We start from the raw sequence: 72,089 nt of genomic DNA on the forward strand, positions 1-72,089 counted from the left end.
AGGGATTTAGAATGTGTCTAATCTTTATCTAAACCTTCTATGTTTACAGAGGTATCTAAGAGTTAAGTTACATATTTTAGGCTTTTCTCCCAAAGATCAGTATTTCTAGCCAAAAGAGATTTTGTAATAGTACATTGTGGCACTACTGACTACAAAAAAGTACTGCAACACAAAATAGATCAGCTATGGCAGATATGATTCTACAAGCAGTATAGAATTAAACTTGAGTATTTACATTTCCTCCAGATGTCTTGTCTCGCAATAACTGAGGCCATTAGAGACAGCAAATAAAAATCACATAGTCTTGATAGTCCACTTTACAATGAATGATTTTTTTTCACCTCAGAATAATGCTCAAGTTAATATTTAAAAATAATGTGTTATGAGTTATTAAGATAAAGGCAGTAGCTCCTGAAGATTTGTAGTGAAAATCATAGTAGTCTGGACCTTGAGAAACAGATTAGACAGAAGGCAAGAAGAGGAATGATTAAGAACAGTCAGTCCTGTATTACCAAAGCTTACAATTCTTGCTTAGAAGATTTTTTTCATGCTTCTACTTCTTTTTGTTGTGAGTAGGCAAAGTATGTCCTTACTGGACATTCAGTAATTTTTACATTTTCTAAACTTATAGATTTAGCAAATGAAGAAATAAGGCAACACTGAGAAATATGTAGATAGCTACAACATTATTATTATCAAAAATCCATCACACATTTCAGGTAAAGAACCTTTCTCTGAACTAAAAACTAAAGGAAACCTTTGTTTGTATGCCTAGCTTGAAGCAGCTACTGAGTAATGTCTGCTCTGTTCTGGCAGTGCCTTGGAAAATCGATGTTGTGTCAGTACAAACATTTGTGTTCTATAATGTCTCAAGTCTCCTCCCAGCTCTACCTCACATCCTCTTTGCCTTTTCTTGTCTCCTGCATGTGTCATATCTTCATATTCATGCTGAACTACTGTTCCTAGAAATATCAAGCCTGAAGAAGTGGCATTTCCTTGAAATGACATGCTGCTTAAAAGCATAAAGCAGGGAAACAGATCTAATCTGTATTCTTGAATGATTGAATGAACGATGACTGAAAAGTGAAGTAATGAAAAGCTGTCATCTTGCAAGGCAAGATGGAATCCCCTAGCAAAGGATGCATACTTGGTCAAAATGTGGCTTCAGAAGTACTGGTGTGAACATACATAAGTATAGGTACAGAGAGAAAGAAGGCTGGTATGTTTGTGGAAAATGTTGTTTACTGACACATTTTAACCAGTGGGTGTATATTATCTTTAACAGGGTATTCAGGTGATTTTAGCCAAAAGCTCAGGAAGATTTTCTTTCCTAAGAACTGTATAACACTTTTAGGAGCGTTAGCTCTTATGAGTACAGACCATTAAACCTGACTTTGGCAAAAACTCGGTTATGAGAGTTAAATTTTCAAGACTGTGGAAATACTAAACCTGAGATTGAACACACAGCTCAAACTTTTACTTATAGGCAAGGCAAAGGCCTTTCACATTGATGAACCAATCCAGTCATTCACATTCCTTATTCATTAGCTGAGTAGACATAAGTGCCTAAGAATGAGATTTACAGCAACCGACACAGTGAATGAGGAAATAGCTAAGCCAGGATGTAAGAATCTTGACAGTTGAAGCCCTACAAAATTTCTGTTCCTGAAGCCATGACTCAGACTACGCTTCTTGAATGAGAATCCATCCACCTGAAAATCATCTAAGAGGTGGGAGAAACCACTGACAATTACTATTTCTGGTTTGTTTTGGGGTTTTTTTCTTTGTTGTGGTTTAGTCCCAGCCGGCAACTAAGCACCACACAGCTGCTTGCTCATTCCCACACAGTGGGACGGAGGAGAGAATCAGAAGAGTAAAAGTGAGGAAACTCATGGTTTGCGATAAAGACAGTTTAATAAGTAAAGCAAAACTGTGCACGCAAGCAAAGCAAAACAAGGAATCCATTCACCACTCCCCATGGGCAGGCAGGTGTTCAGTCATCTCCAGGGAAGCAGGGCTCCATCACATGTAATGGTTTCTTGGGAAGACAGATGCCATAACTCTGAACGTCCCTCCACCCTTTCCTTCTTCTTCGTCCCAGCTTTATATACTGACCATGACGTTATATGGTATGGAATATCTCTTTGGCCAGCCTGGGTCAGCTGTCCTGGCTGTGTCCCCTCCCAGCTTCCCGTGCACCCCCAGCCTTCTCGCTGGCAGGCCAGCATGAGAAGCTGGACTGTCCTTGACTACTTAGCAACAACTCAAAACATCAGCACGTTATCAACATTTTCTCATCCTAAATCCAAAACACTTGGATAGCTTCTGTGAAGAAAATTACCCTGGCTGAAACCAGGACATTCTTTTAAAAGTGAATGCTGTATTTTTGGCCATGCTCACCGATGTCTCTGTGTTCTAGGCATGTGCAAACATCATCCAACACATTGGGCCTTTGACATTAGTGCGAGAAAGACACTGAAATGCTCTGCTTGCAACAATGGAGTTATGTTTAGCAGCAACTATTTACGTGTGTCCTAGTAAATATATTGTGAGTACTTTCAGCTGAAACAACCAGATTCATTACCTGGCTGAGTTAGACACCTGTGTAAACATAGAAGTTTTACACGAAGCTTAGACATGTTCTAAACCCCTTTGTGTAAGTCTTCTAAGTAAGCACAAGTAAGCATCGTAACTAATTGCTTGAAAAGAGAATCACAGAAACATGGCTGGAAATCATGCAAACATATCTGGAGATCCTCTAGAACAACCTTCTGCTCAAAGCTTGGGTTTGAATATCTCCAAGAATAGAGGCTCCACAACTTCTTTGGGCAAGCTGTTCCAGTTTTGAACATATTTTGATGTGTTTTCACTTGTAAACTTAATAATGAAGAATTGAGTCAAGGGTCCTATGAAAACCCTTTTGTTACATTTCCAGTATATTCCATCTTCATTTGAGATAGAACTACACAATAGTAATCTCTAAAAGTAATATAATTTATGAGTCGATTCAATTTTTTTTCTGTTTTTCTCAGAAATTCATCCAGCTTCTCTTATAGGAGATAGTATCAGGATACTTCACAGTCTTCAGTGCATTTATCTTCACAGTATCCTTGAGGTATAAAACAGGTATTAGTACTCATACTGAACAGAGAAATTAAGGGGATTCCCACAGTGATTCAACAAGACTATGACAACGTAAGAAATGGATTGGTTCTGTGAGCCTTGACAAGGATCTGAACCAAATGACTGCATTTTTTCTGCCTCTTTTTCCACATTCCATGTCTCGGTCAATTTGTCTATTCCTTCTGGGAAGAGAAAGAAAGGCAATAAGGAGTTCAAAAAGAGAGATTAATAGGAATGCATGGAAGAAAAGAACACAAAGTTGCAACCTGAAAGGAACTTAACTGAAAAGAAAATTTTCATTTCTTTATTTTAAGGAATAAGTCAGATGCAGCATCAGGTAGGGAAGACTACAAACCAAGACAAAGTTCTTATGGCTGTAGCTTTGTTTACTGAGAAACTACTTGCTATGGTCTGTCCTGGTTTTCTACATGACCAAGGAAAGGGAAATGACAATAAAGAGCATCATTTGCTTAGTGATGAGTTAGATGTATCAGCTACGGGGGGGGCAGTGCACTTGTTATAAACATCCTTCTTCCATCTCTTAATCCTGGGTTTCTAAGAACTAGGATAACTTCAATGACAGCTATTGCTTCATATCTTTGCCTTGGTACATGCAGTTTGCTTAAAGACATTATGTAATGATGGCTTGCCAGTCATAGTTTCACATTCTCTGAAGTTCCTGACATATTTTCCGTTAGTGCCACATTTTGCTGAGACCATAGACTTCTGTTTCTGAAAAAAAAAACATTTTGTAGACAGTCATTTTGTACCCTACAGTACCCAGAAATGTGGGTGAATTTACAGGCTAAGGAGTAATATTAAAACAATACATAGAAAGTCATAATGAAAATAAGACTTTTTATTTTAAAATAAATATTTTAACAGAATAGTGAAAAGTTGCTCTGTCACTGTCCCCTTTGAACTGTGACATCAGTATAGACATTCCTTTTCTCTTTAGAAAGACAGATCTGTAAACAGATTTTAAATTTTAGTGGAAGCTAAAATACAAATGTTAACAAAGCCTATATTAAAGTCTGCATTCCATGTTTAATAAAATCATTTCAGAAGATTAAGATATTATTGTATCAATATGATTTTTATCCATATATGAAAATATAAGAATTTATTTGCTAGTATTTCTTAATTTTCTATTAAATAAAATCCTTATTCCTTTTCTATGGATAACTTTGACAGGAATTTTCAATGCAAGGACTGTTTATTATTTATTTTAAATTAAGAAATCTCTCTCTCCAGGAATAGTTCCTGAAGTTGAACTTCACCCTAGCATTCTTCAAAACAACCATTACCAACCTGACAGCTAATACTCATGTGTGTGATAGAATAAAATGATTTAACATTAAAAAACTAAACAACCCATGAGAGCTATGACCAAGCAGATGATGACGGAATGAAAGAGCATCTCTGATGTGATTGGTTACTTTTTGGCCTATTATTTAGAATGATTTTTTTTTCTGCTTTCCTTAATCAAAGATGGTCCAAAATCAGAAATACAGAAGTCTACATACAACCTCATTTCAGCAAAGCACCATGCTGTAACCAAAATCTTCATACTTCTAATTTTTGCTTTTGCTCTGTTAACTCCACTGTAAATGCATTTCTCACACAAACACTTACCAAAACCAGTCCAGACAGACATGAATCAAAAGCACAGTCGGTTTATCTGGGCCGAAACAGGTGTGTTGCTCTAACTATCTACAGCTGTTGTATATGACAGAAGGCGTAAATAAAAAAAGCCCGTTTGAATTCTTCTGCAGCTGCAGAGGATGTGGGACCAGATTCTGACAGGGGAAAAAAAAGTAAAAATTCAAGATACACCAATTCAGGGGAGATTTTTCTGGTGATTTAGAAAGGCTAGGTTACCTTTATACCACCTTTACTTTCAGGTCTCTCTTGCTAGGACCCTAGTTACATAAAAAGCATTCTGAATCTTCTGTTGGAATAAGTTCAACACAATTATAAGACTCACATTTTAGCTCCCTAACTAGTGGCACTATTCACCAACAGTCATTTCTTACACCAGGTAAACTCACCCAGATCCAAATCTCCAACTACTCTTTACGAGTGGTCTGCCAGAAGGGTTTTCTCACAGGGCTATTGGGAAAAGCTATACTGCTCAAAGCCCATTACGTGTGAAAAGCTGTGCCCTACAGCGTGCAATTGCTTCGGTGCTAGGAAGGAGCTACTTGGTTTTGCTGAACAGCCACACCGATAGCAAGGAGATACAGCACAGCAAAGCACCATGAGAATGACATCCAGCCTAGGAATATTTACTGGTGGAAGGATTTACTTCCTACCCAGTAGGTTTACTAGGATCATTTACTCGTGGAATATACCAGTACTGAACAGACAGCTACAGTTTTATACCACCTTGTGGTAAATAGAAGTTATTGCAGTATTGAAGAGCACATTTTCTTTAAATTGCTCCGAGCATCCATGTTTTGAGGCTGCTTATCCTCAGAACAGGTCCTTGACACTTCAGATGATCGAAGAAAAATCTCAAATATAAAAATGAATTAATAAGCTTCCACAGCTTTCTTCTTCACTCTATCCTCTGCATCCAGTGACATACACAAATGTAGCATTAACAAAAACACTTGAAAGGTCTAGTAAGCTTACCCATGCAAAAAAAACATAGTTCTTCCTCAGAGGGAATCTGAACATTTAATATACTGGGACTAGTATAAAATAAACTCTGAAATATACTTTTATTTTATTATCACCAGGGTAATCCCATGAGCTTCCCTTGCTAGATTTTTTCTCATTCTCTTTGAGAATCAAAGTAAAGATGTAGAGATGGCTTTTCCATTCTTTTATGTATGTATTTACTCTAAATTCTATAGAATACTTCCAAGTAAAAAACTCCTCTAAGTTGGCACATAGGACTGCAATATGCTAACTCAGAAATCAAATGTTTAAAAGAACATTTACAATCAGGGAATGACTCTTCCCTGAAAGTGCAAGGGAACAAAGAAAACAGTCAGTCAGGGTTTTGCTGGTTCCAAGTTCAGAGCAGTAGTGGGAACCAAGCCCATAGGGAACTCTGAAGGCTGGGCAGGAATATTAACTGTCCGTTGTAATACTGTTTTAGTATTGGTTTCTGTAAGCAGTAATTTTGTTTTATAAAAAACCCAGATCTCCTCCTGAAGAGCATACAAACTAAACACAACTCTGCAATGTGGCATTTCAGTTATTAGCTACCAACCTGCAAAAGCATTAATCTTATTTTTTCACAGTAAAATTCACAGCAGAATTCTGTAGAATCTGGTCATCACAGATAAAAATCTGCTAACTGCCTTAGGCAGATGATCTGGCCATGGCAGGTCAGGGCAAAAGTCCATTTAGCCCAGTGTCCAGTCATAGATTCTTTGAAGAAAAGTCTAAGAAACAGGACTAGTAAGAGACTCCTTTCTTTAAAATAATCTGCTGCCTTTTGGCACTCAACAAGTTAGGCATTCTGGACTTTGCAGTACATCATTATGTTTAAAAGCCTAAGATTTACCTACCTTCCTTTAAGTTGTAAAGTAGCCTTTGGAGACTTTTATTTTTGGCATCTGGAAGAAGCAATGGGTTCCCCAGTTTAATTACACATTGTCTGAAGAAGTACTTCTAAGGTTTGTTTTAAACTTGCCATATGATAATTTCATTAAGTGCTGCAAAGTTCTTGTGTTATGAAAAGTAATGAATGTCTTTTCAATATTGTCATGGAATTGACAAATTCCACGTGAATGTCATGAATATTGACAAATATTCAACTTTTTTGATAACATCCTTATTATTATTGCCCCACAGATGACATTTTTCCAAGCTGAAGAGGTCCAACCTAGTATCTCACCGAACAAAAGCTACATCATACCTAGCCATTCTGTTGCACCTCTGTACATTTTTAGCTCACTTTTGAGTTTGGGTTTTTGTTGCATTGCTTGGACTGTTCAAGGTATATACATAACATGCATGTGCATCATAAGAAATGGTGTTTCTTTTTTGCTTTCTGTTTCTTTTAAAACAGTTTCTAAGACTTCATTTAATTTTTTGACCCAAGCAAAGAGGTATTGTTTGCCAAGAATGACACGAAGTTCTCTGAAGATCACTCCTATATAAATGCATTTTAAAATAACTAAGTCTCCTGTATGTTCCTGTGGTTTTCTATTAATTATCTGGATTATAGCAGGTCCTAGAAATTCTTGCAATATGTTTCAGACTTTGGCCAGCAGCTTTAAGTTTAGTAACTTTTGTAGTGTTTTTTCTACTGCAAATGTGAGCATTAAATACTGCATTTGATGAAGTCTACTTTTTGTTGCCTTTTCCCCGCAGAATGTCTTCAAACTGGTTTTGGAATATTAATCTTTTTGCCTATGTGATAAGAACTCAAGTTCGTAAGAGCTGGAAAACATCTAGAATACAACAGTCACAGGTGTCGATATAGTCAGTGTAATATAGGTAGCTATTAAATTTGAAAAGCTTGCTTGATAAGCAAACTAATATAATTTTATAGGCTGAGTTTACATAGGAACAGTTGCAGTTGAGATGCACACTGCCTGTTTTCTGCTGCCCTAATTATTTTATCTTTTCCACAGTATGGTTCCCTCTAGTGATTCTTGTAAGGAAAGAGGCTACCTGATCCCTTCATCCGCCTAACATTTTACAAAAGAAGATCCAAATTAGTTTTGCTTACACCAGATGCTTTATGTGCAATTGGGTATCAGACAATGGTGGCTGAAATATGAAACAGGTAAATTCAATGATCTCCTTTGAAAGAATCTCTTACCTGAGGGAGCTAACACGAAATGAGTTAGCATACTTGCTGCCACTCTGCAGTCCTGTCTCCTCCCCTTATGCAAACCAATGAATGTGTAAGCTGATTGCCAGTATCCCCGGTGTCAGACTCAGTAACAAGAACTGCAATGAGTATTTGATGGAAGAGAAGAAAAATCAGATTTAGCAGACTGGTTACAGCAGGCAAATATGTTAGAAAATGAACATATTATGCCTACAAGCTTGAATGCACTATGGTAAAGGAGAAGTTTCTAAGGGTAGCAGCTAACAGAAACAGCAGAAAGTAGAGTTAGAAAAATATTCCAATAATTAGCTATGCCACTGACTTGCTACATGGCCTTCTGCAAATTATACAAATTCTTAATGTGTTACAGTTTAAAATGCTCTATTTGCCTATAGCACCATACAAAAGTTTTGAATGTCTCATTGTCTATAAAAGATCATGTACTTCTGTATTTAAAGAACATACACATGAACATGTTCTGTGAACCAGCAAATGTACGGTGATTAGGCAAACTACAGTAACCTGATCCCAGTTTAAAGAAAATAGTACTGTTGAATATACTGCTACTTTTCAGGTTGCTTATCTTATATATCTATTTCTATTTCAAAAAAAAGTACCTAAAATGTCAAATAAATGTTTTCATCACCTGAACATTTTTGAGTTTTTTCCCATCTTACAAAAATTTTTTATCACGAATGTGGGAGACACAGGTCTGTGCAACTTGGCTGATGCAGAGAGCACTGTCTCCTGAAGCTACCATGGCCTTTGCTCAAGCTAGAATTCCCTGGTGCATTTGGAAAGTTACCAAAAGCCAGGTACCATTCCCAGGTAGAAGTTTTCATGCAGCCACCCTGATTTGAAGGGTAAGAGCATTGAACAGTATGACTGAAGCACTTCCATGCCAGTCGTCCTCAGTACCACAGAACAGTCGCTGGTGCATTCAAGTTACTATTATACAGTCAGAGCCTATAGGAAAAAAAGAAGTGTGGCAAGAAGACAGCAATGTAAACCTAATTAAATTTTCAGTAAACATTTCCTAGGCATCCACAAATTGTCACGATGTAACTGCTCAAGAGGCATGACTATCTCTCCCGGATAATTAGTAAAATATATCCTAGATATCTAGGCCCACATCCCAAGTGATGTAGCCCATCTCAATGCCCTTCTCCAACTATTATCACCATTTCAGAGGCTGATGAACACTGAGCACACTTTGGCAATTATTCTTGTGAGACATTGTGAGTTTCATACTCTCAAGGCTGTCGCTGGAGTCATAACTAAAGCTCCAACCAGAGCTCTCCTGATTACTTTGCTTCCCATGCTGCAATGTTCCTGGACACTGGAGACAGTCATAAGTCCTGAGAGGTAGGAAGGAGGTAGGTTTATTTCTTCTGTCTGTTTTATGTTTTTATTATTATAAACCTCCTACAAAGTGCTTTTCTTGCTACAGTTATACTCCACAGATTGGTTCCCTGCTGGTCAAATCACCCTCATTCTCTGTCTCACATGATCCCATCTGTTGGTGGGCCTCCTGCCTTCACAGCCTGTGATTTCTTTACTCTTCTCAACAAGCTGCCCACTGCTAAGTTGTCCAATAGATATGGACCCATCCAGAGGTGCACCTCATCCTCAAAACCCTCCTGCAGGCCTTTCTTCATCAGTTACAGCTGCCTGCCTTATCTCACCACACTCAGGTAATAGCAGAGTCAAGCAGAAAACAGCATTTCAGTTTTGAGATGCCACAAGTCTGCTCTGTTATGAGGAGGAGGAGCAGCATGGGTTTTAACCATGAGTTGCTCACCACAGGTATAAGAGAAAGCACAGGGGAAGAGACATGATTCCTGTGAAGAAGACAGACAAAAGAAAGAGGGAAAATCAAGAAGAGGGCTTCTTTTTCTTAGACTCAGAAGTACAGAGGAGGCCAGAAGTTGCACTTGTCTCTCATGCTGAGAGACAGGTAGGAAAAAAGTTTGTTTGGCTAAAGATAGCTTTAATGAACATGCTTACTAAATGAGAAGCCAGCTACCAGGATTTACCTACAGAGAACGGCAGGACTCTGTGGCTAGATTGGGACCAGACATTCACATCCCAGACCGAGCCCTGGAATCTGGCACATCTCTCATAGACCAGATCCTGAAAAGTGCACGCTACTGTCACAGAGACGGCATTCAGAGTTTGGATTACATTCCCTTCACAGTGCCTTGCATTCTGCTGGAAAACTAATGAAGATTTTGATGTATTCACAAAGGACAATATTCCCAGGATTCTGGAGTCTGTCAACCTGCTAATGCCAGGCAATAAGCTGGTCATGTGCTGAATGAAAGTGTGACAAGGATGACTGTGGCAATGTCTCTATGCACTTCGAGTGAAACTGTATGTTAACAACATGCTGAGGAGCAGATATGTCGTAGAAGAGGTCACAGGATCTCTGCATGGCTGTGATGTTCAGCCTAGAGTATTCAGTGCAGGTCTCAGCTGTGAGGCTTAAGAATATAAAGCACAGAGACAGGTTAATATTTCCACCCAGCTCCACTTACTCACCTCCTCCAAAATGCAAGGGGGATGGGAATGCATCAGAACAAACATATTGGCTTGTTTCCAAGTTATGTCTCCAGCTTGCACGCACCCTTTCCTGCCTCCTCATACTTCCTTCATTGGCTCTCCTTCCCCTTCACCACTAGAAAACAGCTACCCTGCTGACCTTGTCCCTTTCTTCACCAGGTTCCCCTGCTATATACCATCATCAGTTCCTTTCTAAGCTATGTGGCCAACTGCCTTATACTAATCTACTTCAAAGACCCTGTGAAAAATCTTTCTGTCGTTATCTCCTGTCTTTCATCACTCAGATTGTTCACTAAGTCAACTCACATATATTTGGGGCTGCACTTGTACACAGATCATTGAATGTCACTGATACTTCGGGACATTCAGCTCCACCTTGTCACAGTGAGTTAATGAAGCAAGGCTAAAAATGCAAAATCATACTAGGATTTAGACAATTGCAAAACAGAATCTTCACTACATGAGAGTTGGGCCTATGTTAGATGTTTAAAATCTTGGGGATGGGTATGATGGTGATGCAAGAGGCATACATTTAGACTTTTAGGTATCTGGATGTACCCACTAGACATCAAGTGAGTGGCAGAAATAAAGGTGGAGAGAGAAAATGCAAGACAAATCACTGAAGCCATACAGATCAATATTCCTAAATTAAGAGATGAATCTCTGTTTAATTGATCTAAGTGGTGAACTAATAACACAGCATGGCACAGTGAGCAATACAGCACAGGGGTTACTGCCTTTAATGTAAAACATCACTCCAAGGATTACTGCTTTGATAGTTAGTCAATGTTTTCCAAGCATTTTCATAGGATTTTTTGTTGCATCTTTTCTGCTTATCAAATTCACTGAGGTGTGTGGTTTGGATACACACAGGATCATTGCATTTCTGCTGTAGGCTGTTGTTAGTTTTCCTTTATGGTGTTTAACAGCTGCCATTGTCCTTCATAAAGATGAAAACATTTTTGTTATGGATAAAGTGAGACCTGTTTAATCTGTACCTGCCTAGAGAGATTTTTTGAGGCTTAATTTTATGTTCTTCATTCACAAAGTACTTCCAGATCTTCAGATGAAAGGGACTCTAACATTTTGTTAATAATGATCTTATTTTAACATACCAAAACAATGTTACTCAGTTGTAGCACAGTAGAACCTGGATACTCCAAGAAAAATCATAGCTCCATTAAGTGTAGCACTTTAACAAGACATAGTAAGAGCTCATCCGGATATCTTAAGCACTTACAGTCTAAACAGGGTAAACAGACCAAAAGTGGATAAATGGATAGTGCAGCAAGTATATTGCATAAGGTAAGAATGCAGGTCAACAGAAAAACTGGAGACAGATGCCAACCTTTGGACTCCACATCTATGGATCTTCTTAGCAGAAAAATTCAATTCTCATTTATAAAGGCTTTAAAGATTCAAGTATTTTTTTAGTAGAATAGTACAATAATTATTTACAAAGGCCACAACAGAAAACATTCCAATCAAGTTCCTCCTCAAAGTTCTTCTCTCCTGCAATTTATACTTTTTGTCCATATTCCACGCAGATTACTATACTAGCAAAATGACTTCTTTCAAAGATAAAAGGAAATATTCTCAAATTTCACAAAACATATAATAGAATTATTTCTTCATGCATGCAATACTGCGGTAATTAATTGTATTCAATCTTCTTTAAAAAATATTCAAAGTGCTTAGCTCCTCCAATGTATTCTCTCCATGTTGCCTATATATGATAAACTTTGCAAACCTGGCCAGGGATGTCTAAAGCTGAACGTTTTTCTCCTGTCTACTACTGGAAAAAAGTTACATCAATGAACCTATCAGACTGTCAAATATAATGATTGAAGTGCAATCTTAAGCAATCTTGGTTCAAAGAGTGGTGTCTCCACTCTTTATTATCATACATTATCACTTTTTCGGGTAGCCCTCTGGCAGCTGTGAACACAGCTTTCAAGCCTCTTATCTATTTCAATCACAATAGGCTGAATCATCGCCATCTCTAGCTGGAGTTTTAACTGTGCGCATGGTAGATAATACAAGAGTTTGCTAGAAAAATGCAGATTTTCCATTCCAATTTTTTGAATTTTTACTGTAAAGTTGAAAATAGCAAGTTTGTTTGGGATTTTGTGTTAAAAATATTCTCTTTAGTCACTGGAAAGGGTTTTTTTTTCTATAATTTCTCTAAAGAGATGATACTAAGATAGCCACTTCAACCTTCATTTAAATTACTTGGAAATAAGAATAGGCATGTGAGGAAATGACTTCTCAGTAGGTCCTCCATGCTTCCAACAATAATTCAATGAATTTTAAGATGGAGCACAATTAAATCTTTCTATTTTTGTTGTGTTTTGTTTTTTTTTACTAGGGTATATGTTTTTTTAAAATACTGATGTCATTTTAGACATCGCATAGGCAAGGACAAAGCATAAGATTACCTGCAGTTGTGTTTTCTTGTACTTGGCCTGTATTTGATACTTTCAACATTAAGGGAGTCTTTGAGGAGTTGAGAGAAGAACGACTTGTACTCAAATTGAGGTGATGGTTTCTAATTACTTTTCCTCCATCTTATCTTCAGCCTTAGATATATCCTTACTGCTTATAACTTGCTATGAATACACAAGGTGGAATGGCTTACCAGTTTTTATGTAGGAGGTATCAAAATAGGCAGCAGAGAAACCACCACGGGGGCTGCAAATGTGACTATCCACCCTGAAGCAGCAGATGTCAATAGGCAGAGAGTTTGACAAACACCAGTGTGGTCAGGGCTGAGATCAGTTCAGATGCTACCCTCTTTGACACTTGGACTGTCTCCTCCAAAAATATTTGGAGTAATTTATCTGAAATAGTTTTTATCACAGTCACTGCTGTGGGTGCCAAACGTACTTGTACAGTGTGTTTGGTAGCTACAGTTTGATCTGAACAATCCTACATTTCTGATTTCTAACAAAAAGGAGTTGGATACAGAGCTCCTAACTACAGTGTGACTCCATCCCAAGCAAATTTTTATATTATGCTTCTTCCTATTTGTTAATTTGTTGCTGGACAAGACAAAGTTAACACCTGATACTCTATGATTATCAAGCAGTGATGAGTACAGTTCCTCGCATTTTTGTAGAACTTTCAAACTGTTTCTTGTTCCTTTTCTTTGAGGGGAAGGATATAAAAAACAAAGAAAATGGAGCATTTTGAATGAGAAAAGGGAAGGTAAACATTCTTTATCAGAAAAAGTGAAAAAGAATCACTTAGGATTTCTGAAGAGAACTGAGGCTCAACCTTGCATAAAACCACAGAGAAGCACAAAATGAACACACAGCCTTAACAGCAAAAGCCATTCCACAGCATCAAGCATTGCACACAGATGTATGGATCAGCACTGGGATATATATGTGCCAAGAAGAAATAAGGATTTGATACAAGTGCTTGTTGGCACAGAAAAGAAAGTTGCACCCATAGTTCAACCCACCAAAACCTCACCTGGATATGTCATAATATCCACACACTACTCTTTGTAATTTTCTTTATAATTAATTATTTAACACATCTGACTTTTTGAAAGAGGTTCTGTGGCCTCCACTTGCTCATTTGTGCAGAGGCAAAAACATCATACTGAGATCTCAAGTGTTGCAGCAATTAGTAAAATGAGAAAGACGCTGTTCTAGGATTTTCAGGGACATTGTACTTCACAGTCTTCAATTTTACAATTAGGGTGACTTCAAATGTTTTTATAACCTTAAGAATGTCAACATGTTTCCATTATCTACTGTGTACATATTATTTTGAAGCTACTTCACACAGCAGAATATTCTAATATATTTATTTAGATTCTGATAAAGTGGTGCTTCAGACACTGTTAAGAACTAAAAGATCTCATAGAAGTCTTGTACTGATAAGTATTTAAAAAAACTGAAAAGCCATTAAATGTTAAATAAGAACTTGCATATATTTTCAGTTATTCATTAGTGCTCTTTGATTAAAAAGAAGAAAAAAAAAGACATTCAAAACTTATGAAGAGAACACTAAAAGGCTAATGTTGTCTGTCACCTAACAGTTCTCCAGGGCACATTTTTGTATATTTCTTTAGAAAAAGTAAAAGAATAGAAAGAACATAAAAACCTTAAAATAAAACAGGAGAATGAAATTTATTTTATCCTGCTTTGAACATGGTGGGCAGACATGATACATGACAGCTCTTGTACATTCACTGTTTCTGTCTGATAGACAGGTCAGCCTCAAAAAGTGACCTACTATGTAGGGATCTGAAAAATGGATCTCATGGGAGTCATGCCCTTTACATTATTCTGAAAGTGTCCAACAACTAGTATCCAGTCTCTCTCACCTCAGCTTTCAGATGACGTCAAAGTTGATATAGCTGGCCCCAGGCAAGCACTCATTAAACCATGCCTGTAAAACTGCTTGAAGTACAACTGTCTTCTGAAAAGGAATTATGTAAAAATAGCATCTTACTGACTCCTCATCTGCTCTCTTTTTGCACTTGGAGTCACACTGTATACTTCCGAAACAGAATTCTTTTTTTTCTTAATGGTTTTATCATTAGCACACAAAGTAAAAAATGGGATTATTTTGGACAGTAGCAGTGGTATTGTGGCAGACAGTCACACGTGGGCAATCATTGCCATCATAATGTAGTGATCAGATATGCTGTAGAATATGTAGCATATGATATGACCGTTGTAATTGTTTCAGTCATACGTTCTGTGTCTCTATTCCAAATGAAAATACTCAGAACCTGCCTGCTTCCAGGTGTGAAGTTCCCAGGCCTGCAAGAGATTTTAATCACATTGCCTTTCATCCCTTATTTCAAACGAGGGGGAGGAAATCACTGACTCGTTGGTCCAATCTCTTTGCACCTCATGAAAGGGATAGGATAGAGGGAAGATTACGAGCACTGACAAGAAAATAAAAACAAATCAAACATCTTATTTGTAAGCTGAGGATATTGGATATGAGAATGAGAAAACATGTCACCACACAATAACAAGCTTTTAAATCTTGTATCACAACATAGTTACCATATGACTTGTTGTCACAGTTTTCTGTAAGGAAGATCCATAAATGTAAAGCCAAGTGAATGATCTACTAGGAATAACTTATTCAATATATTTCTTATTTTGTTTGTTCAAAAAAAAATTAAGCCTTTCTTTTATCTGAAGTTATTATCCAGAATTTTTTTTCAAAGAATTTTCTCTCTGTATAGACCAAAAATTGCACATTCTTGTGCATTTAGACAGAAATTTGTCAGATCCACATAAATAATAACACTTGTCAATATTGTCTATGCAGTAAGTAGCACAGTGGGAGGTGAAGAGAAACACAGTGGGAAATGAGGGTGATCACCTGATTCTTTTGGTATTAGCTTTTACTTGGCAGAACCAACACCAGTTGGGAGCTCACACAGAATAAAGTTATTTTTGGAAAACTAAGTCATTCCTAAGGTCAGTAGAAAATGTCTTTTTCCAATTAACTCAAGTGCCATAGAGTTTAAAACTTCTTTTCAAATACAGAAATGTACCCGTGAAAACCCACAACTTGATGTTATGTAATATTTTGAAGGTGTTTTTCTCCATTTCTTATTCATTTGAAATGAATTACCAACTTTCAAAGAATCACTTTTACGCTGACAAATCTGAAGGATCTACTGAAAATCTTAACAAAAAGAGACAAAATAGCTTATGACTGCTTCAAATATCTCCTTTTGTAGGCTACTATGCAGGATGATGCTTGATTTGTGCAAAACTTAAAGCCCATGAGTAATTCCATTCAGTGTATGGTATTACTCATACCCTTTAACGAAGAGACACATTTAAGTATCTTGATGTCTATTTAGAATATACAGGGTCAATTAGAGAATTAGGGACTTTTCATGTGGGCTGATCACCAACTTCCCCTGCACTTCTCCTCCCCCCAAAGTCCATTTTTGAGTCATTGAAGCCTCTTAGAATTTTAAACAACTCATGGAGCAAAGTAGTAGTAAAAGACAAGGAAGTGAATGAGTTTTAAAACCAAACCCTCTGTATGTTGATGGACTATGTGACAGGTTATGTAAGATAGTGTAACAAGAAAAGAAAGCAGACTGACTGACTTTTTCCTGAAAAATTATTCCGTCTTGCATCTGTGTGCCTAAGTCCCTCTGGAGTTTTAAGAATGTGATGCACAAATGATTTTAAAACTGAACAAATTTACCATGTCTTTTTCTGAATGTAATTTGAGTGCATGCTTGTGTAAGTTGGGGCTGCTTATTTTAAATGGCAAATGGAAGAGGAAACCATACTGACACCAAGAAACACCAAAGAAATCCCCTGGGAAAGGCCCAACATAGGTCATTACACCCACTGTCCCTCCATCTGGCTAAACAGAAGCAAGGAAGTTTTCGAGTCTGCCACCTAATTAATAAGAGCACAATTCCAGAATTCATTTGCAGCTCAGTACTAATGAGTATATATTGACAGCAAGAGTTTCTATTTTAGACATATTAGTGAATATAATTGTATTCCACTCTCAGTGATTGGCATTTTGGATCACACATCATAAAAGAGGGTGGAGATAAAGTTTTCCTCTCTGAAGAAATTCAATATTGGATACCAGGGTTCCACAATAACAGCCAAATCAAATTGTTGGAACTTAACACTGTGAAGCACTTTTCTTTCAAATCACTTGATGATTCTGAAAACCTGAATCCATCTCTTACTATCTGTTTTTTAATCCATATGGAGCATCCATCCAAACTAAGATCTAGAATTAAAACTACTAAAGCACATTGGAAAGTCTTTGCACAAAAAGAATGAACAAGAATTAAAAGGTAATTCTTTTTAAAAAACAGTATCATTTTCCCTCTTTGTATTTATAGGAATTCAGATGCGTAAGCTGTATTTTCCCATAGATCTATTAAATTTTTATTCCATTTTTTATTAACTTGAGGTGAATTTAGCCCATGTAATTTCTTAAGTTGCTTCTAAATATAAAATAACAGACAATGCTTGACAATAATTACTTGCATTTTCTATGAATAGAAAAAGAAAAAAAGCAAACATTCCGGTACTTTCAAATAAAGGGTCTGTACTGATTCCTGTATTACAACAGTCCTTCTCTACTTCTGTGCATTGTCTTCAGACATATCAACACTGAAGGACAGGGAAATAGCATTGCAGCTTGCGTGATGCTCGTCAACAAGAACTTTAAAACCCTCATTAAAGGTGGTATTCTAGAGAATTGCACCACATTTCAGTGGAAAGACATGTGAAATGCAAATATCAACACAACATCCAGAGGCCCATATAAACACCAGTGAGGGCAGTACCAAGCATTTTGAAGGCAGCAATTCCATTCATACAAGTTTTCAGACTACCTTAAAACCCTCAGCCCTCTGATATGATGGAACTATGATGAAGCATTATGTGTGTATCACTTCACAAATGGCAAAGTTGGACAAAATGACATACAAGACAGCTGAATATTTTAAAGCATATTCATGAAGGAAGATTAGCTAGGGAAACAGAATATATATGAGTTATCCCTCCCCTTGACAATTTAAAAATTTACACGTTAGTATACAGTGCCGGTCATTAAAGTCTTAAAATTGCTGCTTACAGGTAGTGTCACTAAATATTAAACTATTACCACAGTATTTTCTCTACTTTTCTAAGGTTAATTACACATAAATGGCAAATATGAAGTTGTACAGATGTGACCACTGTAATTGGAGATATACAGCACAATTCACAGAAATATACCTTTACCAGAAAAGGTACGTTATTTAAAATATTTCTTCTTACAGAGCATCTAGAGTCTGTGATTGAGGCATGAGAGTGTTGCATCCTTGATTGTATATGTGCGCAACAAGAAAGTTTCCAATAAATTTCCAATTCAAACACAAAGAGTATGAGAAAAATGTCCTTATCATGGTGGCATAGACAGATAAATCAGCTTACCGTAAGCACAGGGAAAATGAGGAGTTGATTAGAGCAGCAGACTTCCATGGGACATCCCACCAAACACAGTGCCAGAACCTACGCTGCCTGCAGCAGAGCATGACATCAGGCATCAGCATCAGTCTGCAGCTGATGATAAGGGATTAGTACGCCTAAGGCAGGGTCTAAATTTTATTTTCAGCTACTAAATCAATGTATGGAACTGGTCCTTTGTAGCATGCCAAGTTATCTTGGTCTGCTTTCTTAAACCTGGGATTTCCTGAAGCCAGCTCTAGTGGTATACAGAATGTTACAATATGTGAAATCACAGCAAATAAAGTCACAAATAGATTTTTCATGAAGTTTAGGTCCTGATTCAGTCTTCTTGCTTGCCTGTGTCCATACTTCTCTGGAACTCTGTTCAGTACAGACATCTGCAGTCTCAACAAAACACTACAATCGAACATAATATTATACTCTCTAAGCTAAGCTTTTTCATAATCCCCTAATATATCATATCAAAACACCGATACTTGCATATATAAGTATGAGCATATTGCAGTATTTGATGATTTTATGACACGTATGCCAGCTTGAAAATACACTAATTTACATGCTAGGAGACATTATGGTAAAGATAATCAGGGGTATAGACATATGGATTGTTGCAACTAGCAATCCTTCTTTGATGCAGGTATTTTTTACCAATATGTAGGGACATTAGTAGGTTAGAACTGACGTTCCCTATACTGAAGAGAATTTAAATCTACGTGGCTAAAGAATGAACCTAATTTAGGTTTGCTAGATCCAGGATTTGCTACCAAACAAATTTGTTTGATGCAGCATGTCCCTTTTATCTTTAAAATAAAGAATGAAATCTTGACAGTCATAAAAAAATAACATTTATAACATAACTGCACATACATTTATTGATCTGAAATCTTTAAAATAAAACATTCAAATTATATTTGTGTAGGAAAAATTAATCCCTATGAACTCAGCATTTTTAAAAAGCATTTTATCTCACTGTAAAAATAGTAGAACATTTAGAAGAGAATACTGAAAGAAACAGCATTGGTGAAAGCTGTGGTTTGTAATTGCAAAGTTAATTATCTTTCCTAAACCATCAGTTGTCACTTAGATAGACCAGATTCTAGCAGGCTCTCAGGGGACTGACTTTATTTCATTCCTAATGGCTTGGGACCCACCATTTTGCTGTCTCTGAACATTTGGTCACTGAATGCACCATTTATGGAGTATTGTTTAATTAAGGACAAATTAAGAGAACTGTGCACAGAATTTAATTTCATATCCTGTGTAAATTCTTTTAAAGAGGGTACTAACTATAGGCATTATAACTTTTCATTATCCACTGCTTCTACAAGGTATTGACAATTTATTGTTTGCAACAGTTAAGAGTTTTGTTTACCCTTTGGGGAATTCTGCTGGCATTGCAGTTTTTTGCCTCATCATTCCCTTAACCCCCTATATGCCATTTTCACTATTTTGTGATGAACCATATATTTTAAAATGCACTTTTTTTCACATATGTTCAAATATACTTCCACAACAAAACAAAAGAATGCTAGAAGATGAGATGTGCTATATACATGCGTGATCAACGGGAATTCTTACGGGACTAGACTACATTGTAGGCAGCCAAAATTCACTGAAATTCCTTATGCCGATAGCTCTGAACAGAAAGTGACAATACACATAGAGTATTCATTGCTGTGCGGAACCTCCTAGTCTCTTCGTGGCAGAGGCATTTGCACAGTTTAGATGTAGGTTTCCATGAACCGGTTCTACAGCTACTGCATGTGACCTGAGGAAGACTGCTTTTCCTTCTCCTTCACACTCACCCACTCGTTCTGCTTGAGCTTCATAATTACTTTGGACTTTAATGCAACACAATGGCTGGAATTTCACCAGCATAAAGAAATTCATATTTATTGAAATCAACTATGCATTGTCTAGCTTTATTTGTATTTAATAACTATACAATTATTGCATCTGGAGCGAAGAACCAATTCTATTTTATTATCATAAAAGCCTATCACTTGAAAGCAGATATTGCTAATCTTTGAAAGCAACAATTTGCCTCAAAAAAAATCAAAAAAGTGTTTCTAGAATATTGTAACAAACACAGACTTTACACTCTGGAACAAAGGTCTTCCAAACAGTGCAAAGCACAGCTTATGCCCTGCAAAGCTAGTTCTAACCTCTATCGAGAGGACAAGCATTTAGCAGAAATAACTGTCAAACACTTTTCATGCATTTTACAAAGTGAGTAGAAGCAAATACAAATGAAGGCTCCTATCAGCAAAGACAGGAGCTTTAAATGTGATATAGATAGATAGATAGATAGATAGATAGATAGATAGATAGATAGATAGATAGATGATAGACAGAGCCTCTTACACGTGAGGTAGAAACACTTATCAAAACTCAAAGACATCCACTGTCCTTACACCAAACCAGTGGCAATACTTAATTTGTTCAGGAAGACTGTATAAATAAAAGTTTAAACAGCAGGACTTTCTAGGGCACCTCATTTTTACTATATTTTTTCAGAATTGTACTGGCTAAACTAAGTCATATTTATAACTGGTTTAATCTGAGCAGATTTCTGTATGTTACCTACATCTACAACTAGCTACATCTAAGTCTGCATGCTCAGTTGCTATTAACAGTTTGGCACCAGAATTAGAAAAACAACCGATATAAATGTTTTATAGAAAAATAGCACAAAAACCCCTTCAAGATAATATTTTTTTCTCCTTATCAAGCCTTTTTTTTTTTTTTTTTTTTTTACATATCACATTTGTTGAAATCAAAAAACAGCATTTCTTTCCTCATACTTCTGGTACTTCCAAGAAGAGAAGAGAGTAAATTGCAAGGATTGCAAAGTGGCAACAACTGCAGGAAATACCAACCAGGCTCACCAGTAGACATGTTGTGGCGGACCAATATGTGGTTTCTGTCTTAAACTTTTCGCGGTTCTGAGGAACCCACACCTTTCTTGATACAACGTCTTGAACATCTCTTGGTATGGAGTGGACCCCAGGGAAGAACAAGATCCTGCAGAGCAGAGATACGGTGCAGGCGCAATGACCGGTTTCTGCAGAGCAGAGATACGGTGAGAGGAGACACCAAGGCCTGCAGATGTGCTGTTGCCTGTTGCATCAACCTGTTGCATACGCATGAAGTTTCTTGGAATACAGAGATTGTGGGACTTGTACTGTATAAAAATGACACTATCAGAAGTGAAAAGGGGACCCCCACCACCAACGAACATCAAAAGGACCAACAGGACACCGCTGGATCCACGGGTGGTGATATCTTCTTTGTGCTTTCTCTCTCTCTCTCTCTCTCTCTGTCTGTCTCTCTCTCTTTCTGTCTCTCTCCCTCCCCTCCCCACGTCGAAGTGTAAAAGACGTGTTGCACAGGACTTATTTGTTTAGTTGAATTGTTTAGTTAGAGTAGTTACCTTTGAGTCATTTATGTAACCTCATGCCTTGCATTTTACATTATTAAATTGTTACATAGGTTGGCTGGTGTCGTTTCACCTTAAGTCAGTCCAGGGGGATTACGAACTTGGTCATTGGTCCCACAGGGAGGGAGGTCATCCTAAACAGCTCCTTTCGGGCTGTGACATCTAAATTGGTGTCATGGACAGGATACCCTTGCAAAACTGAACCAACCAGAAGGGATCAGGGCCCTTAATGCAGCCTCTTCCTTGGGAAGTGCCTGGCAGGAGAGAGAGGACAGGGGATCTTGTTTTAAAGACCCACACTGGGTACATGAACCCACAGTAGGCTGAATACTTTGGAGTACTCCTTTTGTATTGTGTGACAGTTGTTGTTGTTGTTGGGATTGATTTGAGGATCCGACAATGGGGGACAATCCCCTCCTTGAGAAACTGAAGGGCTATAAAGCCCTACCCTCTCTTCCTGGCATGGCTTGGGCGCAAAAGAATTGGCACAACTCACAGGCAGTGGTTGACCTGATCACTCTTTTGGCAAAGGAAAGAAAACTGCAGTTGGTGAAAGGAAAAGCAACAGTCTGTGCCATGTTGGGGGCAGCACTAATTGCCGCTCAAGAGGAAAAGCAAGCAGAAAAAGAGACAATTGAGTCCTTGCAAGAACAGATAAGAAACTTGCAAAGCCAGCTCACTGCTGAGCGTAGCACTACTCAGCGGCTTCACGCAATTTTGTCAGATTTACTAGACTGAGAGAGAATCTTATGGACTGAATTGCAGGAAACTGGACAGGGGGTTGCCAATAGGAGAGAAACAGGCTAATGTTCTCCCACCGAACTAGACTGTCGGGATGCCGCAGCTCTGTGATGGTAGCTATTGCAACTAATTCTTTCTTTCTTTCTTTTCTTTTCTCTTTCTCTTGCATTTGCGAACCAGCTGTCGGGCAAATAAAGTTACCTGTCGCTTGACTCCTTTTTGAGTCTTAATTCTGTTCCTGAGAATACAAACAAAACCTTGCTCTGGTCTATGGCTGGCAGGTGACACAAGTATTCCAGGTTAAATTGCTATCATTTCCACATTCCAAGAAAACGCCTTAACCACTGGTCTAGGATTTGGATATGACAGAGGACAGCAGAGTCTGCTCTCTGTCTTATGTAATTAAACCTGTCCTAATTTTTCACTCACTCCCTTAAAGATATCAGATTCTTAATGTATATCAATACTGCAAGTAAATTAGTATAGAATCTTAATAAAATTAATGCTGTTTACACATCTTTACCTCCTTTTTTTTTTATAATGGTGCCAAAGCTGATAGTGTAAATCATTAGTATATATTTAAAAGCTCAGAGCATAAAGCACTGTTGTTGTTTCTTCTCTCCAGATATAGCTGCATATTTCTGATGGAACTGGATCTTCAAAATGTGTCTTGATGGAGAATGAAGCAGTTAATTTTTTTTAAGGAAGCTCATTTGTCTACTCAGAAAACGCATATGAAATTTCACTGCAAAAGCAATTATAAAACAAAATTAACACTAAGAATGAAAGGACTATCTTAATGATGACTGTAGCATCACTGGCGTGACATTATAATACTGTAAGAATTATACAGCATCCAAAACCTGTCAAATGAGATTTAGGAATATAGTTCAGAAGTTATCCCCCATTGAGTTACTGTCCATAATACTGATACAAATCCTGTAAAGTGTTCGTGTGAGGTAGTCCATATGCTAAGGGTAGCATATAATTTCAAAGCTGTCAGTTTTAATTTCTGTTTTATTAATTTTCCCATAAGCCTACAGACATACATTTCAGAGGATATATATCAAGTAGATTGTATCCACACAAAGAAGCAATACAGCTGTGGCTTATTCTGACATGCGCACCATGAATTCAGACACTGGAAGGAATAAGTCTAAATTCTATGCTTTGAGTGACTGGTGGGAAGATTTTGAAAACCTGGAGGACCAGAGATGAAGGACAAGGGCATGAAGCATGAATTCAAGAGGAAAACATGGATTTTTGTGAGCATGTAGAGGGAGAACAGAGGGGAGTGTATTTGAATAACAGGTCTACCCCTGCTCCAGTTTTTCAGTTCTACCATTATATACTCTCCCTTAAAGAGAAACTACGACAGAGTTAGTTTAGCCTTTTGGCTGAAAAAGCAGCTATGACCACGTTATCTGGAAAACGAGAATCCCTACATATCTTGGTAACAGTCTGTCTGTGATTGACTGTGATTTGCTGAAAGAGGAATGATGTAGGAAAAGATAACTGAAGAACTGGCCTAAATCATATCTTATAATTAAAAACAATCCACTAAACATAAAAGGTTGCAGGAACCCACTGCAAGTTGTTTTCTTTTCCAGCATGATGGTTTGCAGAGGGTTGTCATCTGCTGCAGCAAGGCTGTAAGTACCTGAACTAGCCCATGTAAAGCAAAATCAGTTCTTTTTCCACTACACTGCAATTTGCACTGTAAACATATCCCTAAGTCTTGTATCTAAGGGGCACGATCATGCAGACTCCCTGAACCCTGAATTTCCATATATCCCTGGAGAAATAGCATGACAGGAAATCTGGGTCAGTGGCTGATCCCATATAGACCATCTTTACCTTTATCATACTTTTCCCATTTTTAATTCCCATGCCAAAGATGAGGGAAGTCAGACTCACTAGGCTTACTAGGTACATCTAAACTGCCAGATAAAATAGGACGAGTGACTGAAAACTGGAAGTTTTTTACTTTTTTCAACAATTCCACACACACACCCAAAAAACACCCCAAAAGTCATATATAAGGCCTGAAAACAGTGCAGGATCTCATAAATGATAAAATGATAGGACCAGTCCCTACTCTCACTTAGATGTTCATTTCTATTTGAACTAATTTGGTAACACCAAAACTGAAGAAAGGAACATTTTTCAGTAACATCACCTGGCTTCTGTTGAGCATTTCTGATATGAATCACTGAAATAGCTTAATGGTAGAATCAAACTCATTTTTAGATATCAGTCAATATAACAGAGATGATTAGAGCACATCTAATGTAAGATTGGTTTTAAAATTTGCTGGCACCATGGATCCAATTAACACAAATGTTTATATTTAGGTTAATACTGTATAAACAGTGCAGTATGTATAATACCACTGTACAATAAATTAAATGTATTGAAGATAATTATGTTACAATGAAAATGGGTCTTGATAATTTGCTAAAAATAACAGAGATTAAATCTCTCTATTTTTTTCAAGAGCAATTCAAAGTCCAATGTTCCTTACTTTAATCTTTCCTGTCTTTCACTCTCTCTCTGATAATTCTTCTTTAGAATAATTAAATAGTAGCTATGTCTACATGTCTACTCTCAGATTCCAAATGTGCCTTAGACCATCTTGTGACCATGAACATAAATCTCAAAACTTCCATTTAGTGGTTTAGCTCTAGATCTCTAGAAACACTGAGCCAGTGCTCAAGACCAAAGCACTGGCTCTCCATAAGGTACCATTTGGACTCTGCAGCTAAGATTCATACCTTGGACATGGCTCAATAATGTGAAAGTCAACCACACAAATAGTTGCTGTCATTTTGTTTTTCCCATGTATTGAGTTTGCTTGCATACAGCACTGCCCTCTCACTGTCTTTGCATCTACTGAGTCAGGCAGACACAATGAATGAGAGCAATTGCAATTAACACAATTTTCTTTCAAGAAAATAAGCGTTTTCTGTTAACGATCTTGCAAACTACTTTCTCTAAAACGCCATTATTTTCAAATAATTTGTACACATTTGATATTTCCATCTTCTGACAGACCATCAGGAAAACTTGTCAACAATTTACTGCAGGCATAGAATTGGATTCTTAGCATCAGAAGTCATCTGCCACAAAAATTTGGATGCTTGATCCCATATTTCTGGCCCCATCACTTAAAAAAATAGCTAAATATGTATAACCATTGTAAGCAAACATACATTTACAAAGCAGTGATAAGGGTACTTCACAAGGATGAAGGAGATCTTTCTCCCAGGTTCTACAACCCCTATTTTCCAAGGTATGGGTTAGAATGCCAAACTTGTGAGGTGCAGAAAAGGACTGCTCTCTCATTACCTCGAGGAAAAATGATGACTTATAGTCTAGGCTTAAGATTCACAACCGAGAATCCTAAGTAAAACAGGTGCCATTCTGCTTCTGAGATTCTCCAAAGATTTAGGTTTTGAAGTTTCATCCTTTTATTAACACTTCTTGCTTACAAACTTGAGCATGTTCTTCATTCAGCACAAACATTTCTACAGATACTTCTCTAGATCCTGGTTTCCTTCTTCAGCAGAGGAACTAATTTCTCAAATCTGGGTGGAATGGCACCTCAGGTTTAGCCATGATGGTAAGAATTGTTCTGAGGCTGAAGTATTTCAATGGTATCACACCCTAAATCTTGTTAATAAAAAAAAAAGAAAAAAGTACTGATAGTGTCTCTCTTACTGCAGAAACAGTTACAGTACAACATTCCTTGAAACAAGTGGAGGTATGCAGGGTTTTTAATCCAACTAAAACAACAGTTTACCTGACTCTGTTCTCAACCACAAACCGTGGGAATGCTTCTCTACAGCTTGGCAGGTGTGATTTGGAGATAATTGCAGCAAAGGGAGGGGGCCATCACAAGCTTGTAATTCTCCTAGAGAGACTGCAGGTCTTCTTTCCTTGTAACCTTGTATGATAATTAGTCCAATTCCACCTGTCTGCTAAAGTAGCTTTTACAGTTGAGTGTCTGTGGTTAATTGATACTGTTCTGGATTAGTGCAGGTTCTGTACTACTCACAAGGAACAGGTAGAAATAATTTTTAATGTTGAAAATTAAAACTGGATTCGCTACAATATCAGCATTTTGCTTCAAAGATTTGCTAAATGGTCAATCTGATTGTTATCTTTTTCAAAGAGTTCAGATGTGTTGGAAGTTTTAAATTGAAAACCTCTTCTCATGAAGAAATAGAGATTTGTATATGGTAAAAATTAAAGCAGAACTGAAAAATGGAGTGGAAAAAAAAATTTCCAGCAATGTCTTGACTGTGATAAATAAAGATATGATGAAATAATCAGGGTGACCTTGGCAGTTTAGTGCAAAAACTTGCTCTCAGTGTTCATTACATGGGTTTGGAAGCAAAGATCTATCATCAATAGCCCTAAATATGTCCACAGACTGAGAATGAAGTTGAATCTTAGACACAGATCCTGTAACTAACCATCTGGATATTAGTTCCTCAGTTTTGCAAGGAATTTTAGCAGGTGCCTAAATTTATATTTTAAGTATTCATGGACAAAAAGTTAAGAATGTTCATAGGAACCTTGGCTGAACTGCTGGCTGCATATCCAGACAATAAATCTATTTACAGGCACATACATACATAGGCCATATGACACCAACAATCCATATTGTATATGCTAACTCAGCTGAAGACTTCTCAGCAGTGTAGGCAGAATCAGTTTTATGAAGTAGCAATATGGGTCACAGCAGATGGGAGAAAGAGGCTAAAAAGATTCAGTGGAGGCTTCAGCGGACAGAACAGATGGGTTGTGGGGGGAGAGAATGGGGTTTCTGGCGTAAGACTGGAGCTAGCAACTCAGAGGTCAATGAAGGTCCATGGTATTCTGGGTGCAAAGTGATTGAGAAGGCTAAAAAGGCTGGAGAAGCTAAATGAGGCTTTAGCGGGGATGTGGATGAGGGTAGTGACAGCCCTCTTCCCCTCTCCTACTGTTCTGAGAGCTTGACCCTTTTCATAGGTAATCTTCTTCTTCATCACTTTCCTGAAACACAGTACTTCCACTTGCCACCCTTTGCTTGTTACCCACGGACCTGTCTTCATCTACTACCCTTCCCTTGATAGGAAGGCCCGCAGTATCCTGTCCTCCCACAGAGGCAAGGCCTGCTTCCACTGGTGTGAGTAGCAGCAGACCATTGAAAAGGACGGGTGTCAGAGAGGATTTTGCTCCTATACCTTCCTGAAAGAAAAGCAGATAGAAAAGTGACTATCATTTCTTTAAGAAGCTGCACATCCTTAGGTTGCACCCTGTTCACTCAGTGTTATCAACAGCAGGAGAGGAAGACAGCTGTATAAAGCAGGAAACAAAGACCTGCTGTTCAGCCTAGAAAGCCAGGCCCCATCTTTGGCATAGATGAAGCATACAGTCTGCTGCCATAAGCTGCTGCTTACCTTGTCTTTTGGCTTAATACAACTCCGTATGCGAGTGTGAGTGTTGTGTATATATACATATGTGTGTATGTATATAGTTTAATCCAAGAAATAATGATAAAAACACAATAATGAGCTTCCAAGTATTATCAAGCCTATTAAGCTCCAAATAGTTCATTGAGGACCAATTTCTAAGTGCTAAATAGTACAGCTAGATTTTGCTTTTATGCAAAAATCAATGCAAACACATGAATCATTGAGAAGCATGCTGCAGCCTTCCAAAGTCAGTTTCTAATTAGCAATCCATTGATTCAAATATTTAGTACTACAAATAACACAGGAAAAAAAGTGTTCCTACTAAGTGTATGGAAAAAAGAGTCAATTTTTTTGCCCTTTACAATTAATTTCAATTCTTTCCAGAATTGAAGAAAGTGCCAAAGGTTTGCATCCTTAACGCTATTTTCTATGTTCAGCAATGTTCCTACTTTCATTCTGTCCCATCAGTTAGAAAACTTGCTCAGATTGTGCACGAGAATAAACCTAATAAAGAAAATAGATGAGGGAAAACTAGGCTTTGCAGGAACGCTTTTCTTACTACAAGAGTTCTCCACCTTTTGGAAGAGGGGAATTGACCTAGCCTGTATTATCCCACTACAATAATGTATATTTGTCCTGTTGTTTTGATAGATATTTAGGATGGTGAAAAACTGTTGTCAGACTGGAATCAAAACTGACAAAGGCTTAGACTTTAAAAGGTTTCCTTTACTTTGTGTTCGGTATAAAACATGTTAATATGTGTAAACCCTTTTCATAGTAATTCGTAGAAATGTTTAGCTACCTCCTACAGGAGGTCCACCGCAGTTAAAAGTCATAAGAATGTCTTCCAGAAGTAAGGAGATCACAGATTTCACCATGGATATTATTTCAATATGAGAAGGTAAATCCTAAGAACTTCTCTGGTTGAGATTCCCTTTCTAGATTTTCTGCCCTTTCTGGGAAAACAAGAAGGTATTCTAAGATTGAGCAGAAACCTACAAAATGGCTGAAGACAATCAACATAATGTTAAATATTGCATAGTAGCAGCTCTGTAAGTCTTGCACTGTTTCTGGTTAAAGAATGAGTGGTCCAGTATTGGTTAAAGTTGAGGGCTGCTGCAAAAGAACCATTACTCGGTCTGTCTTCAGTGATCTATGGGGTCACCATCAACCTGCATTTGGTACTATATATTTGGTATTGTTCAATCCATGACCTTTATTCACCTTCAGATTTCAAATCATGTAAAGGCTTAAAAGTAATTGCTATGTTTCAAGGTAAATTGAACTATTACAAAAATACTTTAAAACTGTGGTTTGCATTCTGTAAACAAAGTCAGTCAACTTCAGTATTCACAGAAAAGCAGATAATGGTGCTATCTATCTGAACAACAGGGTTAATATCAAAATTCAATGAAACATACCATTTAAAGGAAAGTTTGAGATTTTTTTTTAATTCATGACTTTAGTATGTGCAGAAAAAAGCTAGGATTTCCCTCTTTATTAGTATCCACACATTCACCTAGCTGAGTAGAAATAAACAACTTTGAGAATCTTGGTGGAGTATTTCCATCAAAGCACTGAGCTTATTAGAACCAAAATCTTCATCATCAAAGAACATTTTCATTTCGTCAAAATTATCTGGTTTCTCAAGGAATTTGGAAATTTAAAAAAAAAAAAAATTTCTGGCAATTTTAAATGTTAAATAGCTGTCATTTTTGAGATGGCTCCATGTGTCTGGTCACAGACTGCTTGCTGTAAATTAAGTCAGATTGATCAAAAGCCATTGCTTTTGTTTCTGTGCTACAAGATGTAGCACAGCTCTTAGACACTGAACACAGTAAACAGGGCACACAAACTATATTTTGGTGTTGAAATTTGACAAAACCCACAGAAATCCTTGGAAAACATAATTTTCTATTAAATTCCAAGACATTTAACACAATTTCTGGACAACCTGGCATCCCTGTTTTGCTCTGTGTAACTTTTCTGAGGATGAAACTAATAACTGTATGAAAAGAGTTTTTATTTGCTGTTAGTGAAAATAATTATTTTAGGCATTTTATAACACAGTTATTAAATTATTATTGCTCTAAAAAAATCTTGTTTACATAGTAGGCAATAAAGGAAAAAGGAATTTGTCCCTCTATTTTCACTTCAACTTCATCCTCAAAGACAGGTGAGGTGCAATAAAAGAAAAAAAAAAAAAAAGAGGCATCACCAGCTCAAGAACAGGTAAGACACTAAAGAGATAATTAGTATATAGTCATTCAAATGTTCCAACAGTCTAATCTCAGCAGCGATGAAAACACAGCCTGTTTCTGTATTTGGGGATCATCAGAAAAAACATCAGACATGTGAACCTATGTAATTCAAAATAACACTTGTGAATTTTCTGTATATTGTTGTAACCCAGGTATATATGTAACACTTTTTTCTGCATTTGTCTTCCACTCAATAACAATATAGAAAAATGTTCTATGTATCCTTGTTTTCTATAAAATTTACCAAAGCAATATGCTTATGTTTTCAGTTTAATTCCCTCAGTTATTTTGATATAACACCACCTAATCTTCTGATGTGCCTGCAGGATTCATGTATATTTTCCAGTATTGAGGAAAGCAAAGCAGAAACTGCTTTAGGAAGCAGCCTGCTGGTCTAATGAGATATTTTAGCATCATAGAATGATAACACAGTTTGGGTTTGAAGGGACCTTTAAAGGTCATCTAGTCCAGCCCCGCTGCAATAAGCAGGAGTATCTTCAACTAGATCAGACTGCTCAGAGCTCCATCCAACCTGATCCGGAATGTTTCCAGGGATGGGGCATCTACCACCTCTCTGGGAAGCCTGTGCCACTTTTTCACTACCCTCATTGTGAAAAAAATCTTCCTTATATCTAGTCTGAATCTACCCTCTTTTAGTTTAAAACTGTTATCCCTTGTCCTATCACAACAGGCCCTGCTAAAATGTCTGTCCCCATCTTTCTTATAATCTGTAGATTCTTCAACTACATCTAAAACCTATGTCTCATAGTTCCCAAACAACTCTTCTAGTTCCGAGACTACTGCACAAAATGTGAGTAACTAATAATACCATAGTTTAAAAAGACCCAGAGCCTTCGCAAAATCGCAAAGCACATCATTAGCATTTTAGTCCACGAGAGAGTGCTGGAAATGTAATTTTCTGGACTTCTGTAAGGCCTTTGACACAGTCCCCCACAACATCCTTCTCTCTAAATCGGAGAGATATGGACATTTTTCCAAGTATGATGTTGTTCCAGGCACACTTGTTCCCTGAATATTCCTTCCACATTGGCTTAGCTGATTGTACTTTGTTGTGCAGAGTATTGTAATCCCACTTCTGGGTCAACAAAAACTCCATTTGCTGTAAAAAATTATATTGTGTTCTGCTCCTGGACCCCTCATCTTTAGTCCATTTTTTAAATTTCTTTGTGGATTGAGTCTTAATAGTTATGAATGTCGTAAATTCCCACTGAACTTAGGTGATTTGATGTTTACATATATATCTGTCTCCCCAGTAAACGTAATCAATGAACAACATTAATCCATTTGGAGAACATTTCTCACAGGAAAAAGCATTTTTTTCTTGTTTAGAAAGTAAAAAAAAGTAATAATAAATTCTATTAATAAATAATGCAAGGGCAAATAGATGCATATACACCTGATCCAAACCACATTAATCTTCTATTGAAAATTTAACAGGAAAACAAAGACAATGACTTCACATGTAAATAAATAAATAAATAAATAAAAACCCTAAACAAAGTTTTCTTTAGAGATATTTAAACATTAAGATTTAAGAAGCTGCCTGGTACTGTTCCTAAATTACAGGGAGCCAAGACTGTTTTGGAGGCATAATATCCACAATGGAATTTCCAATACTTTTTTGCCCTGTTTCAATGCTCTAAGAAGCTCATTTTTTCAAGTCTTAGCTGCAGACAAGTTATCTAAGAGTTAGGATGGCATTGATAATACATTAAAAATCTTAGAAGCACATTACTATACCACCTACTTATAGTAAGATATTTGTAACATGAAACAAATAAAACTTAAAGTATTTCTGCCTTTGACATCTTTAGCCATCCAAAGCTGAGAGGAAAAGAAAAAAAGAAAATCTTGTTTTAAAAATAATATTTTTAAATGTTGCATGAAGAAGAGACTTAGCATTATACCTTCCCCTCTGCTGCTGCAGTCACAAAGAAGCAGCAGCAATCAGCTCAGAAGTGGAGAAATGTAATTTGTAGTATATGATTTGTTTCCCAAACATAAGGAAGCATTGTAGCAACTATAGAGAAAGTTAATATTTCCTCTCCAGCTCAGGCAATGAATGAAGAAATAGTGCTGTCCTTTAAAAGAGATGTTAGCCAAAAAATCCTCAGTGTTAAAGTGTTTTTAATGATTGCATGCTCTGTACAGTACAATATCTAAATTTGTATTATTGATGTATCTGGAAAAACTACTTCTGTGCTTCTGATAACTATATCTTCTAATATATTCTTCTGGGATTGTATGCTCGAGTGAATAGCAATACTCAACAAGATGTTGGGAGTATCTAGAAAAGAAGAAAGATTCAAGAATTTTCCATAATTCCATTCAACCGAAAAAAGAACCAAAACTGAGTTTTTCAAAAGGTTTAAATATCATCATAAAAAGGCTTGAAGACATTATGTATGAGGTCCCCCCAAAACACTAACTTTTGATCAGTGAAACCAGTAGTGGCAACATTTTTGTTTCCTTTTGTAAAATTTCAGTGGACAAAACTTCTAGGACTCTGTAAAAGCCAAGTGTTTCCTAGTCTCATTTCTTTAACAGTTTTACTAGGCAATTATCAATGTATTTTACATGAGCCCATCAAGACATTTAATCATTGCCTTCACAGATAATAAAAACTAAAAGAGGACAGGAACATCCATAGTTGTTCTACACTCATGTCTGCGGCATGCTTGGCCTTACATGGGTCTAGGTTCAGCTACCATTTGGAAGATTTTCTTTACATCCATAAGGACTAGAAGCATTTAGCTGAAAATGCAGTTTCTGTAGAGGTTGATAACAGGGTAGCAACAGTTGTCCTCAGATCTCAGATGTGCTGTTAGCATTAGTGTCACCAGTTACATCTAAATTGTATTCTGGCTGGATAGTCAGAATTACAAGGAGGCCAGGACCACCAAGTGGTGTGCCACAGGGCATAAGTGTCCTGGAGTTTATATACAGCCATTGTGATGCAGTCAAGAAAAGGTAAATGTAAAGTGGAGGTGTTACAGTTAGGGTATTTCCAGAAGAGACAGGGAAGTGATTATATATTGGTAAGACCTTATCTTGAGTACCATATACAACTATGCCCACTAAGATAAGGAAGAAACTCAAACTATAAAAGATATAGAAAACAGCTATGTAATAAGCAAGAAATATGTAAGAATGCTAAAAAGGCTTTCTTTGCTTATCCTAATAAAACAAAGGCTGAGATAGGGTATATGTTGCCATCAGTAAATACAGAAGTGGTAAACACTAAGGATGAATGTTAAAACAGAAGAATAAAATGGTATGTTTTGGTCAGGACTAAAATTCTTGTGGTAATTAAAAGACATTTCACAGCAAGGATCATCTGGAACCATCCTTCAAGTAGAGCAGTGATGGCAGAATATATATTTGATAGATCTTCACCCTGTTATTAAGGCATTATATGATGTGTTCCTTCTGATAGCAGGGGAGTGGTCCCAGTGCTTCAACTTTTCTTCCTTTCTGCCTCTACCTTTCCTTCTTAATTTCATTCAGCTGAAATGAACACCAACAGCCCAAATAACACCTGAACAGATGTGTTTGCCACTGCCTCCTCGGCAGTGTCTTGTGTATAGAGCGAAACAGAAATAGCGTAGAGCTACTGCAACACAAAAGTTAAAATAAATGTAGTGTTGTTCTGTTATTAACAAGCCTAACTACGGAAACACTACAGCAAATGACAGCCAGGAGGTAGATGACCTTTATACATATGTGTGTGTGTGTGTGTGTGTATATGCACAAAAGAACACAAGATTTTAGTAAGCATCAGTTGGCAAATCTATTTAGCTATTCAAATAGATTTTATCTCACAATGTTGATTTCTCACATTAATTTCTACTCACTGTGCATAGAATTGAATGCACTATGCCAATGTTTGCCATGTTAGCTATTTCTAAAGGTTACCAAATACGTAATCATATATGACATGAAAAAGTACATGCATTTCACCCCCCAAGAAATTGAGTTCTGAGCCATTGGTACCTCCTTCTGCTGTAAACTGTAAGTAAAAAACACACACTGCAAATGTACATGTTAGAGAAAAAAATCAGCTAGTTCTGCCATTCCTCTTTTGTATATCAAAGAGATGTGAAGATGTTACTCCCTTTTGGTTGCAAAATGGTGCTTATATGTCCTTCTGCAAAAACTTCAAAGAAACATCCTGACCTCTTCAGATGCTTTTTGTTTAAATGTTTTCAGTTGAATAATGAAAGCCAAAGGCTTATGATGCATCTCCTAATTAAGACAAACAGCATTCATTTCCATTTTTAAATGCTATGTATTATTTTGCCTCCATCTTTCTTCTTTTTTGCTTTGCACTGTATCCCAACCATCAAATGTAAGACTTCTGATTCTCCTGCAAACAAAGGCCTGCACAGCTGTTACTTTGCAACAAGCACATTGTGGGCCCCATCCAAAGCTCATTGAAGTCACAGTCTTTCAATTGACTTCAAAAGGCTTTGGATAGACTCCTTTTTTAAGCTATATCTTTATCTGTGATGCATTTTTAAAGCTGAAAAACCTTTAATGCACTGACATTTCTGCAGTTTATTATAACGAGATACTAGAAAGATGTGCAAACAGAAAAACAAACGGAGTTAACTTTGCATGAAGTGTTAATACAAAATGTATTCTTACGATACTGTTGCCAACTACTTTTAATATCCTAATAATGTATTGTTACTCTGTGACAATACAGAATAATTTTAAATCCCCATTCATAAGGACTCCAATTATAATCTAATTCAACTCAGATTAACTATGCTTTGATGGCAATTTCCTTATAAAAAAAAAAATAGCCTAAAATAATGTGCTGCAAATATAGTTTCAATGCTAATAAGAGGCAGTTTAACAGCCTAGAGAAGTTCATTCTGACTACATTTTCATTGCAGTGATAAACAGTACACAAAGCACCACAATTACGTATTTAATATAAAAAATGAAGTTGTAACATACAATTTAGCCAAACTCCTGTTAACTTCACTTTAGGTATCCTACTCTTTCAATAAGCAAAATTGTAATTTTACTACTTCTACACAACTGTGACAGAGTGGAAATCGGTGTTAGCAGTGTCACTACAGACACATCTGCTTCGTATCATAATTTCGTTAGTATGAAAAACTACAGCAGCTTTATTGTTTAAAACTGCAGCAGCTGTAAGTGGGACATTTTAGTTCATTACCACTTCAGCTAAGCTTTGCACTGAAAATTATTCAGTAAACTTTCATGACAGTTTTTGATTTTTACTATATCTTACAACACTTTTGTATTGCCATAAGTTGTTTTCTTGCAATAAATGTAAAATGATATGGAGCTACATTGCTTATGCCAACTGAAGATTTGATCCAAAAGCTGATTCTGATATCAAGGCCCTGGCACAAGGGCAAATCATAAATCTAAATGAAAAATCAGAATAAAGATACCCTATGAAGGTTTTAATCTCGGTGAAATCACTAAGTCATTCCCTTTCACTAGAGCGTGAGTATTACCATGCCTATAATCTGTAATATTAACTTCCAGTTAACACATTTTTCATACATCTGAAAAATAATTTTGAAAAATATATATGAAAAATAGTAATTATAGTCCAACTTTCTCTGTTTTTTTTAACTGTTACTCAAGAGGAAACTCATGAATGAGTGAAATTTTCTGACTGATACATAGCAGTGACAACCAGAATTTCATTTAATGAAAAATCTGACAGTTTGAATTTTGTATTCCAGAGCAATCAAAAAAGGGGTAAAAGGGAATTCCTCTGGAACCCTTTTATGCAAACAAGAGTGACCAGAAGATAGCCTAGTTATGACTAGAATGAGAGCTGTGGTTAAAGGGTCCCACATGGAAGTTTGATCTGGTTTATATCAAGAAGAGACTACTGCATTGGTCTCCTTTATCCCTAAGTAGCCTGGATAACTAACTGCAGGGACAAAATCTCCTCTAAGAAGTTGTTCTGTTAATTTTTGAAAAGAAATATCAATTAAACCAGATTAACTCTATAATGGTTCTAAAGTGTGTCTGAAAAATGTCCAAGATACAGAAGACCTAGGTCTGAATTCCCATTCAGAACCAGAGACATGGAGCAGGATTTTTCACATAACTTCTTCTCTGAAAAGCATCTCGACCATTCCAGTTAAGATGAATGGGTTTTCTCTGACACCACAAATTCTGCCGGTGACAAAGGAAATCTATTTAAACATACTTAAATATAATACTTTTTGCTTTTGATGACCCAAACCAATCCAAACACAAACAAAACTCTATTTCAGGTGAAAGACTCACAGTTGTGTGTTGGAATAAGCCTATGCTATGGTCAAGATGTGTTTACACATCTTTTCTCGACAATAGCTCTACCTAATATCTTAATTTGCACAAATTACTCTAACTGAAATTATCACATTTTGAATAAACATTGGGTTTGCTTAATCTTTCTGAATTGTTAATTATCACTCTTACTTTTTGACCACTTTCTTAATGATTTTACTGAAGTGTTTCAATTTTCTCCAAATTTTAATCAAATCAGTGACTGTCATTGTTTTTTCCCAATGGTATAAATCTAATTCATTTTGAAAGAGAAATAGGGATGCTAATGAACCAGATTTTAAAATAAAGGAATAAAAGGTTTATTTATGCTGTAAACTATGGAGTATGTCCCTTTGGTCACTGTAATTTTCAACATCCTTTTAGTATCGGGAATGAGATTTTTCAAATTAATTACCCACTGACGACAAAAGAGAGAACAAAAGCCTTCTGGCTTTGGTTACTACTGCCCAGCTCCTGGAAGGCAGAGGGTTATACCGCTGACCAGCAGATGGAGACACAGTATTCTTCTTGGGAGATAAGTTGCAGCTCGAGGTCCAGGTAGTCTTAAAGTTCTATTGCTTGTGATTTTTGCAATTCGTAATTTTAACAGGATAGCTCAATACAAATCCATTTTCTGGGTTTTTTCTCAGCCATACATTTTTCTGTATTGTAGCTATTATTGCTCTAAATACTCCAGTTAGTTGGATAGTGGCAGTTTTGATTTTTAGCATGTGTGTAGATATATTTGTCTAGCAATGAACTAAATAAATGTTTAACTACTTTATAATCTTTCTATGACTAACAAAAATGAATATTTGGAACTATTTTCAGTGTGAGAAAACCCACCCATTCCAGTTCAAAATTCAACATCTCTCAATACTCCTTATCTTCAAAATGTTTTTCCACAAATATTCCATAAATTCAATAATTTTAATGTCCACAGAAAACATGAGCTTAAAAAATGATTAATTGAAACTATTTTTTAAAAGCAATAGTGGAAAAATAGATTTTCCATGGGGTACAAACATGAAGAATCTTGAAAAGTTTAATCAACAAGCTCTGAACCTTGTGCCTCCAGATACTCAACACAGATTTTTATCAGTTGTGTAAAATAGCATCCGCATTATCTCTGATTCTCCCCTTGGCTCCATAGAAACACACAGGTTAGTAATTCTCTCAAAAGAGAGAAACTAATCAAAGACTGGCATAGATAAGTTGTAAGTGGTGCATCAATTATCCTAGACACTTGAGTGCCTAGTGTCTAGAACACTAGAATATTATGTCCCTTTTTGTTGGAGTTGCCAACATGGAAATTCCAAGTTAACTTACGTTCTGGAGAATAGCAAGAATATTTTCTCAAGCATGATACTAAGCCAAAGTAAATAACCAAGTAAATAACCGGGAAGGGAAGGGAAGGGAAGGGAAGGGAAGGGGAGGGGAGGGGAGGGGAGGGGAGGGGAGGGGAGGGGAGGGGAGGGGAGAGAAATAAAATTACATTTTACTGTTACGCAATGAATCTGCCGTGACTCCTCCTCTTATGGGTGGAACAAAATGGCTCAGCCAGGAGGAGGTTTGACAGAGGTCAGAAAACAGCTAGAAACCTGCCATAACAAGAAAGGCTTTTCAAGGTTACTGGACCAAATTCCAGAGTGCTATATTCACAGAGGCTTGATTCAGCTTTAGGGTACCAGAACTTAAACCATCCATCACTAAAGAGATCGTATTGGTAAGAAGTAAAAAGTAGGGCTTGCAATTTGAGACATCATGAGGGGAAAGCACACAGATCAGCATGCTTCTGAGCATGTGGTAGAAACTTTAACTTCCTCTTTTCTATAAAACATTGATTTACTTCATGGCACAATAGAAAAGGGAGTAAAAGTCAAGCAGAAAAAGTAATATTTTTCCTAAACTGGTAAAATCAAGCTCTCATCAAGAAAAGGCATGTGGGATCCAGTTGGGGATGATATTCCTAAAGTAGTACATACTACCCATTCTGTTTCCATGACTTAGTGTAATATCGAATACAAAGCCACATGGTATTTAATGTTGTTAGCTGTTAGTCCTCCTGTAGCACATTGGAACAGGTTGCCCAGAGAGGTGGTAGATGCCTCAACTCTGGAAACATTCAAGGTCAGGTTGGATGGGGCTCTGAGCAAGCTGGTCTAGTTAAAGATGTTCATGCTCATTGCAGAGGGGTTGGACCAGATGATCTTTAAAGGTCCCTTCCAATCCAAACAGTCTATGCTTTTATGATTCTATTGTTACTGTTAAAAGTCTAAAAGAATATACAAAGAAAAAGTTTTAAACTAAATTAATGTAGCTGTTTCAGAGGGAGAGTAAAGAGATTTTTATAGGGTGTGCAGATGTATAGTCTTCTAGCAAAGTCTCAACTGAGGTCTAGCACATCCATGATTTAAGACAGAATAGACAGCAAACATTTTTTGCTACTGTTACCAAAATCAATTCTATTTCAACCAAGTTGAAAATTACATTACATAATTTATGTTACATACACGCGTTCAGCAGAGATGCAGCAGAACTCCATAGTTTATTTTCTCAATGACTTTATGGACCAGGGATTCAGAAATGGATTGTGAAAAGACTGCTAGGAAACATGTAGAAAATAGGGTTGACAGCTAGTGGGAATGGAAGAGTGAGAAAGAAATGGAAGCAGGAGTTAAGGAAAGAACACTGAGATTCACCAAAGAAATAAACCATAGCTAGAAGCCATGAGAAGGCAATGGAAGAATAAAAGACAAGGCTGGAAAAGGAACAGGGTGGTAGGAATGAGGCAGAATACAACACACTCTTTGCCCCTCTCTTTTCTACTGGGGCATACAAACCAGCTTTCCAAAGTTCAAGTGCAGTGTTTCAGTGACACACAGCTGTAGTCTTTTTGGATGGCAAATGATTCTGTGCACCTGTGTCTCCTAAAAGCATCAGAGATTCAAGGAGCAAATTATAAAGAACATTACTTTACATAGAATTTCAGTGTATGGCTTGCAGTTTCTGCAAATTTTTTAAAAACTGCTCAGGAGATTGAAAATAAAGAATAAGGTACTCTCCATCCTACTTGTACAGTTCTCTCTTTGAAAAAAAATATTTTTTCTTTGAAATTAATGGTAACTTTGGGTAGTCGAAACTGTTCTAGCTTTCTTTGGGGGAATGGCATGTGCATTGTACTTGTTTTATTTGGATAAAGGATTCAAAGTTGTATCCTTTTGTTACTTCATTGAAACTTTGCTAATAAAAACAACTATTTTAAAGTGCTTTCTAAGTGAAAAAATAATACATTTGTTAACAAAATGAACACAGGTAGAATTTCTTCTATTAATATTGAAAACATTATTTCATCCAAGTCATTATCGGTCATTGAATGACTTTAGGTTGTGTCCTGGTTGATCATAACAACAGACATTCCACTTTTACTATCATCATACTGTATTATTGTTGTTGTTGTTGTTGTTGTTATTATTATTATTGTAAAAATGAGGACCATTGCCAACTACCATAGTATTTTGGCTCTTCAGCAGATCCTGAGGAGTACTGAAACGTAAGAGGAACTATGATTTTTGTATACTGCATATTTTCATTCTAGGTTCAGTCCTAAAAATTCATCTGCTTTCTGACTTCAAACATCTATGCCAACGATTGCTTTTTCATTAAATTCATAAGAAGAGAAAAAAGTGGTATAAGAGCTATGACAGTGTTCAGGTCATCCATGAATTCTCTAATGGTAGGGAAACCTCAAAAAATGAGCTGTTGTCAGTGTGGAACAAATAGGACTTAAAGGGCTGGTGAATCTGGTTTTATATTTGCTGCATTTTGCCTTCAGCAAATACTACTGAACAAATCCTTTTCCAAAGGATGGGTAGAGCTTGGTTTGAATCTGTGTCAATATTTTTACTTCAGACAAATAAAAGTGATTAAGCTATGGTTTGAATAAGTTGGTCAAATCAGTCTTAAATAACAAAAAGAATTCTGAGTTATTCAAGCAAACACTTGAAAATAGAGCTGGCAATAACTTCTCGCTTTCCTAACATTTCAAGTATCTTTTTAGCTTTTTAAAAATATAAGGAAAATGAGCTTTGCTGCAGCACCTTCAGCATGGAGTACATATATACTTATTTCCACATTTTAACTCTTTAGAAAGAGTTAGAATGGTGAACATTATGAGCAGTGATGTTTCTTAAGTTAACCTTTATGACTGTCAACACAGAGGAATTCCTTGTTCTGTGGTCACACTTCAGTTACAATAAAACATGCTTACGGAACACATAGTCAAAACTTGTTGTCAATTATTTAGTATTCCCATAAACCATTAGACGGTCAAAAATATCTTTAATTGATTCCATCTCTACCTACACTACTTATTATTTATTAGTATAACAAACTTCTCCATGGGAACAGCTAATTGTACGTCCCTAGTGGCCACTTCAAGTGGAATAAGCATTGCACAGTGCTGCCTAAGATACTGCTGAAAGGTCTTCAGCATTTGGGATTTGATTAAAACTGTATTACATGTACACATCAGCAACCATTGCTAAAACAAAACACTAATTTAAAAAATCCTTCTGCTATACTGCTTAACACAATTGAAAAGCCTTGCATGCATGGAAAGAGGAGGGTGGTAGAGTCTGCTATATCTCTTTTTTTTCCCCCTCAGACAATCATGTTGTAATAGAATTAATATAGCATTCACTTGTACAATGAGAAGGGAAAGTGTGAACCCTGCCAGCTGCACTGTGGGAGAGACCTTTTTCTCTGACATACGTGTAGCACAGCTAGCTACTGCTGTCTAAGCTGCACGTTTTTGTTTCCTGTTTTTTTTAAAGACATAATTGTTAATCTGTTCTGTAGTAGAAAAGACAGATGTTATGGAAATAGTAAGACACACTGTGTTTAAACTGTTCTGTGACAAGACATTCCATAGGAAATGTTTCACAAAGGAAGATTTGGACAATAAAGCCATTTTGAGACGTGCAGGTGAGTTGTAAATACTACTGAACAATATCAACATAATAGCAATGCAAGTATATTGTAACATTTAACTAAAGTGTTCAAAACACTGTGTAAGACGTAGCAAACAATTTCTACAATGACCAATATAAACCAAGATTTTACACATATGTATTAGGCTGATTATTGGGTTAAAATGTAACGAAACATGAGCAGGTAGTCTTTTCACTTAAAATAATTTGTGTTTTTTCATCACATTCAGAGACCCTTTGTTGAAATGATGAATCTCTGAAAATATCCAAAGACACAATTCAAAATATAGCTGTCTGATTCAGATTCCTCTTACTCAGTTCTTTTTTGTTGTTGCTTTAAACAAAATGACATATCCGGAAGTGATCTTTAGGCAATTGCTAAGAGATGCATTACAAAAACTGGATTCTAACCGTGCAGAAAGAAGACCCGCATTCCTTTCTGATGCCCAGACCGCATATCTGAAGGTGGATTTACACTATAAGTGCAGCACTGGGTTTAGGTCACAGGAAGAGCAAAACAAGGAAATCATCTTATCCAGAATAGCATCATGAATTTGTTCAGATGATCATGGAACACAGTCAGTTCAAATGACCTCAAAGGCATAAGTAGAGTGTCAGTAGTCTTAAAGGTAAAAATAAAGTCTGACAAAATTTTTATAAAATTTTTATAAACCTGCAAGCAAAAACACCACCATTGTTTGTAATTGGAGTACAACACCTCAAGCCAGATGTTGACCACTGATCAGGTAAATTACTGTCTATACAGTCCTTCAATTCAAATTGCCTTCCATTTGAAATTTCCTACTTAACAACATGAGAATAACTTTTTGCTTTTCTTTCCCTATCTTTTCTTTTTCCAACGTTTGGGAGGAAAGAATACTGATACATATTATTAATCTCCAAAAATAAAAACATGTATGAAAAAGCAAATTTTTGATAAATGGAAATTAAGGATGTTGTAAAAAAAAAATCTATTTTCCTTAAGTAATAAATTAGAATAGTTTAGAATAGAATAAACTGCCAGGATCTATCATAAAATTAACATGGAGCAAAGAGGAGATTAAAAATGAACAAAAATTCAAGTTAGAGGCACTAGCAGAAAAAGCAGCTCAGTTACCAGGTGTGGTGGACAAACGTTACTGAAGCAGAAGTAAAAGCAGAACATTAAGTTTTAGAGAAGAGAGAAACAAAAGCTACTTAGCAGTCATCAATGTGAAGTGACAAGAATAATGAAGTATTATTTCTGAGAAAGAAATGTCTTACTTTCTGCACAAGCGCTTAAATGCAATGTTTTGGTGCAAACATTTGTTCTGTTTGTTAGGTGAACGGCTGTATTTCAAATATATAGTGAAGACTGGTAAAATCAGAGAGTTAGTTTCTCAGCTGTTATAAGCTGACACAGCTTCACTGGAGTCGGTGGTGTTTCCCTGTTGGAGGGTGTGGTTCTTAATATTCATGGCACAATGTTGCCCACCGAGACTACAGTAGGTATTCTAATGTGCAACACTTGCCACTCATCTGTGATTGCATTAACCGACTATCTCCTAAGTGCAGGAAAGATCATGGAGTGGTAAATGCTAAGACTGTAATGGTTTGCACAGTAAGAGAGTTAGAATTGGATTCATGTGGAATCACTGCTAATACCAGTGGAATAAAACTGAAATTAAATGCAATGTTACCAATTGTCCTTGTAGCTCCTCTCTCTGACAGGGAAAGCTGGCATACTTGGGAGGTGATGACTGCTATTTTACTCTACCTACACATCCAGGTAGAGTTTCCGCTTATGTGCAGGTCAGCCTCACTGAACATACACTGTAGAGTTGCTCTGCACATGCATAAGGCTACCACACACAACATTTGCAGTAGAGCTGTCCATACATACTATCAAACATTCTACACTGGCTGTGGAGTATCCTTCAAATTGGGTGCCCCAGCCACATCAGATCACATCTTGAGGTGGCAGAGAGGCCAATGCCCACTGTAGCAAACAGTTCTCATGGGATGTTACAAAGGGAAAAGGTTCTTATCTTAGTATTGCTAACACAGCTTTAAATGTAATTTTAGGACTAATATTCCACATAATGCCTTTAACCATTTTTAAAAGAATATTTGGCATTTAGATAATTCCATTAACTTATTTTCTGCAAAATCTTCCAGCCTAATGTTGATCGAACGTATTTTCCTGCGTATAAGAGGCACCAGAGTATAACACATACCTCCATGCCCTAGTGCCCATACATGTTGCTGTTCTCCTGATTTCTCCTATAAGAACAGTGGCAGCAGTAAATAGGAATGATGTATAAAACACATCTTAATTTGGTTTTGCCCACTATAATGGGTGGATAGCTGGCATCAATATAAATCTGAAAAAACTTTCTGATGCCTTGGTATCCACCAAGAATCAATAAATTATAAATAAATAAATTAATAAACTAAGGTAATTAGAATCATCCCTCATTCTTACTGCTTGTGGGTTTTATCTACAGTAAACAACCCTTCTATTAGCTTCCAAAAATGTGTGAGATATGTGAAAGTCTTCTAACAGAATTGTTGTTGAATGACAGTATTTTTCAACATTTTTAGTAATCATTTTTACTCACTGTTTGATTTCAAAATCCATTAAAATCTGCTGGTTTATTTAAATCTTTTTCTCTCAGGAGGAGGAGGAGCTAAAACACCGGTTTGTAATTGATCCCACTATTACCGCTAGGAACATTGTTTTGACAACAGCAGACTGACTCAACCAATACTGGATGATCTTTTCCATGTCTTCTAGTTGCCATATGACTAAGGCAATGAAAGTAGGATATTAATATATGCCTCCACCATAGAGGCATAGAGTTTTATGAGGTATAATTTTATTATCTTGCTGTAAAAGTAGAACTAATCAAAAAGATCAGAATGTTCATCCTATAAAACTCCAGCATGTCAATGTATATTTTAACCCTGTCGATATGACAATAAACAACAAATACACATTTTATGAAAACAGACAATTTGTGAGATTCAAGATGCTCATAAACCAATGTGCTTTCCTGTGAGAATGGAATGAAAGAATCGCTGAAAAGGGATCTCTGAAAGGGATAAGTTTTAAAACTAAGGAAAAAATGTTCTCTTCATCTTGATAAGAAGTCTAAAAATAGTAATTCCTCTAGATTATTACTTCATCAAATAAACTTGTTTTCTTGACCTATCACTTAATTAAAAACTTTCCCATATAGCCTAAAAAATGCAACTTTTTGTGTTCTAAATACCTAATAATAGGGGAAAGCCTTTGTAAAACCCAGGAAAACTACTTGGTTTTGTACAGATTAACATATCTGGCTCAATCATAATGGTGGAAATATGGAAACCCAGAGGGAATTGTTCTGCTGTTATTAGGACTCACTATAAATAAAATATGAAGCATATATTCCAAGAACAAATCTCCATTATGATTACAGAGGTATCTAAATGAAGAGAGAATTCTCTTGCTTATAGAGTATACTGAAACAGAAAATCATCACAAACAATAAGCTTTACCAATATAACTTTCTCTGAAAATGTTAATGATTTTTACAATAGAATATCATTTTCAGTCTTGAATGACCCACCCCCAATTGATGCCCCAGGTAGTCTCTATATTATTTTGCCCCAGTAAGTGTTTTAATAAGGATCATAATACGTAAAGAATAAAAGAAGAACTGATTAAAAAAAACAAAGGGGAAAAAACCTCCAAAAAACACCCAACCCAGAAGCTAGCAAGACTAACTGGCAGAAGAACAGGGAAATGTGCATTTTCAAATAAAATATTGTCCCTTGTCAAATTAGGGACCTACTTATGACCAACACGAATCACATATCCCTGTATGGAAGGCCCCTTAAAACAAGAGCAGTTGCTTCTGCTATTCCTGCCTCTCAGTGGCAGCAAAGTCTCCAAGGATCTCCAACTCCCTACCAACATCCCTTCCCTTCTCTGGGTAACTTCAGAGCAGCAAACACATTCTTGTCCATATTCTGAGAAGCATGAGAATGTGCTGAGTTTCCATTTTTGCTAATCCCAAATTTCACATTTAATTAATTTTGTGCTTCCCAGCCTAGCCTGGGGTCAGATTATGCATCCATTTAATCCCTAAACCAGTTTTCATCTACCAATCATTTGTTTGTCACTTTTCCCTCAATCACAGCAGTGTACCTCCACAGCTTCTTTTATCACCTGGAAATTGGATACAGCAGGGCTTAAAATCTTCGCATTCACATGACAGGAGAAATCAACACAGTTTTTTCACATAAGTGCCCTTTCCTTAATAACACCTCAAAATCCCCTACAAAGAGAGAAAACAGAGATGAGGTGACCTTAGATGAAGAATGTTATAAGTGAGACAGGAACTGTCTATCTTTCCATTCTGTCCATGGCACGGAACAGAGGTACATTCATCCTCATGTGTTTGTTGAACACTATCACTCCAAACACAGGAGAACAATAATAATTGCCAATAGTAATTAAAGTAAGCAAGGTATTGCGTGGGTTAGGTTGAAAAGAGCTCATCATTAAAATCAGGAAAAAATAGTGCTAGCATATTTCTTGTATATATATTACATATACAAACAAGTCTATAAAGATGTAATGACAACTGTCATATTAAGCTAGGTTTTTTTAACAACTTCAGAGTTCCGTTATCATGTTTGAATGTTTAATGAAGAGTTTACTGCTACTCAATTCTTAATTTTTTTAAAATATTACTATCCTTTCCTTTGGGGGAAAAAAGATGTGAGATGACCATTCTTCTGATTTGATTGTACAAGTTCTCTAAAACATCTTACTTTTAAGGCTTTGTTATTATTCTTTAAATGAAAAAATCAATCAGTGAAGTTCTGCTTTTTTTTGTGTTTCAGTTGTTTTGGGAAGAAGTTATTCCTGGATGGTAAGCTGATATTGTAACATCCATCACAGTTTTTGATATCGCAAAGTTACAAAACACTGACCAAGAGAAAGTACTTCCCATTTTTTAGCCTTTAATTCTAGAAGCTAACATCTAAAAGGATTTCACAGATATGTCTCTCATTTACCCTGAGGCATCAGTTCATATTTCAGAAATTATCTACTTTAGAGAATCAGTTATGCCACTGTTCTGGTGCAGAATGTAAAAAGGAATACCCAGAATTTTCCATTTTGGGCAATCTTACCCTTTTAAATCACTGCTCATAAAAGAACATTAAAAATATACTAATATAAAAATGTTTGTACATGTATATTTGTATATACACATAAACACACATATATTCCTCTCAAAGACTCAAGTTTACAGTCCATGTCTTCTCCTTAATTGTGATCTACAATGAAAATATTTTCATTCTGGAGATGACCATAACTATCTCATTTCATTGATTTACAGGCACCTCAGCTGGCTCAATAGCTGCAAAGAAGCAAAGGGAGTGTAGACATTTCAAAGCACATTATTTCTTTGCAACTTAGCTGTGAGAAGTAAAAAGAATAAATTTGTTCCTATTGAAAAGAAGCCACATATCTGCAGGTAACTTCTTTAACTAATGGTTTCTAGAAGATATAAAACAAACAATTAAAAAGACTGAATTGAACTACAGAGAGCACTGGGGCAACTGGGCACAGATCTACCCCTTGGCTGTAACAAGTGTTATCTCACATCCATCCATCCATCCATCCCCACAGATGATATAGCTCACACATACTTTAGATGATTCAGCAGATTTTGGTAGATAGAATCATTATCAGTCAGACTTGGAGCCATGAGGACAAAATGTCTTCTCCACTTAAAAGGATGTTATCCAAACAGTGTTGCATAAGAATATTAAGCAAATAATGCACAGTAATAATAAGAGGTCAAAACATACCTTTTCATCTACTTCTGGACAAATATTACTTCTGCTTCTTAGCTACCCAAAGTGTATCCAGGAATATGTCTGTGAAGACTTCCACATTAACTATGAGAGAGGTAACTGTTATAAAATAATGCTAGTAACATTCTGTCTGTTCTATACATGTGTTGACCTCTATGCCTGCCCTGAGGAGGAGGAGGAGGAATAAAACAAAAATCTAGAGGAGAAAAAGCAGAAAGGTATGATAGATTACTAGCAACAATTTCCTAGTTGCTTCCTTGAGAACACTTGTTGACTGCTAGAACCTACCTGTGCTGGAAGAGGGAATGTTTACTATTCTTTTACACATAAAGTAATGACTGTATTTTCCTTTAAAGGGTCTGAGATCAGTGCTTAGCCAGTTAACTAGCTGTTGAGGTCTCTTTTCCCAAGCAGCAGTGGGGTCCAGCTACAGAAAGGCTGACAGAGTCAATTATTGACTACTTTACCAACAGCATTCACCAGTTAGTTACTCATAAGCAGACACTCTGCTTATACTTTCTTCTGCTATATTTGAGGGTATTTTCTTAAAACTGTGTTTTGATTCCACAGTCATTGTTTGTTACCCATCTACCACCTTGATCGCAATGGCAGGGACAGATCCAGCCATGCTGTGAATGGCAGCAGTGACACAGAGATTCAATTGCCGTTGAGTCAGGTGACACAGTGCATGAACTATACCAGTGGTACTAATGGGAGGGGCTGTGATGAGCTTATCCACCCTAAGTAAATCTACCCCTGGGTAATCCCTTATTCTGTGCCTGGCAAACAGGATACTGTGCAATAACTTTTTAGAGAATTCTGAGAGTGTGAGGTAGGTTTAAGGAAGATATTTTGTTGGTTTTATTATCACTGAACAACACTTGCTCTCCTGACCTCACTGGCTTCAGGAAGGGTTTTTTATTGAGTAAGGTTCTACTCACTGTGAGTAAAGGCAGCAGAATCTGATCCAAAGGGATTTAAGCAAACTTGAGGTTTTTCTTATTGTTCAAGTCATGTTTTTACTGCTTTCCCTTTTAACATGAGGTTTAAATTCAAGTGTCATTTCCAAAGAAATAGCTATGATAATCTGTGGCGAGCTGATTAACAGCACTTACGCAAATTTCAGTGACCACAAAATTGTGAATGTGTGTGTGTGAGCGATGTACTTCTTATAAAGTAAATGAGTCTTCTTTCACATGTTTAATAATACTCAGAATTCTCTTCTCCTCCTCCTCCCCTCTGCATTCACTCTGAAGTCCTCTCCTTCTCTCATTTGTTGTTGTTGTGGCAAAGTTATTTTTTTCTTCACTATTTCCACTCACCCACAGTTAATCATTTATGGCCTTTTCCACTGCAAACATGTAGAAAACACGTAAAAAGGAAGCCTGTTATCACACAATCAGCAACTCCGATTATAGCTTGATCAGAACTGACATCACTGTGGTTTCATTAGTGATATTAGATAAGTGCAATCTATTTTCAATCTCTTTTTTTTTTCCTTTTGCAACGTCAAAAAAGACACTCACCCTGCCCCAACTGGTTCTGTTTGACAGTGACAGGACTGCATAAAGGATTCCTTTCACTTATCATCTCAAGACCATTTTACATGCCAAACAAATCAAATCTACACATCTCTCAGCATCTTTATCAACCTGCCCAGACAAAGGGTCGGAAGCATTACAACCTTTGACTTGTTAACTTATTTTTCTTTCTTTACAGCCTAAAGCAACTCTTAAAATGTAGAGGATGTACGTGCAAACAAATAAGTTTTGCAATATAAGTACTGGGGCAGAGAAATTCTCCCACTGACAAGATCTGCCAATGCAGGTGATGTTCTCCCCCTTGTGTTTCATGTTACATGTTCTATCCTAGGTTTGGCAGATACCATACCTAAAGCAATCTTTGCAGAAAAAAATAAAATAAATACTTATCCCAGGAGATTTTTATTTTATTTTTAATATTTTTATTTTGTTATCTCTACAGTTCCAGTAAGTGAATGAGTCAAAGTGTCTCATGTGGGGAATCTGGGATCCCTTAGGAAAATAGCTTTTTGCCTAGTAAAAATAGCCTTATTAATTTTCAGCTATCTATTTTCCATTATATAGTGCTTCTACAGCACTGTTAAAAAGAAATGGACCAGACCCTCACAACAAATATGATTCTTCAAACTTGCCTTTTTTGTAAGAATTTTTTTCTCCTGTTGACGTTTGTGGAAACTAATCTTGTCCTGAGTTTCAGTAACAGTCTGGTTTTTCCTCAGGTGTTTCCAGCTAGACTGAATCAGGAGCATACGTTCACAGAGCCACAAGAAAGAAGGCGTTCTTATTGAAAGGAACCTGAGAAAATCCAGAGATCCTGGCAAAGCCAAGGGACATGAAACTTCACGCTCTTCTTAGGGCAGGACCTGAGGGAAGTTTTTAAAGCTGTATGGCTGATTAAAAGTGTGCCTACTGGAATGTTTAGATAGTGAATGTAACAATTCAATATTTGATGGTTAAATTAAGCTGTTTGCTGTGAGCTAAGAAGACAGATAGGAGAATAAACATTCTGTACCTAGACTGGTTTCTCATCTCTCTCCCTGGGTACTTTCTACTTGTCCCTGTCAGAGACAGGGTACTGGATTAGATGTAGCAGGTATAAGCTAGTGTGGTAGCTCTTCTGGGCTCAGTCCACTTGGACTCCACAGTTCAACGTCACAAGGGAGGATATTTGTAGCTACTGCAAAGTTGTACCCTGAAGTTATACCTTAGAGACCCAGAAGTAAAAAGGGTAATGGATGTTCTTGTACCAAACTGGCTGGGAAGTGAGTGGGATTCCAAGAGAGGTCCAATTTAAATATGCAAGTGGTCATGCAGTAGGCAGTCAGCCTCATCTATATTACTTATATCAATAATAATTACACTGTTAAGTGAAAAGACTTTGGAAAAGAAGACAGACTGGATGTAAGGTTACATTAAGTTTTCATATGTATCATTTGGCGTAATATTCACAGTGAATTGTATATGTTAAATCTTTCATAGAAGCTATGTTCATTCTACAAAGAAGAGAGGGAGGGAAAGTTCCTTCTTTCCATACAAGGAAGGAAAGGAAGCTAGGGAAGATAAAACATTGATTCTGGACAAATATAGAATTCAGTCACATATGCAAATGATGTAGAGATAGAGGAATATTCAGTCTGGGTAGGTAGCAGCATGCCAAAAAGCAGCCCTCCTCCACAACAGCTCTAAAGCAAAACAACAAAACACAGTTCAGCTCCTCCTACCTTGAAGAAAGACCATCTGGAGATTTACCATGGGTACATAATTTTCTTCAAATTGAGGGACTTGAAATACCAGGAAAGACAAAGAAAGAAAGTATAGAATTGAAAAAGCAGAGTGAAAACTAGTAATGGCAAACATTGGCAAACAAAAGCCCCAAATAGGCACTCATTAAAGTGAAGACAGCAACACTGAGTCCTCTGCATGGAGGTAAATTGAGAGGCCTTCTGTAGTCCCATTAATTTTAAAATCTCAGCTGGATATACCACCTGTGCAGACATTGCATCTCTCTCTCACTCATATATGTATCTTTCCATAATCACCTCCTTTCATTTACCTATAACCTCTATTCTCATACAGACACACCTATTCTTTGATCTCCATTCAGGTCTTTCCCCCACTCACATACACTTCTCATTAGCACAGACAAGATGCATCTGACTAGAGGAAGGGTTTCTGTCTGAAATGAGAATTCAGCTATGTGAAGGAAGAGGCTGGGTCTTTGGGAGAGGAGGAGATTAACATTTTTTAACAATACAGTAGCTTTGGGAAACAGATACATGTCTGAGTTGGGGAGGAGGTGGGAACAGTGAAGTGGGGAGAGCTACAAAGATATTTTCATACAGGTGAAGATAAACATAGTAAAACCATTAAAGTCTAATTTTGGAAAAACTTCTTAGAAGCCATTCCTGGCTAATTATTCTCCAGTAATAAATGAATAGAATAGTAAATGTTTTTAGAGTAATTTACTATTCATCAAGAATAACAAATTAATAGAATAATTCATTATTCCCACATCCCTGTTCTTTGCAAGCTCTGGCAAGCTAAGGCACCAGGAGGAGTGTCTCAGGAAGAACAGGGAAACAATGCACGCAAAACTTGGAAAAGAGGCTTTAATTTTAGGTGAAAAGTTCATGTATCCAGCAGCATTTTGCAACTGTGCTACTGACATGAACTACCATTTGAGACATGTGCATCTTACCATACTCTGTAAAATCTGTTTGGCTTGTTATTGCATAGAGATCCAAAATTATGGAATAGGACTGTGATGTTTTCATACAGGTAGCATTTTTTTCAAAATTATTTCATTATTTCCTGGTCATACTTTTGTTCGCATAAACACGTTAAGGAAACTGATATGGTATTGGCACAAGTAACAGAAATCAAAATTAATATAGCCAACATCTGATTCTCCTGCCCAATTTCCTGGCTCCCCATATTTTATACAGGTACATAATGTATATATTTTGTGTTTTCATGTATATAATACACCAAAAGACTTTCTTCCACCAAACAACGTACAAATCCTTTCTTCTCTCACATGTTCCCCAGATAGCTTGCTTTGCATCACAGGCACAGTTATCTCCATAGACTCACCATGTGCTGTCTCCCAGAGCTCCCTTTGCTTCATGCTCCATTTGCTAAGCATGCTACTCTCCAACAGCAGCCAAAGGTCACAGTATAATCATTTCAACTGAACTTGTCTACAACATCTGTGGATGTAATGGGGATTCACAACAGTAAGTAAGTAACAGTACAATCATTTCAACTGAACTTGTCTACAACATCTGTGGATGTAATGGGGATTCACAACAGTAAGTATAAGTTCCTAGATCTTTCTATTCAGACATAGTTTACTGGTAAGAGACATGAAAGTGCTCTTACTAAGGCCTATATTCTGCTTTTGATGAGTTCTAGGGCTTTTGTATCAGCACATGCTTCTTTCATCAAGCCCAGTTTATAAGATGAGATCTAGACTTCTGTAGCTTTTCAAGTGGTCATAGTAAATCCAATTTTTAAAAAATATTAGCCCAGAAGCATACAATGAAAGAATTTTTTTTCAGCTGTGGGAAAAAAGTCTTCTTTCATACTAGGTTAATATTGTGTATTACAGAAGGGTAAAACAATAAATTGCGGGTTGATCAGCTTAGGGTAGGGCACTAAGCATCCTTATAACCTTGGGCGAGTTATTTAATCTTTCTATGACTCAGCTTCTAAGATGTAAAGTAGAAAAAGTCTTCCTTTATCTTAGTGCCTATCTTCCTTTTTTGCCCTCGCTTTAAACTTCAAGTTCAGTGGGTTCAGGACTATATCTTAACATACATCTTGTAAATGGACAGTCTTGCAGGAGTTCTGCAATGAGCATAGCTCACCTCTCTCCCAAGATGTGTCAGTGTTTTGCAATCTATTTTACAGAGCAGGTAAGCATCAGCCTTGCTTCATTCTCAGACCTCTCTAGACCATGGAAAGAGATAATAAGCAAGCCTAAAATAATCCATATGCATGGACAACTTTAAAAGAATTTGATTAACTCATGTTTATAATATACATTGTTCATTAAAAAAAAAAAAAAGGTTGGGACTTAGAAAGCAAGCTTCCATCATCTGCTGTAGCCATATATGTTGGGTGATATCACGGTGTTCTAAGGTCCTATGTCACTTTTTGCTGTGCATAAGTTTTTGTAACTCTACTGCAGATTTAAACTCAGGGAAAATCTCATGTCCTCTCTAAAAATTTAATATAAAATAGTTATTCGAAGAAAATCTTTGAGATGCTGTAGCATAAACCAGTATTTTTGGACTGTCCTGGCCAAGCCAGGCATCTGGCTATTGCAATTGAAAAAGGAGAGACAAGCGGAGGACGCTGTGCTACAGAGGAGGCTGACATTATCAAAGAGAATTTCTAAAGCAATACTTGAAATGCACATGAGAGGGAATGATGTTTTTCTAGTGATCATGAGGTGAGAACCTCTTCAAGTGCTTTAGGTACACATTAGAAGGACTGTTTCTTATAAATGTTATACACAAATTCTGAAATCTAGAGAGATGTTCACAAAAATTCTTAACACATGAGCTCAGTTTGTCCCAGGTATAAAAAAGGGGTCTTATTAGAGTGGGGTTTATATTTTTTACTGGGTTTTACAAAGAAACTGGCACATCTAACTTACAGAATTTTTTCAATTTTGAGAAATATTCCTATCCTAAAGCAGGACAAAAATACTTGGTGCATTAACATTTCCATGACCTGAGACATCAAAAATATTTCATATTAGTCAAAATATTTTGCTTAGCCTTCCCATTATAAAAAAAAACCACAACAATAAAAACCAAGAAGTTAACATTTTTACTTTAAATGTCATTTTATCTCAGTCTCCTTAATAACCTTGTGTTTTTTAAAATGTAAATATGGGATGTTTCATTATTTTATTCTTCAAAAATTTTGAATCAGGAAAGTGTCTAAACAGACTGTTTTGTAGTTTGTTTTTGTGAATCATCACCTATTGGTAAAAACAAAGTTGGTAAAAAAATTTCCTATGAATTGAGCTGTTTAGCTAACTTCCCTTATCTTTTCTGTACCATCTGACCTATATTTTTATTCTGTGCTTCACAAAACTTTCTACTTAAGGGTAGACTGATAATCTATTTGATGCCATTCCTAGTTTTCTCACTCCAGGGATCTACAATTCGACGATACTTCCTCTTACTTTAATGGTAATTAAACACCTTCTGAAATACAGGGAGGGGGCAGGGAGACTGAGGAGCAGTTTCTTGCAGCATCACTCTTAGTCTTGGCATCTACAAGAACTTCCAAATAGTTTTTATTACACCTCTAAATACTTGAAGATAGCAGGGAATATAAAATAAGGGCAAAAACTAAGGAACATCTCATGTATTTTAGTTGATCTCATCTAGATCAAGATTCTCCCAGCTAAAAAAAGAACTGCTGATACAAACATAATAATTAAACAACACCAGAAAGTATGAGAAAAGGAAAGTCTCTTACACTGTCCCTGGGGGGAGGCAAACTTAGAGGCAATAGACAAAAAGAGGCAAGGTATGAAGTATGCCATAGGTGTGGAATGCCTGCAGGTGCACTTCATATAGCCATTGCATTTGGGAAGGCTGTTTATGAATTCTCATAACTTTCATCTTGGAATGAGTCTCAACAAATTTGTGACTAAAAGTATCCACAAACTGTGTGGGAGGGAGTGGACAATTCCAACTTTGGCAGCTGATGGTCAGTCACTACAAACTCAGTATGTAGTACTGAGTACTTTTGTTTAATGAGTATCTGAAGTCTGAATCCAAAAACTGAGGCTTGGAGCTGACTCCTGTTTTTGTTAACTCAAGTTCCAGTACCAAAAATGATACCACTTACTGTTTTATGAGTTTGGTTCTGAACATGCAGGGATGAAGGGCACTTTTTTTTGTTTTCATATAAATAAAACATGCCATTTCCACTTTTCTTTCTTCTCTTTTTTTTCTTTATTTTAATAGAGATATATTTTGCAGTCCTCAAGTCTGTGAGCAGTAAAAAAATAAGCACTACACCAACTTGTTTATCACAGTTATCAGTGCACTTGTTTGTGTGAGATTTCCTGTGTTAACAGAAAGGAAACATACTAATAATAGATGGCAAATACATGTTTTTGAATTTGTGCAACTGGGCTTACTATTTATATTTTGTACAAATTAAGTTACTGTGTGCTTGGAAAGTAAACACTGAGAAATCCAAATCTAAAGTGAAACAATGTGTCTGTCAATAAAGCCAGCTTTTCACCAATAACTACATTTCATTAGACAAAGAAAAGACTTTTAGATACCTGCAAGTACAAGCTAAAAAAGCATTAGCTTTGAGTAAAAGTCAAGGAAGTGTTTCAATATCATCAGAGGAAAATATCTTAAAATAAACTTGCAGTTTAACAGCAGCAAAATCAGGTAAACTAACTTTAGGAATTATTTTGAGCTGCTGTTTGGGAATAAGTCAACAAGCAGTCTTTTTTCTTCCCTAATACCTCTGTACATTCACCAACAAAAACGTCTTATTTCCCAAACACATACAACATTCTTCCCACTAAATGTTCCTAATAAATATTTATTTCTTAAGTGCCATAGGTTTATTTTAAGCGATTATAAGTTTTTATCAAGTAAAAGTTTTGTAAAAGTGCTCAGGTCTAATATTTGTATGAGGTTACATTTTGACATTTAACCTTACATTTGGCCACATGAAAAGTTTAACATCACACCTATACTGCTTTCAGCATACAGCAGGACACTTTCCACTTGAAAGTCACCTTCATCCAAATGTTATCAGCCTTCTGCTCCACACCGCAGATATTATTTAACAATGCCTCCACAATCCTTTGCCACTTAGCTTTTTGCTTCCATTACCAAATTCCCTTATGATTACTTCTCCTCCCTTTAGGCTCAACAGGACATATTTATCTTCCACACATAGAGAAGACTATCCCAAACCAGGCTGAAGAAGTACTGTTATTCACCTGCAGCTGGCCACCCAAGGATTTTATTACCTTCAAGGGAGTATTTGCTAGTAAAGTATCCTTCCTAACTGATGACTTCTAACCAAATATTTCCTAAGCTAAATCAATGATAGTTAAGTCAAAAGTCATTGAAAGAGTCTATGTTAATTATCTGAGAAAATAAATAAATAAATAAATAAAATTTTCTCAGACTGGAAAAATACCTTAAGCCAGATTTTCTATTTTAGACATGAGTGCCTCATACATTCTTGCAAATATATGATATATGCATGCAAATCAGATCTTTACATCTGCCTACTTCAGGGTGTAGATATTTGTCTATATATGTGCAAATAAGCAAGTATCTGTGACTAACACTGAAAAACAAGTAAATTAAGAAGACACTCATGTCCTTAAATCTGAAATGAATTATTTTATACATGTTATCTCCTGTATTCTGGGCAATATTAAAAGCTGATTTGTGGATTTTAACCTGGAACGGAGGATGGATTGTGGGAAATACCTAAGTCTGGCTTTGTCGTTGAGACTCTATAGCATGTGAGCAAGGTGAATCTTGACTGCCTTGTGCAAGAGAGAATTCAAGTCCCTGGGACCAAACTTAAAAATAAATGCACTAACAAGCAAATAAATAAAAGCGGACTCCCTCTGTGTGAATTGTATCAATTTCTTTTCTGGCTGGAATGATTACCTGGAAAGCCCAAGGCAATACATGTAGCCATCATAAAAATGGTCAGTAGGACCACTCAGAAAATAGAGTTTAATTTTTCATAAATATTCAATATTTCAGATTTTTTTTGAGAGAAGACAAGTTTTTCACAAAATTCTAATGAAAATTCTAAGAAAACTAAACCCTAAAACAGGAATAGAAAAGCCATCCTGAAGAAAAGGAAGAAGACCCTCTTTCCCCTTTAAAAGTGGAGTCTGGACAGTGGAAATAGCAAGGATTATTTCTGGAGAATTCAGTAGCCTTTCATAGCAAGATAGTCTTCTATTGCCATCTGCTTCTGCTCTCCTCTCAGTAGTCCCTTAGCCCAGAAGAAATGACAATGAAAGGTAATAGAAATTAAAATAAAATCTCAAAACATTTGAATAGTAAAAATGGCATTTGAACAGCAATACAGGTAGAAAGAATGCTTCTGAGATCCATCTAATTGTGGTAAAGGCTTTTTAATGAGAAATGGTATGTCTCTGTGCTACTTCATAATTCACTGTGCCGTTCTAGATGCCTCTATAGCTTAAGTACAATAAAATTTTAGTAGGATTTTGAACACTCCCTAAGTTAACAGGTAAGTCAATTTAATGCCATAAAAAGAGATGTAACTCTAGAGATTTTAAATAATTTAATCAGGTGTAACAATTTCTTCTCAAGTTCTGTGATATTTTCTATCATGCTAAAAAGCACTACAGCATATCCAAACCCGTGGCTACAGGCAGCAGCAATGACTGATTTCATTTCATGTGCCTGTTGCTGAGCAGTAAAGTCAGTCTGCATAAGCCAACACAGGCTTGGGAAATGCTACAGAAACCTCTGAACTGACCAAAAACCGCTCAGATTTGGCTTTTGTCACTCTACTATAGCAAAATCACATAATTTTGATGGGAAAGAGAATAGACTTTTTTTTATATATAAGATTTTAGACTACTTCTAGGCTAAAATAGTGATTTCTTTACACTCTCATGCCTACAGCTGAAAGTTTGCCACTGATTTTAACTAGAGATCCTGGATTTTTCACTGTCTCCTATGGGTACCTAGGGACCAACCTGAATGTCCAGAAAAAAACCATACCCATTAATCCTTTGATTTGGATGGAAAAAAACCTTCATCAGATTCACCTTGCCCTCCTTTGTTGGAACTACCATAAGGTCCTTTAGGAGTTGCTCGCCTTTGGTGATGGACAATAAATAGATAAGACTCCGAGACTATTCTTCCATTTGCCCTCCAGTATGTTTTGCAGTAGGCAAGAGTTATCACCAGTGCTGCTCTAGTTGTTAGGGCATACTCATTGTTTAAGGCTCACTAAATACAGATCAGTTTAGGGTTTTTTTTTTCCCTCAAATGAAATGAGTTTGTGTTTATTTTGTACTCTGTTGTGCACCCTCCTACATTCCCACCCACTATTTACCCTGTGTGGTAACACAGCAGAAAAACAAGGTTTGCTGTTGTCCTGGGAGTTTATTTTATGTTATCGCTACTTTGCATTTTATTAACTGGGGCCTGGGGGAGACATGACATTGCCAATATTTGTGATTTTATTGTAAATTTTACAATATTTAGCCCTCCTATTTTGTGAAGGGATAAAAAAAAAAGAAAAGAAAAAAGAAAAAAAAAAAAAGAAGAAACAAAAGAGCTTGGGAATGATAAAATCTCAAATACCGGAAGGTTAGTCTAAAAGAATATGCATGCATACTTAAACAGAAGTATTGCTTTTAAAAATTATACCATTTTTTTAGCTGATCTCATTATTTAAAAGCTTGATTTGTGATTTTGAACATTTCTACTTGGCAATATCGGGTAGTTTAGCAGAAATTGCCTGGGCTTTATTTCCTTCCAGTGGGGATAAAATAGAGTAGAAGGACACATCGTTTGCATAAAATGGGAACATGTAGTAAAGTTAATCTGAATCCTTATAGAAATCTAATTTTTTTCCTTATTTTCCTTATCACTCATTGTTTACCACTAATATACTCTTGCCTTTTATTGGCAGCCTAAATGAAGGCAGAATATTAAACTAAACTAATCTTTCCAGAAAACCAATCCTTGAAGAAAATTTTACTGCTTGTTTTGAGATGCTCCAACTTTCCTATTCTTATTTAAGCTCGGAAAACTCCAAAGTCTTTTAGGTTTACTGGGCACTAAAAACTCAACACCTATACTGAATTAAAGTTAACCTTGTCTTTTGACAGGTTACTATGCATTGAACGGAATGGTAGATAGCCATATTTTACTCATACTGTTACCCCTTCGGTTTCACATTTAGATTTTCCTGCCTTTAACTCAACATGTTAGCTTTATTGTTTTTGATGAAAAAAATTTCCAGCTGCAGTTGTTTTGTTTCTTTGCAGAAAGGGGTTCTGATTGGCATTTGTAAAGGAAGGTAGAATTCAAACTATATTTAAAGAGAGAAAATGTCTGTTATGTAACTAAAAAATCTAAAAATGGAAAGAGTTTTTAGTTATTAATATGGAATTTTTAGAGCATGAAACAAATGGATCCTATCATGCATGAATCAGTATGAACTACTGAACATACCTTTTTATTCATTGCTGCATAAATATTCTGTGACTGATTATGATTTGTAGTGAATTAAAGAAAAAAAAATCAAATAGCTATAGAAATAGAAAAGGATACCTGGACTTACTGGCAAGTTTTATGTATATTCTCATGTCGTGCCTTAATAGCAATAAGATGGGAGGAAAGGACATTTAGTGGTACTGTGGCTTGGTGAAAAACTACAAATTTGACAACACCTAGAAAGTACCATTTGTACATTCTAAAAGGCTTTCCTGTGTCTGTTTGGATGCTGTTTACTCATACCCGCAGTTGTAAGTTTTGTCCTGATCACTGAAGTAATGAGAAAGTAAATCTCTAAGGATGAGCCCAATGCACTCAATACCAGCTGCACAGAGCGTAAGTGTAACACATCCACTGAGTGTATTTATGAGATCTGTCTACACTGTTCTGTCAACTTTCTCTTGAGAGCCATGATCATCCTTAGACATAAGCAAAATGAAAGTACCCCAAGGTGAAGGGACCCTGTCTATATCTATGCTGCTTGACCTAGGCACAAGTTGCTTCAGACATGCAGATTATTCCACAAGCCTTTCTAGCACACCTGAGAAATCTGTTAGCCCTTGAGTTGTGTCCCACTTGGGATCCCTCAGGCTGTTTGCCGTAAGGAATTCTGTCTGCCTCTCACCATTATCTACCAGCTCTTCTGATTATCAGGAAAATGTGGGAAGGAGGGAAAGAACGTGAATCCAGACCCCTAGGCTATTAGCCTTCTCCAGTTTCCAAAGAGTTGTCTATACCTGTATCTGGCAGTATACAATAAAATAGCATAACAAGTACCTGCCTCACAGGCTTAGCCTGCCTGAATCCTTGATGGAACACAAATGGCCTTTCCCACTGGAGATGGGACAATCAACATATCCCACAGTCACCTTCCATCGCCCCCTACCTGAACATCCTCTTGAAGAAAGCATTGCAGCTTGGCCTTAGAATGGCAGAGCCACAAGAGTCCTCAGCAGAGATGGAAAACCCTCACAGAGCTTTGCGGTGGAGACAAAAGTGTGAATTTGGAAGCAAGATATCTGCAAGAGCACCAAGTCAGGACACAAGTTGTGGGCTGTGGGAAATTGTGCCAGCATGGCAACTCAGAACTATACAAGAGGGAGGAATAGGGAAGTCGGTTGGATGATATGGGACAAGGTGACAAGTAGGGACCATGTGGCACTGTATCCCAACTACAAATAACTGCTCTTCTCTCTCAGCACGTCCCTGTTTTTAGATGCAGGCTGCAGGCCGCCTGAACTCTTACCAGTTCAGAAGTGATGCACCCGAGCACATCTCTGCTGGGTTTTGGGAAAGGTTGGGTGCCAGGCCCAGGCTGATAGCACAGGCCTGTGGTCAGCCACCACGAAGAGATGAAATGGCCACCGGCCTGGGGAGGGGCATGGTGCTGCTGAGCAGACATCTGTCATTGGCTGGTGACAGACCACGCGCCAGGGAAGGTGTTGCCAGGCAGAACAGGGTCCCCTGGCAACCCCAGGGCAGGGGGGCGGGGGTGGGGGGGAGGAGAGCCCGTCACCCCTCAAGGATGAAGGAAAGGGGAATGAAGCCGCTACAACTGTGAGGGTCTGTCTTCACGGATGTCCCCCTCGGCTCTGGCTCTAGTCAATAACACTTGTAGACTGTCTCCATGGTCTCTCAGGAGAGATTCCTGGCAGTGTGGGTGGAGGCCATCCTTCCCAGCACATTGGGTGGCAATACTGACAGCTATAAGGTTTCCAATGCAAGCAGTTTTATGTGGCACTGTATGCTTTCAGGGGTTCTGGGCCATGGAGTGGCCACCCATCACTCGGTGGGGAAGATGGCAGCAGCCTCACGCAGGGGTCTGGACAGGGAAAGGGTGAAGATGGTTCTTCCCCACAGAACCTCGGCCACATGGCTCTGAAAACGTCCCTAAGGACACCCGAGGCCAAGGGGAGGTGGGCAGCCAGGCAGCTTGGTATCAGCGGACTGGCTGTGGGGTGATCTTACAAGACAATACAGAGGCAACCACAGAAATCAATATATTAAGACTAGTAAACTGGAGGTTTTCATTTTTTGTGAGTCTGCACAGACGATGTGTGTACGTAAAGAGAAAATGTCTTCTTTTCCATGGTGTGCAAAAAGCAAAGTAGCAGGTATATAGAACAGTGTATAAAGTTTCCTTATTCCTTTACCCACTGAAAACTTTACATATGTAACACATTATGGTGTATATGCTTGCAAAACATATATTTACATCATTAGTCATTCACAGAATAATGAATTAATTAAAATCAGAATATTTCTGATTTCAAGATGAAGCAGTCCTGTTTGTGTTTTTTGTTCAAAGGGAAATGCATAGGTCAGACATTATATCTGGGACTAACATTAGTCTCTTAGTTTCACACATAGATTAAAATCTTAATACTTTGTGGCTAAATCTCACTACCTCAAAAAAAAAGAAATCCCCTTTACCCAGTCTCATTTGTCCTTCACTGCTTTTGATTAATATCCTACAGTCATCTATGGAGCAGCTAGCACTACCAACAAAATTCAGACCTGGGATTTTCTATTGTTATACATCTGTTAAAAAATGTGAAAGCAAAAGCAGAAGAGAAAAAGATGCTGAGGAGCAGCACAGAGGAGCTTTCCACTGGTAGTTCCATGAAACACTCCTATGAAAAATTATGCCAGGCTTGAAAAGAGATGTTAACACTTTTCTACCACTCTGAGTGAAAGGAAGCACCCATCATCTATACATTCCTACAGTAAGGAAAGTGTGGCACATGGACAACTCCACACTGCTCCATGCAAAACTCTTATACTGTCAACTCTGGCTGTGACACTATGCCACTGTTTTTTTCAAACCTTCTATAGAGAAAGCTAGTTTTCCCTAGTGTAGCATATTAACATGGATACAGTAGCCATCAATTCTTCTGTACAAGCTGAACTCTTGCAAATGAGCAACTCATGAAAAATAAAACTCTCCCAACCAAAGAAATCTGGCAGCATACTAAATATAATGTAGTATAGCTTTTCTGCAAATCAAAGAAATACAATTGTTAATAAAACCCTAAAAGGAAGGCTTTTCTAGAAGTAGGCATATCAAGTCTAGAGAAGGAAAAAGACAGATAGGAAATGGGCAGAAGACTTGGTTTCTCTTGCCTTATGAGCAGGGGATTTAAAGAAATATTTTCTTTCCTGAAAGTCAAGAGGAAGGAAAAAGATGAAGCCAAACTATAGCCAGTTCAGGCAATGCTTTTATAGCTCTTTTGTTCTGAAAGCACATGAGACATTAGGCTGTTGCTGTCTTGAAATAGCTAGATGAACCAAATACTTTTCTCCCCTCTACCTAGCAGGTGTCTGGATACTCTGGAATAAAATATCTCCTCTCTTCTAGCATTTTGCTGTGATGTAACCAATTTATTGTTGCCACTTTTTTTTTGGTAAAGACAACGTAGCCCAATATTTTATATGTGAATGGTATGAGCCTTCATATCTGTGTCTAGGTGGATTTAACACATTAGTGTTAAGGACTGGGTTAAGAAAAATAAGCTGAGTTTTCCTTCCAAAATGTATGCTTAATCACTTGTTTCTAAAAAAAAAAAAAATATTTTATTAACTGATTTAGGTTAAAAAAAAAAAAGGTTTTAAAATCTCATTGGGAGCTAACTGTTAAAGACTTTCCAAAATTTAATTACTTTAAGTGTTCATATATGGAATTTGTTGGAAAACTTCAAGAGAGATATATTATGCTACATCTTCTTGTTAGAAGTCCGTTATCTAATAAAAAACAGATACTCTTACCCAGCATGAAAGATGATGCTGCCTTATATCATGTTTTCCTTTGGCTTCCATGTATTCATCCTCTCCTCCAAATTCTAACCTGAATTCATTAATACTCTTAAGGAAAAAATTACAGACTTATTTATTTCCCTGGATCAGCTTTTTCACCATTTCTAAGTATAAGCATTGCATTTGTCATCCTTTCAACTTACTACCACTAGCTTGGTAATGTTTACTAAGGGTGTCTGTTATCATACATGTTATCATTTAATTTGAGTTGTATGGGTTTGAGCTTTTTTCAGAATCAAGGGATAGACATTATGTGCTTCTCTCAACTGGAGGTCACTAATCTCCTGAAGTTCCCAGTTCTGATTTCCCTATCATTATTCTAACTGTTAATCTTGCCTTTAGTCCTGATGGTTGAAGTTATCATCCTAACTTAAAACAAAGCACTCCTCACATTACTGGAGCCAAATCTAGATGATGCGCTGACTTTAATCTTAATTCCTGACCTTGCAGCCCATCTTTCCCTGCGCTCATGTGCTTTGTATAAACTGAGTAACTCTTTTTGCCTGAAGATTCTGCCTTTGAGGCAGATAAAGATCCAAACCACCACAGAAAGCTTTGTAATGAATGCCAACACCTTGAACTACGCTCAGGAACTAATTAGCAGTTGATGTAGTAACAAGTCAAGAAGCTGTTAATTCACACTAAAAAAAAGTCAAGTCTACCGGAGTAATTCATTGTCAACACACTCATTTAGACAGATGTTTACAACTGGCACACACATATAGTACATATCTACACACACATCTGTCATGGACTGTGTATATATACATGCTTAAGTTTACAGGTGATATCATCCCACTAAAGTACAACAAAGTATAATTTCTTGAGTATAGCTTTCCCTGGTTTAAAAAAAACAACACTATTTTACTGGGAGAGATGTACAGACAATGGACCTATCCATTGTTAGGGTCCTGCAGGGATGACTGCTTGTATGTCATTGAAGAACACACTAACTAGTGTAGGTCACAGATCCAATTTACGTCTTTATTTCCAGCAACCAAAAGGAGTCTGTCTTCCCTCATGTCTCTCTGAGAAGAGATCGTCTCCATGAGCAATGCATGCCAAATGATATGGAGATAATACATAACAGGATCTGCTGCATTAGTATAAAAAATTGAGATTGGTCATGTCTTCTCATGACACTCCTAGTAGGTTATGCAGGTTCACTGTGCTGCCGTGTTTCACTTATAGCAATGTTATTGCTTATAATTTCAGCTAGAGCACAGCAATACTTTTTAATAGGTCCTGTGCACTGTAGTTGGGCACCCCAAGGTGTCCTGCTCTGCTCCCATGATCCCTGGTGCTCCATGGACCCTGGGAGTTTCTGTGTACTGTATCCTGAATTCCTTTCAGAAAGTAATGCAATTGCATGGCTTAGGATCAAGACTCATATTTCCCATGATGCTTTTTACTTCATCTGTGTTAGCACCATTTTCAAAGAGCTGCTAAGTAGTGTGGAGAGAACACAAGTAAATGTCACAGTCTCCCTGAATGAATATAAACAAATTGCCACCAGCAAATCTGTAGTCAAATGATGGCTTGTACCTCAGGGCACTGCGGGTTTACAAGATCACTGAAAACACATCGTTACTCCTCCTACATATTTTCTTCAAGTAAGTGTACTGCATGGTCTATTACTTTCAGACTCAGCCAGCAAAATCTGACTAGTACTGCAGGTAATCAGTCTCAGATCTTCAGGATGTCAAAAGCCAATTTCCTAGAAGTGTGCCGAGTTCCTCTTGGAGTCGTAGTGACAGAAATCTGCATATGAGTTCCCCTCAGCACGAAGAATCACATGGAGACCTCTCAAAAAATATTTTCCTGCTTATCAGTAGTGAGTTTGGTGCTTAGTTTGGTGCGGGCAGACAAATCATCACATTTTTTTAGTGACAATGAGAACAGTTCTGAAGAAGATACTGTCCTCCTACATCATAAAACGTGGCAGAGACAGATGTAGGTCCACACATAGGTAGTTATGAAAGTGTTTGTATAGTTAGGGTTATATAATTATGCTGTAACCACTGACCCAACACAGACTTTTTAACTTACATCCCTTGTAATTCACAGACATATAAAGGTGATGATCCACAATACTGCAAGGCTTGATTAATCAGTGCTAGGTTACTGTTCATGTGGAGGTTCTAGAGAGGTTCTAGACAGAGGATCTCTAGAAGGTCTTTTTTTTTTTTTTTTTTATTTGAGAAATGATGTTTCTGCTGGGATGACAGTAGCACTAAGGTATTGTTCTTTCCCCTAGTCATCCTGAAGATACAAATTATCTTTTGCAATCTTGGTTCATAAAGTCCTTGCTGGACACTTGCACAGTTAAGAACATAAGAACATCTGTATCAGGGCAAACACTCTGTTTCTGACAAGTCTGGGTGCAGATATTCTGCAAAGAGTATAAGAACAGGAGAAACCTGCAGCACTACTTCCCCTCACAGCTCAGGAATGTCTTCATGCTAGAAAAACCTCAGTGGAATCTTATTTCATGCATTTGTACAGTTACCTTTTGAATTCATGCAATATTTTAACATCCACAATGTTCTGTGACAAAGAGTTTCACAATTTAAATATACACTGTGTGAAAAAGTATCTCCTCTTGATTTCAATCTGTTATCTGCACAGGAATAAAGAAAGTGTTTACACCCCAAGCGGCTGTGAAATAAAAATACTGTATTTGAAAGGTTTAGGAATAGAAGGAAGATACTGAAGCTGGAAGTAAAACAGAAGTATTTTTCTGTTGTGGTATGAATTTTCTTTTCTTCTAATTACTATGATAGGACCAAAGGAGAAATGTTTTTGCATAGATTGGAGCAATAAACAAGCATCTGCTAAACATTTCCCCTAGATGTTTTACTTGACATACTATAGACCAGCTGATATTATTCTGCTTTCCGGACAATGACCTGATAGGATTTAGGTACGGCACCACGATACAATTTCAGGCATGACCATTGTACAAACAAGTGTAGTACAAATGGGTGAACACCCTATGCTGGAATCGTATAAGGAGGTCCTGGCTCAGCTGTAGCCTTTAAACAAGGTGACTTGTTAGATGGGTTAGAACATTCTCAGAGGCACTCAAGTAAGAAAAGAACTGACCCTAGTACCCAACAAATTCCTATAGAGTAACCTGTGAGGACTTAGACATCTATTAGTTGTTCTGTGATGATTATATATCCTTTTGTACTTTGTGGCAATTCAGTCTAGCCCATATCTCAGTAAATCTATTTGCAAACTTCTTTCAGTATCTTGCATTAAAATGTCCTAAGATTTTCAATATGAAGAGAAAGCTCTTTAACATGAGACAACTCAAGGTAACTTGCCCAAATATGAAGTGTACAGTGCTTGCCACAAATATGAAGTGTACAGTGGATATTGCAAACCAGGACTTAATTATTCTGTTCTGTTTGTTCCCATTGAGGAACTGACACACACATTTTCTATAAAAACATGTAGGAAGGTCTGTGGCTTTCATCCTTCGTAGACAGGATTTCCCTGTTTCTCTGCAAAAATTAAAAAAGAAAAAGTAGTATATGTAGAAGAGTATATTTGTTTATATGGCTACCTGTATACCGGGTCAATACAATATGTATGTGCTAGCATCATTTGTTTCCTTTGTTGATACAATGATTTTGTTATTGTTGCTGTCGGTATCAAGGGTGACAATGGATTTGTTATTCATGGAATTATCTGTCTATGACTGGGAAGCAGACCTGACTGTAGCACTCGTATTTCTATAATATAACTGTGATTATGCATTCGGGAAATTTGACAGCAAAATGTCAAAACAAAAGCAGATTTGCTCTGTTGAAGGTACTTGAAGACAAACAGCGTTATATCAGGAGCTTGTATCTGGTTCAGACAGGCTATTTACGGCAACAAAAAAATAGCCTTTTGAATTACTTTCAGCCTTCCATACCTCATGTTAAAAGGCTACTGTGGTGCTCTGTCACTTACTTATCGGCAGTGTAGGGGGCAAAGATGAACAGAAGTCACCAAAAGAGTTAAAGGAAATGATCACTTCAAAAGACTGATTTCCTGTAGCTTTGAAAAGCGAGGGTTTCCTTCAGTATCATTTAATAGTATTAGTTGAGTATACCTCCTACTTTACAGGCATTGCTAACACCCATGTGAGGCACTATTGATTTTCACACAAGAGAATGTCTGCTTGCTTGTTGGAGCTGCAGTAGCACTCACAGGAGGCTGTACCAAGCTCCAAAAAGAAGCAGTGATAAATTCCCTCATTCTATCTGAGGGGCAATGTATTCCTTTCCCTTACCCTCCAATACATACAGTCTGACATCTTAATACATCGATGTTTATGAATCACCGAACAGGCAGTGGGAGTTAATTCTACAAAAAAATTAGGTGATACGTTTCAGATTACAGTTGAAAGCAGAGTTTAACTGTTTACCTAAGAGGAAGTTAACACTAGAAGAGTTTTAATCACCAAAAAACTTTAGGTTTAATGCATTAAATTTTTCAGAAAGATACCAATTCAATACTGTTATTTGCAATGAGCATAACAAAATTGCAATTAGCACTAACATCAGGCTGAATCTTTTGCTAGAATCTTTTACATAGGTGGTAAGAAAAGACTGACAGGGCAATTAGGTTTTCTTGCTACAGATGCAGGTGTGACTTCTGTACCTGCATTTAAGGTTTCCAGCAGACCCATGTGTAAAGAGACATCTGAGCATTCAGTCTGGAAAATCTATGGTGGCTGTCACACAGCACTCTCTCTCTTCACCTTCTTAATTCTTATTTTGCTTTTGACAGTTGGTAAATCATCTTTTTAATGGCTCACCATAGTTTTAATGCACAACTTCAGACCAAATTGTTTGAAACCATGACTTAATTCATGGAATCTATTAAAAAATGTGTTGACAGCCTTCATTCCAGGAAGAAAATGTTAATTACTTGTATCACAGTAGCACTCAAGATTCAGGCCATATTGCCCTAGATTATAGATATGCATAGTTCTTGTATCTGACTGGGTTTTTTTTTTTTCTCAAAATGGAATTGACTGATGTAAAGTACTGCCACACTTATTTTGCACGCTACAGAGCTAGCTGTTATTATTGTCTGGGTGAGGGATGGTGCCACAGGCACGTTAAGTGAACTATTTAAGGTCACAGAGAGGTCTGTGGCAGAGCAAACAATCACTTATGGCTGTGCCTCCTGGGTCTTTCTCTGGCACAATAAGAATCACCTTTCCTGAGGATATAATGTCCATATGATAGTACATATGGAGTACATACGATGGAGAAACATGACTTTTAAAAACTGGCTGTTCCTACCTGATATTTTGTATTCTGAAGCTTGATTTTGAGACATCTTTGGGTTTGGGTCTCAGAAAAAATTACTCTGCAAGTCCACCAAACCCAAAATGCTTCCAACCGGGCATTTAAAATCTGGGGCACCCAGATCAGTGGCTGTTTGTGAACATTTGCTCTTACAACTGTGATTTGACCTATATAAGAGAGTAATTCAGAAAATGTCTGGAGTCTTATTTTGTTCAACAGATCTGTAACTGATATGGGCTAATGAAATATCATTCACCATAGTTCCTAGCCAGATTCACAACAACTTCTTGGTCCATCTGTTCACTGAAGACACAGCATTTTACATATCTCTTTGTACCCATATTTGTAAAGTCTGTATTTAACTTCCTCCATTATATTTACGGTCCTTTTTCTCAGTCAGAAATACAGAAATGAGTGAATTCAAGAAATAGAAAATAATATAGATTGGGTACAAGAAGAGTATAAAAACCCCTCTCAAAAAAAAGCCTAAAACCAAAACCAACATGCTTGAATATTTACTGAATAATCCTTTACTATTCAAAAATACATATTTATGTGAATTCACTTCAGAGTTCTTGCTCTTCTACCAATAACAAACTACAAATAGCTAAAGTAACAGCACATGAATAACGAATAGACTAAATATTAATCATTCAAAATATTCACTAAGTAGTTAGAATTTTTAACTACTTTAAAAGAACAACAACTTTGTCTGCTAATGATGTCTTAAGCAAAAAGGAAATGAAATGAATAAGTAAGGATTTTATTTTATGCAACTTCTGTGGATGGTTATTACCAAGCTTTTACATACATATTTTTCTTACAGATACTGGTTACATGTTGGAACAATAATCATATTTTTAAAATACACTGCTCACTTATTCATTAGAATTTCTGATGAATAACTTATGTTTCTTTGTTTATAAGATATAGATAAAGGCAAAGACCTTTTAAATTAAGTTTTTCCCAACAATACCATTTAGTGTGTATATAAATGAAGCCATAACATTTAAGAAAATGTGCCAAGTCATAAACATTAAAGTTTTTTATTGGTGGAAAGGATCTGCATGAAAGAGTTAAGTTTGTCTACAGCGCTGTGGCTGTTTTCTTTTATTGTCTTAACTGCCAGGAAATGAAGCCTGATTATAAAAGACTGATGGAAAAAATAAGTTAAAGGAGCCCACGTTTCATTTATGAATTTTTAAATAGAGATAAGCACGGGTAGCTCTCTTGTTTACTCCTATCCAGTCTTTATAGAAAAGCGTGTAAATGTATTTACTTGCAATAAAAAAAAAATTGAATCCTCAAAGTTGTAGTGTCCCACTGATTTACTTTTCTTTCTTTTTTGAGTAATAGGCTGTTGGTGAAAAGGGGTTAAATATAGTTTCTAAATGAAAAAGTGTTTTATTGTGTCAAGTGTCAGGAAGTGAGTAGAGGTGCAAAGGAAAGAGAGAGCGAGAGAATAAGATCGTTAGAGCTGATACCATGAAGTGTAACATAAATTCAGAGATGACAGAGCAGGTGAGGTCTTTGAAATGCAGCCATCACAATAATATCACCTACAGCTGAGAATCCACAGAAGAAGAAAAAGAAAGAAGAAGAAAAAAAAAAGAAATAAAAGAAGGGGGGGAGGGAAGATAAGAAAAAGAAAGAAAAAGCATACACACAATGCAAATGATCTAAACACAGAGCAACAGACTTTACTATATGGAACGTACTAAATTTTTCAAAAAATCCTTTCTAGTAAGTATTGAGTAAAATAGAAGGATATCATGCAGACCTGCCATAAGAAGTATGTAATTTCTCTTTAGCAAGTAACTTTCTTGCAGTGCCAGATTCTGTCTTATAGAATCAAATTAGAAACATAAATTGCATTAATATTTGGCCCTACATCATTATTTGACTGTTCGTTTTATCTTGTCAGATACCACAAACTTTGACAAGTTTATTTGTGCTCACTGTGATAAATACTCTAGTAGAGCACGTAAGTGTATGTATTTGCCCCAGTAGAGAACCTTCTCTTATAGCAGACATGCTTTTGTTTCCCTGTAAAGCTTCTTCATGGCTATCCAAGGAAATGATCGCAGGAATTTTTCTTTCTATTCTTTTATCCAAGTGCCACAGTATTTCACCTCTTAGGCAACATGTTACTCCTCTTCTTAACTGTCTCAGCTACATGCATCCCATTGGTCTTGCTGCTTGCGGGCAAAATCCTGCAGTCAGGATTACTTGGACAAAGCTCACACTGAAATGAATAGGAGTGTTATTCACATAAGGCTAAAAGCCCTTTCTCTCGTTATGCAAAGGACTAATATGCAAGGGTGGGCCAAGTTTTCAGCTATATAAATCGGTGTAGCTCCACTACAACGGAACAGAATTAGTTTGCTTCAGCCAAGGAAGTGGTGCTACATGTGCTACACTTTCATACTATAAAGAAGGTATTTGCTACATCAGGAAACAGGGTTGATGCTACAGCAGCCTTGTCAATTAAAAAAAACAAGCTTGAACAAAAAACCTACTCCACAACGTTTGGACTCCTTCGGTCCAAATGTGCCATCTAGTTATGATGAGAGAATGTGTAACAAACCGTATTTCATCAAAGAGCGAACTTTGCAGGGCTCATACAAGATTCATTCCTGTCTACATTACATGTCAGATTCCAAGCAATTTCTTTTGCTGTTAATGTACTAAGAGCTGTGTTGCATCTTATGAATTCTATTTAAGTTTCAGAGTTGGGAAGATGAGGACTACAAACTTTTCGGGAAAAGGATTAGAAGGAAAGGCACAAGAAGTCAATGTGAAAAATGAGCACTATCTAGAATAACAGAGAGCATGTCAGACTGATAAAGAAGAGAAGCAAGGCACACTGACAAAATCAAAAAGAAAAAAAAAGACTTTTCGAATTCAAACTTCTATGTGCTACCAAGTATTCTGAAAATAAAACAGTTTTAAAAATTTGCCAAAATAGGAAGCTACTTGTCAGGCTTCAGTAATTTATATGGCACTTGCTTAGATGAGAAAGTCAACATAGGATGATGCTCTAATAATTAACATTTAACTTGTCATGCGTAAGCAATTACTTCAGTATCACCTTTTTCTATGCCACAAGCATAGTCTTATGCTAACATATAATGGAAAACAAGGACAAAGGGCTAAAGAAAAGTTTATAAAATACAGACATTTTCTAGAGTGGAGAATTTCTACCCAACTGTTTTTAAACAGACCTGATGAAAACAAGAGTCTGTTTAAATATTCTGTAAAACCAAATTAAAGCTGACTACTGCAGAAGACACTGGTGTAAGGCTTCAAGAAGAGCACTGCAGTAAGTTATAGTTTGTTTTCATTGATGGCTACTACTGACAAAATATTCTAATTTGGGAGAATTATTTTGGGGAATGAGTTCCTTTGTCCTGAAATTAATGCACCCCTATGAACCGGGTGACCATGTAACATGTTTTCAAAGAGCTTTTTAAAGTGGATATACCAACTGATGATATTTTAGACCTTCTCTCTAAACACTACTGACCCAATATTTATGATACAGTTCTTTTCACGGCTTTTAACAGATAAATTTTACTGCTTTGAG

The sequence above is a fragment of the Phaethon aethereus genome, assembly GCF_964289735.1.
Source record: "Phaethon aethereus genome assembly, chromosome: 2".
NCBI classification, from domain to species: domain Eukaryota; kingdom Metazoa; phylum Chordata; class Aves; order Phaethontiformes; family Phaethontidae; genus Phaethon; species Phaethon aethereus.